At 45.0% G+C, this 72089-nt stretch overlaps 1 protein-coding gene across 2 annotated transcripts; it reads left to right on the forward strand.

Moving 5' to 3' along the window:
* Positions 1-38015: 38015 nt before the first annotated feature.
* Positions 38016-49988, forward strand: sall1a (spalt-like transcription factor 1a). 2 transcript variants are annotated; one of them, XM_035628515.2, is made up of 3 exons: positions 38016-38921; positions 44609-48015; positions 48989-49988. In XM_035628515.2, the coding sequence occupies exons 1-3, from the start codon at positions 38849-38851 to the stop codon at positions 49427-49429; spliced, it is 3921 nt and encodes a 1306-aa protein (XP_035484408.2). In that variant the 5' UTR covers positions 38016-38848; the 3' UTR covers positions 49430-49988. The 2 variants fall into 2 exon arrangements, with proteins under 2 accessions (XP_035484408.2, XP_035484409.2); XM_035628516.2 differs by lacking the exon at positions 38016-38921 and adding an exon at positions 41037-41798.
* Positions 49989-72089: the final 22101 nt, after the last annotated feature.

Here is a 72089-nt window from a genome sequence, read left to right on the forward strand (position 1 = left end):
ATGTAACCCTAGCCAAGGATGTGGAGTGCTTTTTGGAGTCTGTGTAAATGGATCTTGTCAGAGGTGAAGGGAAAACAAGTCTGACCCCGTGCACTGTGCACTGGGGAGGTCAGCCTGTCTGTTGGGTTTTTTTCTGCGCCTGGACCATGTGCTCTATTTGAAAAGGGGACGGCCTATGCTGATGTTGTAAATTACAAAGCAGGTACGGTCGGAGGAGCCTGCCAGTGTGTGTGTGTGTGTGTGTGTGTGTGTGTGTGTTTCAACGTGCGTCTGTGCGAGTATGTGGTGGCGCATCTGGTCCCTCTGTGAACCTGGATCCAAACCTGGACCCACTGACTTCATCTTACCCCAGACTACTGGCTCGCAGGAGCTACCCCGACCCCCGTACTGTCCTTTCCCCCCTCAGGCAAACAGAACAGAGTCCAACTCCAGCGCAGTCTGATTCACAAATATGATTCAACTCGGAGATGACGAGGCCCCTTAAATGCCATTTACCGGCCCCTGGCATGGTGATAATTGAAAATGTCAGTAAAAGTGCTTAGGAGAAATTCCAGCAGGATTATCGCCCCAGTAACATCGACAGACAGAGGGCTTGTCCCTGGAGAGCACAAAAGAACTTGTCTCCATATCATAAAACCTGCACTGTTCCCCTGATTCTTCTTTTTTTTAATGGAACTGCTGCCATGCCAATCCTGGGAGGGGAGTTAGAGTAACATCTTGTTTTTTTGGTGGGAGTTGGTGATAGTCTGTGTGTGTGTGTGTGTGTGTGTGTGTGTGTGTGTGTGTGAGTTGGAGGTGGGGGTATAGTTGGGGCAGTCCCCCTCCCCTCTCTTTTTCAAAAGCCAGTGTTGTCGGTGCATCATATAAAAGAAGATATACAAGCAATTCACATGCAAATGTTGAGGGTGATTTAGAAAAGAGGGGGAGAAAGGGGAAATGTGCTATTGAAAGCCAGCAGAGGGATGGGGGGAAGGAGGAGGGAGGATGAGGAGTGTGTGTGTGTGTCTGTGTGGGGGGGGTCGCATAAAGCTTTGGCGAGGGAGGTGTGAGGTGGCGGCGCTGTGAAACAGAGAGACATTTGTGTAATCTGGCTTTATGTATCACCACTTCTGAATAATAACATGAAAAACAGAGACTTACCTCATCTGCCTGGTTGAGCCAAGGCATAAATAAAAGGGCAGAACAATGGAATTACTATCAGCCCAGCCTGTGCGCCGAAGCTACATCACCAGTATTCTTTGGAGCCACTGGCAAGAAGATTAATGTTTTGTTAAATATCAGTGTGGGAGCATGTGAAGAGGGGAGGAAGGGGGGTCTTCTAAACTTAGTCAGCCCTGGCTCTCTTTGTAATTATGGTGTGTTGCTACGGATGTGTCCCACACTCTCCCTTCCTAAGTGTTGGCCGAGCGTTGTTATGGTATCAGATGCATGTGTTTGTCGAGAGGATTATGGGTAATGTTCCGTGGCCATCTGATTGGACATGTGCAGCTTGCTGTGCTCTGTTTTCGTGATGCATTCCTCGGCTCGCAGCCCTCGTGGCAAAGTGTTTACGGTGTTGCCGATCAGATTCACTGAGGCTGGCTCCTCTCTGTCAGGTCGCTCACTTGTCTCTTTTCATCTGTGGCCTCATGCTTTCTAATACGTCTGGAGAGGTCCCGTTGTGGAAATTGATGAGGGACTGTCCCAAAGTTATTGTGCGAGGCCGGATTTTTATGTTTCAGTCTTTTAAATGGCAAGACCCGCCCCAGATTTATTATTTTGTTTGGACCCCACACTAACTGAGAAAGAAACACCCTGAACAACGACTTGTTCAGCCATTAATATGAAAGCATAGAACATAAAGAAACTAAGATGAACCTTAATATATTTATGTGGTAATTTCAAATTGCCAACACATTATACATAATGAATTGATAAATCCATGCCAACCTAACAAAAAGTTGAACTTTAATTATAGTATAAGGCAACTTTTATATGACACAATTAACCTCTTTTTTTAAATTGTATGATGCAAATGAATGTAAGGGAAGAAATTACTTTGACATCTTTGAAACAGATAAATGATTGTTGCTGCATGTGGAAAAGTGCATTTTCATGACACAGTGCACACCCACCATTATTCGTGATTAACATTCTTAATCATAATCCAATTATGATATTGTTAAAAACTCGGTTATCACGCAGGCGATATTTTTTCGGCACTGCTGTGCTTCACAGTTGAATCTATTCTCACATCTGAAACTACCCAGTTTAACCACAGACCCTCGTCTGTGGACCACTGAGTAGCACTGCGGTGGTTTGGGGTTTGGGTCCTTGTTCAGTACGACCTCGGCAGTATTTGAACGGGCACGTTTCCAGTCATTCGCACTGACGTCCCCCAATTCATTAAATATCACCAGAGCACAGAATTCACATTGACCACAAGAAGCGACAGTCACAGAGAGGGGCTGAATATGTAACTAATCATAGGTAATGTATCCCATTTATCAATGTTCAAGTTTTTCATAATCAGTTTGTGGTCTTCATATTTTTCTTCTCCCAATTTGCCATCTGCACCAGCCACAAAAAGCTCTTCGTCGTTCTGACGCAAATGTGAGTAACGCTTAGTCATGTAATGACTTTCTCCACTTGTAAAACATAAACAATATACATGTTAAAGTACACACACACACACTCACACACACACACACACAAAAGCAACAGTTCTTCCTCTTCAGAGAAAGAGGCCTCTGTGATTTCAATTTTAATGGCATTTGCATGTGTGTGTGTGTGTGTGTGTGTGTGTGTGTGTGTGTGTGTGTGTGTGTGTGTGTGTGTGTGTGTGTGTGTGTGTGTGTGTGTGTGTGTGTGTGTGTGTGTGTGTGTGTGTGTGTGTGTGTGTGTGTTTGTGTGAGCGAACCAGACATCCTACCCCTGTGTTAGTAACAGGACTAACGGGGGGTTGTGCACCCACATTATTACACACCCTCATAAATCTGTGGCCCCTGTAACATTTGTGTCGGTGGCCTGTGATCTAGGGTGATAGGCATGTCCGGACACGACTGCACTCCCTCCTGTGCCTCGGCTCTTTTCTCCGTAGCGTGTATGAAAGAAACAGGAGGTCAGGGGTGAATGTGGTCGCATGACAACGGGCTGACAGGCGCAGTTGCTAAGGGGATAGGTGACAGGGTGGCACGGACGCGGGGTGACAAGGTGATGGCATGAGGTGACAGAAAAGTTACCAGGTGAGTACGGAGGTGAGTGACGGCATCGGACCAACTCACCCGCATCGCGCCCTCTCTTTCTTCTTCTTTGTCTGTCTTTCTTACTGTCATCCTTCCTCTATCTGTCCCACCTCTCACGTCTCAGTCTCACCAGCGATCCCACTCTGTCACACCTTTGAACTCTTTCTGCCTGACTTTGACGGGAAAAAGCGCGTGTGGGCTTTTTTGTCACAGATAGTGTATTTGTCTCTGTGTGAGTACTTGTATGTGTGTGTGTGTGTTTGTGTGTGTGTGTGCTTGAGTGCATGAGCTTGTGTGCAAACATGAAAGCACTTGTGTACTTACACGTGTCATGTGCCCAGTCCTATGTATTTGTGGGTGCCCTTGCTCCACTTAGACCTTGGTTGTTAGACTTTTTTTTTCCTTCTTCCTGTACTTTGTTTGGGCGTCTCTGAGCTGTGTTCTATATGTGTGTGTGTGTGTGTGTGTGTGTGTGTGTAAGTAAGTAAGTGTGTCTCACAGCGGTTAACATCCTTCCTGTTTGCTCTCTTAACTCTGAGTCACAGCAGTGACGTGCTGAAACAGTGGAGGGGGAGACAAACATACTCCTGTTGGCAGTTGAGGAGAACCGGGGGAGGAAATGAAAGGTACTCCCCTCATTTCATACACCAGCAACCTCACACACTGACTCAGCAAGCAGCCATCGTGTGTGCGTGCGTGTGTGTGTGCATACGTGCTTGCGTGTGTGTGTGTGTGTGTGTGTGTGTGTGTGTGTGTGTGTGCTGCCCGTGCTAATGGGGAGTGCTTACATGTGTAATGCATACATTGGTCTACATATTACACCTTCTAAGAATAACTTTGCGTGGTGGCACAAATTGTTTGAGATCAGTGGTCATATTTGCACAGTCCGCAGCGGAGCAGCATGTTCTCAGAGTATCGGGGAGACATCATCCAGCCCGTTACAGGAGAACATTTGACTCGTCTGGCCCCTTCACACACCCAGTGTCTTGTTCGGCGCAGCTCCTCCTCCGCCAGCGAGGTGAGGGGAGACACAAAAGCGGCACTCATTGACCGGGTTAATAAGTATTCTGTCTTGGTCCCAGTCAGATGCTCTTTACCTTCTAATACACTGTCTGTGTGTTTCAGTCTTCAAAGCGGCACAGTGACCTCATGTCTGCCTCACACAGCTTTTGTAAACTAATGAATGACAGGGGCCAGGGATTGTGCTGGCTGGTCGAAACAGTGCAGGGCCGTGTGTGTGTGTGTGCGTGTGTGTTACATTTTTTTCCTCTCCAACACTCCCATCTCATCTACCTTGCTCTGTGTGTTTACAGAGAGGAGTTTGTGTGAGTGGGCAGCTGTAGGAGAACCATGTGTGTGTGTGTTTGTGTGTTATTGTGTGTGTGTGTGTGTGTGTGTGTGTGTGTGTGTGTGTGTGTGTGTGTGTGTGTGTGTGTGTGTGTGTGTGTGTGTGTGTGTGTGTGTGTGTGTGTGTGTGTGTGTGTGTGTGTTATTGTGTGTGCAAAGCAGCTAGGTGTTTGTTGGCAACGTTGGTTTCCTTGTTCCCTGGGTTTTGTGGGGCATGACACATTTTTGGAATTTCACGGGAGCTGTTTTGGCGGACACAGACTTTGGGGTTAATCTCACCAAACAGCTTCTCTAAATTCACTAACATGAGTCAGTATTACAATTTTTAAAAATAGGATCAAGTACAAATGAGTTAACTGAAAGGGGCAGTAAGCGATGTTTTTTCCAGTACACTTTTTGTAGAAAATCTGCGAGTATTTTCGCACGGCCCACTAGCTGACGGTTGTGTGTGTGTGCGCCGTAAAAAGCCCGCCCGGACTCTGTGAATTGAAAACAAAAGTTCGTAAATATCACTCTCTGACACATTAAGAGACGCGCTAGTGAATAACGCTTCGACTGGGGGATTCTGGCGTCGCGGTTGGCGCGTCCGTCTCCCATACCGGAGGCTGCGGGTTCGCGGCCTGGTCAGTGCAGTCAAATCATCAACAACAACAAAGAGCTACAAGCCTTCTCCAAAAATCTGTCCCAACTGCCCCTTTAATGTATATTTTTTTTCAACATTTTGAATATTTAAGAAAACAGAAGATTTCGAAAAATAATGCTCGATTACCAGAATATAGTCTACATGTTCAAATATTATCAGTTGATCATGTGTAATGGCTTTGAACTCTCGACCTCCGGAATGGGAGACAGACGCGCAGGGAGGCTAAAACTCAGCGTCTGTCAGTGAAGTGTAAAGAGTAGAGCTGCAACAGTTAATCGACTAATAATCGTCTACTAAATTAACCGCCAATCATTTTCATAATCGATTAATCAGTTCAAGCCAAATTCTCTGATTTCAGCTTCTTAAATGTGAATATTTTCTTGTTTATTTGCTCCTCTGTGACACTGAACTAAACATCTTTGGTGTGAGGACAAAACAAAACATCATGTTGGTTTTTGGTAAACACAATTGACATTTTTCACCATTTTATTAGATTTTATGGACCAAACAACGAATCTATTAATCGAGAAAATAATCGACAGATTAATCGATAATGAAAATATTTGTTAGTGGCAGCTCTCCTAAAGAGAATACATCAGTCTTTCATATCACATATTCACATCCATAAAATCAATGCTACATGGTTGCATACGGTTGTTGTAGTGTCACGAACCACTGTTGAATCTACTGTTTCCAAAAAAAGAAAAGGTATAGCCTGTAGCGATTTTCTCCACCATTGCGGTTGAAAGGGGTTCCTCCCTGGTAATATCTGACCTGACAACCATCACCACTTCCTTGCTGGGTTTTTTTCTCCAGGGACGTGAGGGAGGGAGAGAGGAGCCGCTGCCGTGTCCCGCTGCTGCGTGCGGTTTGTTTACAGGAACGTGCCACTTGGCTCTGTGTGTGTGTGTGTGTGTGTGTGTGTGTGTGTGTGTGTGTGTGTGTGTGTGTGTGTGTGTGTGTGTGTGTGTGTGTGTGTGTGTGTGTGTGTGTGTGTGTGTGTGTGTGTGTGTGTGTGTGTGTGTGTGTGTGTGTGTGTGTGTGTGTGCGTGCGTGCGAGAGTGCGTGAGAGTGCGTGTGTTGCTAAGGGCCATGGGTCTGGATGGAGAGATAGGGCCTCCTTCATCCCTAATGACTATTGAGTGTGTCTCACAAGATGACAGCCTGCTGAGAGCACCTGGCTGCCACCCTAGTTCTTCACGTTGGAGGAAGCCAAAAAGAACAGTTTAAGTATGCGCAGCTCCCACTGAATATCCAGTGAATCAAGATAGTCACGTGATCTGCTCTGTAATTGTCACGTTTAAGTCTCTTCACGAGGAGAAATGGAAAATTCCAGACCTTGGAGGTCATGCGCCCAGGCCACTAGACCTTTTTTGTTTGCTCTGACAAAAAGGTAACAGTCTCTGTTTATATAATTTTATAGCTTTCTATGTCGGGCACGGAGAAGAAAAATAACATGTGTCTCCAAGCTAGTCAGTGATTTATGTCATGTTTGTACAAGTACAATCCATCTTAATACAGGGTCTTAATTTCCTTCAAAAATATCTCTTATTTTTCCTCAGAGAGGAATGTGTCTAGATCAGAAATTTAGTGTGTTGAGTTAGAACATGGTAATATAATATGCTCCTTTCATCATACCATCTTCAGTAGATTTGTTTCAAATTTATGATGTAAGATTTGTTTTTTTAAAGAAAGGTACAGTAGCAACTGTAAGGAAAGTCAAGAGCATGTGAAATGTCATTTGCTTTTGTTGTTTTTTTACATTTCATACAGCATCCCCCAGTGAGCTTTGTTCCAGGCTTATTCCAGTAATCATACTTGTCAGAGCCCCTCCACGCTGCCAAAGTATGGGTGAGACACCTCGCAATTACTTATCTGCATTTTGTTGAGACGTTTATAATTCCCACAACCTAATACAGGAGCATCGACTCAAATTACAGGCTTTAAGTTACACGGTGAGAACTTATTTATTGTGGCACCTTCTCTTTCTTTGCCAGTGTCAGTCGACTACAAAACCTAATTAGTGCTTTCAGCGCAACACCCATTAGCTGAAACATGATCCTTGGCTTGGCGGAGAAAAATAATTATGACATTCCTCCTATAAATCATTGGTTATGTCCTGTGCCCCTTCAATGGAAATATGATTTCCCACTACAAATTGTCCAACCTGTTTTATGTTCTCCAACACATAATTAAAGCCGTGGCGTGTGAGAGGAAGTCATTTTGTTCAAAGGCTTTTGGCAACAGCGGTGCCGATGTCTTTTCTGCTTGTTTAGAGAACAGCTACTGGCAAACCTGGACATGTGAGCTGTGTAATGGATTAGGAACAACAGCAGCAACATGTGTGAATAACCTGTATTTGTCAGTCAGCCCAGAGACATGGGAAATGAAATACATCACTGAGTGGCAGGGGTGACCTGCGGGTCATCAGGTACAAGAAGGGCCACTGGCAAGCCGCTGTCTGACTTGTGTCCACACATTAGGGCTGCCTCTATTCTCCTGGGGAGGCTGGCTCCAAACCACAAGTGGCCATGCGTGACCTACTGTGTAGAGCCCAGCGCCACTACATGATTTGCATTGAAGGAAAAAATGTCCCAGGTTAAACTTACATAAAGTTTGACATGTATGACAGCCCCAAGTGGGGGTTAATGGTCAGCAGGTTGCGTGCTTCACTGTTGTAATGGTTGATGTGGCCGATTGCCTCTGTGGAAACATTGTACAAACTTAGAGATAGACATTATCCTACGAATATCTTGGCTACTCGCCTACTATCTTTTACATCGCATTCATTTAGCAGACGCTTTTGTCTAAAGCGACTTACAATAAGTGCATTCAACCATGAAGACATTACCCTAACAAGTGCAAGAATCAAGAGAGTACAATCACATTCATCAACCACTCAAAAACAGCTTCATGTGCTCATTTGATACGATTTAGAAACTGCAGTCCGAACAGGTGAGTTTTCAGTCTGCGACTGAAGCATCGAAGGGATTCTGCTGTCCTGGTGTCGATGGGGAGCTCCTTCCACCATTGAGGAACCAGGACAGAAAACAGACGGGATTTAGAAGAGCGGTGGCTGCCCGCCCCTCGCAGTGAGGGAGTAGCAGAGCAGAGTGGACGGGCTGGGGTGTAAAGTTTGACCATGTTCTGGATGTAGGATGTAGGCCTGAGCCATTCGCAGTACGAGTGGCTCAGGCCTACGAGTACGAGTGCCTTGAATCGGATGCGAGGGGTCTGATGGCACGCGTCGGTAGACCAGCTAGGTGGGAGTTGTAGTAGTCCAGGCGTGAGGTACCAATACCTGCGTCGCCTTCTCGGATGTGATGATAAATTAATTAATTTAAACATATCAAAAATAGTATATGTTACTCATATATCTTATTTGACTTTGCTCTCATTTCTTCTTAGTTTCTAGGCTTCAGACTTCCTGAATTTGTCTTACAAGGCAATCTAAACCTCAAGAGTCTGGCACATATCAAACACATTTGAGATATAATTTGTGCTGTTCCGAAATAAAAGGTGGTGGCATTTGTTAAACTAATAACACTAGCCCAATGATCTTCAGCTAAGTCTCACTATTGCATATACCTACAGTTTAATACTGGTGCATTAGGGTTGGCACTTGAGAATACGTGGGTTTAACCCAGCTTATTGTTGTAGTGGATGGACTAATCACCTTCATACTTGTAATCCTCCCGAGGCAGGAACATTAAGTTATAGTGTCCTGTCTATCTCTGTCCTTCCAGGCAGGGAAAGGTTACACCATTATATTGTGTGCGTGTGCGTGTGTGTGGCATTCGCTCTGTGTGGGAGGAAGCGACAGCCTGTACAAACGTCAGTCCGCCAAATACATGGCTGTCTGAGAGCCTTCCAGAGGTCATAGGGCAAATCTTGTGGTAATCTGCTAATCCAATTGGCCTGCCGTATTCACATGATCCGCCAGGCTGCGGGACAGCCATCTTCTGTTCCGACACACATATTCACATATATCTGGGCAAACGCATACGCTCGCCTACTGTCCGAAGCTTCCTCTCGCGACCTGACTCCATGACACCGGCCTGTTTGATTCCACTTAGGCTTGAAGCAGATTAGTGAAGGTGACTCCTCGGGGGGAATTCCGCTGCATAATTGGCAGAATTTATAAACCAATTAAAAGCACATTCTGAACAGCAGTATTCTGCCGCTATTATTAACTCTGTGTGATGGGATAAGCAGGGCCCCGCTGATGCATGCGTGCACACTTGTTATCATACCAACATCTGCACAAGTGTGGCTGTGTGATGTTTTAAAGTTAATGTGATCCAGTTCCTGTGTCAAGAAAAATGACCGGATGAAGACAGAACCACAGCATATTCTCTGTCTGATAACCTGCATGTTGGAACATGATAGGAAGTTACTGGCTTTTCATATTCTCCCATGAAGACGTGATCAGAATTAACCACATCACACACACACATACACACTCACAAACTTTGCTTAGGGAAACGTTATCATTACACTTATCTGAACTTAATCATTAGGGGGCAATGTCTGAAATCCCGATGCCAGCCCTGCCACACGGTCTGCGCTTACTTACATGCCACATATGAAAGGAAAGTACTGACTACATGTGGTTCCCATGCAAACATGAGATAACGACCACATCATGGCTGGCAGGCTGCACTGGGAGCGTGTCGTGCTCTGCAGCACCAAAGCCGAGGCTTAGGAGGGGACTGGATCCCATTTCCCAGGCTGGAGCAGGACCTGAGGGCAGAGTGTGGAAACTGAACTAATTGCAGGATATTGGTCCTGGGATGATTAGAGGAGGACATGGAATGCCTGGTCTGTGATGCAAGCAGACCAAGGTGAGACTAATGACGGATGCATTTTTTTGATGTCTTCAGATAAGTCTTGATCCTACAGTACAGGCTTGCACTTCCTATCCGCTTCCTATCTGTAGAGTAGTTGTGGTGGCTGGATTCGTATTACATGCTCAGTGCTAATAGTATAGTCACTGGATCATACAAGTATACAACACATCAGAGTTCCATCTAAAACTACAAGTATACTGTAGACACACACACACACACACACACACATATATATACATAAGTGTGTGTGTGTTGCCCTTGGAGTTTAGTTATATGTGTCCAGCTGCGATGAGGCTCAGGATTGGCCCACACACTTTTTACTTTTACTTCAACAAAAAAGATACTTGGTTAGCACAACATCCCGCATCTACTTTTCCTCTCTTGACATTCACCATGATACATTTCAGCGATGACATGCAAAAGTCTCATGTATCTCGTTCACCCTGACTGTATAACCTGGCTGGCATACAGCCAAAAGGTCAGTCCACTATTTCATGTCATTTCCCTTTACCGAAGAAAGGGAAAAAAATGCTGTCACGAAATTTGTATTTCTGAGTTGCATTTTTGTATTTTTGAACTTCATCCTAGGCGTAGATGTTTCCCCTCTCCTTTCTTGACCACATTAACCACACCAGGTGCCTACTTGGACGAAGGTTATTGGGACTCAAACAATTTTCAAATATAATGTTAAATTCCTATAATCTGTTCTCCAAGGACGAGCACTAACAGTTCTCAAACTTTTCCTGTTTCAGTAAATAGCAGGACAAACCTCAGCGGAGAGCCAGTTCCGGCTTGCTTAGCACAAAATCTGAAAATGTCTAAAATGCTGATTCCACTGGTTAATGCAGATTCTCTTTGAAATGTTTGAATGGAAAAATTTGACTTATTATAATGTATATTCATGGGGTGATTGTATTTGTATTTAAAGTGGCAACAAGTCTCATTTCAAACAGGTTGCCTCCATGGCTTTATCAATATGTTTGGTATAAAACCACCTGATGAGTATCAAGTGAAATATTACAGCTGCTATAACGAGCATCAAAACTAGAACTTTATTTAACTTGTTAACTTATGACCTTATTAAAACAGGCATTTACATAGTGTTGATTTAGTTGGTTTCTACTGAGGACAAGAGGTGTATTTTTATATAGTGTCACATTTTTCTGTGTCGTGTTGGTGATTGTTTAACTTTTACTATCAGCGTTTTCCGAAGGTTACATTTTGTGAATAGTTGTACTCTACTCGTTTCCTCAAAGTGCTCAGCTGACACCTGTTTGGTTGAATCATAACTGAACAGTGGACCACCACAGAGCAGTGGCAGCTACATGTCATTCAGTTAATACTACAGAAAAACATCTCGCCTTTTATTATAGCTGTGTCAAACTGCATGCAAGGAGTGGTTATTATTTTCCTTTTGTGCGATACAGCTGGCCCACCTCTTCTGCTATGCTTTACCGAATTGTTTGTGTCCAGAAATGTTGGCCGCACTGTGCAGGAGGCATTTTTGGAACCAGTGAAGTGTTGCGGTCCCTCTCTGTGCAGACAGCGACCCTTTGATTCTGTGTCTGCGTTTAGTAGGCCCCTTTGTTTGCGGTGTTTGTTTGATGTTACTTTAGCAGAAAGAGGCAGAAACCATTGAGTTGCGGGAGTGCTGTTCTGCTGCGTGCCATTCACGCCTGCTGTAGAGCGCACAGAGTCAAACACAACAAGGCTAGGCCATTGTTTACCAGTGGAACTAATCGCCCTGATGGCACCTCCATAAATCCCCCTCCCTGTCGACAGTGATTGGAGTGTACCTATGTGTGACCATGGACAATACAAATGCGCCAAAGGCAAATAGAATGGGGGTGCATTGAGGCAATATTTAGCTTGGCCAGATGGCCGGTTGCACGGAGCAGGCTTCTTGGCCCTCCACATCTGCTCCTTGTGATGTGCCAGCAACTGGGCGAGTGTCTCAGCTTTACTTGTTAGCGCTTTCCCTGTGCTCTCAGGTTGGTCCAACTGCAGAATGACGCCCTCCCACTTTAACCTGTCTGCTGGAGGGTCCCTACCCGCACTCGAGCAGTCTCCTGTTTTTTACTAGTCCTGTGACAGGATCCAAGTATTTTGAGGAAGGCAACAGTGCCGGTCCCAGTCAAACCTCTTCCCTTTCTGATTCCTTTATTCCCTTTATCCTGGAAGGTGATCAGACTCAGGCTTGCGGTGTGGTCCTGTTGCATCACCCCTCCGCACACAGAAGCTTGCTTTTGCAGCTGTTAAATATAAATTCTCTTCAAATATCTTTGTCCAGATGGTTTATTTTTACAAACAATACACAGAGCGGCATTCCTACTGAGCCCCCGCCCCTATACTTGTCTGTCTAACTAGGCAGCTTCACTTCAGAGGAGTAGAAAGACGGCCACTATCACGTTGAGTATGCACAGATGGTCCAGTGACACTGCTGTCATACAAACAGGTTTCAATAAAAAAGATATATACACATGTATCGGTATGGACACATAAGCCATTCATTTTCAAAGGAGGAGACGCGCACGTGGACCCTTCGTTCATGAGGAGACAGATGTGCGGAGAAGCCGGGAAGAGAAAAAAACTGCGCATTTATGGATTTTGGATTCCATTGTGTTTATTTTTATGGGATACGTACACATTTGTCATACATCACTAGGATTCTAAATGATTTCCAGATGACAAACCAGTGTTGTGTTCATATCGCTGATGTTCAGTGGTTAGGCGTGTCGTCCCTCACTGCAGGAGGACACACCACATAAGAAAGTACTTTGATTTATGGACACTAAATGCTGTGTAGACGCCACGTAACGGAAGAAATATTGAAATATCAGTCAAGTCAAGTCAACTTTATTGTCAATTCCTGCAGTATTGTTCCAGACATACAGCGGAATTGAAAAACCGTTTGTCTCGGACCCACAGTGCAATAGTACAAAAAAAAATAGTAAGAGTAAAGCAAAAATCACACAGGATAGAAAAGCTAAAGAAATTAAAAATGTGCAATTGAAAGGAAATACTGTATACAAATACATGCAAGTCGAATAAATCTCGTCAAGGTCGAGTCATCTTCTCTGGCTTAAAAGAAAACAATATTTTGAAATTCCATTGCTGGAATTAACAGGTTGTTTCAGGGAGGACATTTTTTTGCAGTGTAGGTTCCAGCCCACCCCCACTCCCTCACCTCTCCCCAGGCCTTACTGCCACATCCACTGCACATCCTCCGCTCCTTTCCGGGCCCCAAGCTCTGGAGCCTCACAAAGGAGCCCTAACAAGAGAGAAGAAAGAGCCAGTGCCACTTGGACGGGATTACATCCTAGTAAGATTCTTCAGTCCTCTTGGCCAGCCGCCCCTTAACCCTCCCTTCCCCTGATTAGAAAGTGAGCAGGGAAAGACTGCCTGCGTGCAGAAAAAGGGTCCAATGAAGTGTTGCACTGTTGTACGGAGTGGACTTGCAGAGAGACGTGTCAGTCTGGTCTCATCGGAAATCCCGCCATTGAAGTCGCTGCAAGGAGCATGACATATTTTTTCAGTGCATGTGCAACGTTAAGCAGAAGTAGATTCAAATCAACACTTCCAAATCTTTTAAGTGAGCTAATAGGTAGGAGTGTAAAGTAAAGCTTTAGTTCATGCTCTGACATGCCCAGAGTGAGGGACGAGGGCACCACAGCATTGGTTTGTTTTTTACTCGATCCTTCCTGGATCTTTAATACCTGACTCCTCCCTTCTGTCCTCGGATCCCCTCGCATGCCCTCGGTCCTGACCTGTCTCCTCTCTTTTCTTCATATCTGTCTCCTCTCCTTTCTTCACATCCGACATTACACACCGTTATTTACATGGTTGACATCATGAAATCATTTCATACTGAGACTTCAACACGTCATGCAACCCACCCAGTATCTAAATATCACGTAGAAACCTTAACATACTGTACAAAGAAGAGGGATATTTTTTTGCAGTGCAGACGTCTGAGATGTACAACCACTGAGGGTGAGTGATGGCCTCCATGTCCCCCCCCCCCCCCCTTTGTTTTCGCCACCTGAGCCCCATGCCCCCTCCAACAGTGGCGGAAGGGGTCAGGTGACAGGTGGACAAAAACCAATAGCTTCAGAGTAAATGATGCATACCCCAGCAACAGTAAATAAGAGGCAAGGTGCCGTTAAAGTATGGCAGCCTGCATAGCTGCCATTCCTGCTGGGCTGGTGGTGATGTCGAGGGGTCACCTGGCTGAGTGTAGTGTGTGTGTGTGTGTGTGTGTGTGTGTCTCAAGCAGTACTTTACATTGCTTCAAAAAAGCAGTGCGCACACCTCTGTGTGTGAATACATATATGAGTGAGTGTTATTTGTGTTGAAGTGGGGGACGGGAGGGGGGGGGGGGGGGGGGGGGCAGGGTGCTGATGTATGTTGTTGAGGTAATGGTCAAGGGCTGCGACACACTCGCCAAAAAAACCCTGCACCCGAGATAAATGGAAATAGCTTTGGGGCTGATGGCGTAGAGCAGATTATAGTTGTTTGTAGAGGATGGCAGTAATAGCCGTTATTCTTTTGTTGTGTTTCTTTTCTCACTTATCTTCCAGCGAGATGTCTGACATAGTCATTTCAGCTGTGAGGAAGGTTAAGTAATTCAACAGAATCAAACTGATGGAGTAACCACCGCATCCACCTTCTGGCTTTTGGCACTGTCATTATTAGCGATTCCATTTTTTTATGTCTTTTTTTATTGTTGTTTTTTTTAACTTCAGCCAGTGCAAGAGATGAGCTGTTGTTGTTTATGGGACGGTGGTATTGTTTGGAGAGCCTACGTCAGAGCAGCTAACCTCGGAGCTGAGAGGAAGAGAGGGAGGGAGGGAGAAAACAGAGTTGGGCGGGGGGGGGGGGGTTTCTTGTTTGCCTCAGGAGCGCCATCATTTCATTGCAGCCAAGGAGGCAGCTGCTTGCTCGCCCATCCAGGGCTCCCCTCAGCCAGGCCCCGCAGCACTTCTCTGCTCTGCTCTGGAGCAGGGCTAGGGACTGACGAGGCCTGGAACTCTTCCCCCTTGCACTTCGCAGCCAGGACAGCAGCCGCCAAGCCAGCCAGCCAGGCAAGCCCCCTCCCCAGCCCCAGCTCCCAGCCAGGCCCCTTTGTGGTGCTCCACTGCCCAGTAATTGATGCCTTGCACTGGGGATATATTTAATCACCATAACAAGGAGTTGGTAGGAATAAAATGATCTTGTAAAGGCACTACAAAGCTCTCTGAACAAGCTGGATCAGGGTTTGTGGGAAGCAGAGGGTGAGATCTGAGTGCATGAGTGTATGAGCATGCATGACTCTTGTTCTCTCGCAACATGACTGTTTGGAATCCCAGACACTCACCTACGTCCTCCCCTGTCTCCCCCGACTACCGCCCAGCGCTGACTCCATCCCAAAAAACACGAATACAGGCCAACAAATTTCATTCCAACGGCCCTAAACTGCACAGTTTTAGAGCCTTCTAATTATTCCTCTCTCAGATGTGGTCGTGTTGAGAAAGGCTGTAAATCAACAGAAAGCGGGAGTGCCAGGCCCGGAGCTGTGAGAAAACTGGAAACAAATGATCTGCCCCTTCCCCTGCTCTATCCCTCTCTCGCCAACACCTTTTTGTCTCACTCCCTACCTCCTTTTGACTTCCAGGGACAATGAAAGATGAAACTGAAAGACCAAGATGGGACACAGCACGGGGTCCAGTACTGAAGAAGGGATCGGTACGCGGGACTCCCCGACTGTCGGCATCCGCCCAGATGTGGCCTTTTTCTTTTTTATATCCACCACTGGCCACCGAGGAGCTCCCCTGAAGCAGCTCAGTGCGGTGTGTCTCGCTGAACGGCACCGCAGCGGTAGCTGTGATGCGGTGCGTGGTGGTGAGATGTCCAGCAGACGGCTGAGCGATACCTGAGACCAGGTCTGTCTGCCTGTTCCGCAGTCTGTGACTGCCTGTAATCAGCTTCTTTAAAAGTTCCAGCACAGTAATTGCTCAGCATAGCCCCAAGATAGTAATCAAAGAGATGCTGAACTCTGTGCTCTCCCTCTCTGTCTCTACAGTATCTCTCCGTCTTTCGGTTTCTCGCCCGCTCTGTGCCGCCGCCTCACATTCGGAGACGCTGTGAAGAAAAGCATCCTAGCATCTGTTTTTTAGCGTCTGAGAAGAGGAAAATCTTTTCAAATTGAACTAATGGCGAAATTGATATTGCTTTGAAGAATGCCCCAGCACCGCTCCACCCCCCCCCCCCCCGCGTCCCCCTGCTCTCCGGTCTCTGTCCTGGTTGCATTTTTCCCTGTTCTCTGTTCTCTTATCTTTCAACAATTACAAGAACAGTCTAATGGCCCCTTTAAGTTGCCTGCCAGCTGTAACAAAAAGAAAAAAAAGAAAAAAAGAAGTCTTCTTCTTCATCTGTGGGCAAATGTAGCTGTGTGTTGAGGTCCATTCTCATGTTGGGATCGCTGATGCCTTTCCTCTGAAGTCATGATGAGGGCATTAAAGCTGTTTGTCTGGGCATGAGATGCGAGTCTATTCCTGAACGGATCCCATGATGTTGTGTCAAATCTGTCAACCATCGTAAAGGTACCCGGCAGCGTTTGATGTGGAATGAATTCCTGATAGAGAAAAGTTGTTGATCCGGCACAGAATGGCAAAACTGTGAGTCGATTTATCAGTGAGACGATGATAAAAATAAACATTGTCTGGCGATAGTGCCATGGGTGTTGCCATTGTACATCATCAAAGTTTTTAGTTTAATTTTTTTCCGTCTATTTTTGTTAATGTATTGACTGACTGACAATCTCACGTGAAAATGAATTGAGTAATTGTGGCAAAATGTACTTCTGAACAAAGTTTGATTTGTCTGACTACTCGTCCAATCCAATTTATGAAACACACATTGGATATATGCCTGTTCTCTACTGTTGCTATAAACAGCGCGGCGTCACTGGGTGAGGTCATCTGTTAACCCTCGTGAGACGAGTGAAGTAACAGACACCTGCAGTTCAGCAGATGTCCCATCAATTATCACTGGCTGCTCTTCACCAGCCTCACCCGGCCCCCACCCCTCCGGTTCCTGGAAGGTGGCCCCAGCCCTAAATACACCTGTTGGTCCTTTCCAACGGGGATCTGATGTCCTTATCATTTCCATCCCATTGTTTGCACAATTTAAGGACTGACTTTCAGCATTTCAGTTATTTGTCTTCGGGCTACACCCCATGAAACACATTAATAGAAGTTGCATTCTGTGCAGGAACGCGGCATGAACCCTGTGGAGAAGCGTGCTGCCACTTAGTACTTAGTTTGATGGGCTCATCGCTCAACTTTAATGCCAGCTTAGCCTATGTCGCACCGAATTCGAGGGGGGGAAAAATGAAGCAGTGCGTCCTTCCCTCTTAGGACTTAGAAGTTAACCTGCTTAAGAATCTGCCTGACGTGGGATATCAGGTGAGGATCATCCAGCATGGGGGATCAAATCTCATCATCACCAAGCACGCAAGGTACAAAGATGTTAATACATAGAGGAAGCACAGCGAGGGACGGGACGGTGACGGACAGAGAGAGAGAGAGAGAGAGAGAGAGAGAGGACAAGCCCACAGAGAGAGTTGAAACAGAAGCAGAGAAAGAGAGAAAGAAAACAGCTCACAGATACTGGAGAGAGGAATGAAGGGGTCAAGGAGAAGAGGGTATCAGTCCCGCAGCTCAGCTGAGAGGCAGAGAGCGAGAGAGAGAGCAGCACGGGCCAAGTGTTTGAAGTGGATCACTGTAGGCCAAACATCTGAAGAGGACAAGACTGCAAACATGTCACACTGCAGCCTGCTTGCATTTAATAACAGATGTTTGGTCTCTCCGTCTCCGGCAGTGGTTCCCCATCCAGGTTGGTCTGACCTAGTGAATGAATAATATATAAATAAAAATTTCGCTTTTGAAACTTTTCTCATGAAAAAGAGGCTCGCTGACGCGCGGGGCCGTTTTTAGCAGCCCTGAATATTCCCAACTCCTTCTCCACGGTCTTCTGTCCACTACCGGGGGTAGAGTCCCTTGCCTGAGGCCATGTGAACAGCTGTTGTTACGGGAAAGGAGGCACGCATTACTCATTCACTTATCTCCACCCAGTTTTTTCCCCCAGCAAGCCTCAGAAGTCAAAGTGGTAATTTTCAGTGCCCAGTCCCGTCCTCCCAAATACAGACAACCGGAATTGTAATAACCAAACTGCAAATCTTTCCCTGTTTTCTTTTTGCTAGTTTTTTCCAGTTTTTCTCCATTGGTTCTGTCCACTCTCTTCATGGCAGAATGCTCAGCCACGCTTCCTCTTTAAGTGTGTAATTACTCCATGGCTACAGCAGCCCATATATTGTCCCCGCGTCGTGGCATCGCTGGTGATCTGCTCTTAATTCATGGATGCGCGGAGGTTTAAAGTTTTAACAATATTTGGGTAATATCGTGGCAGGCCTCGCCTCGCCCATGTGGCGGATGAAGGGCAGACCGGGCCATTGTGATTCTGAGCATGACAAAATATTGGCCCCAAACAGCTTTTATACCTCTGCACTCCTGAACAGGGGCTGGCAGCGGTGTGAGAGCTGAGGCAGAGGGCCTTCATGAATTATAGATATGAGACGGAACGGTTGGGGGCCGAGGCGATGTGAGCGATGGACACGGCGGGATGTGGCGGGCTGATGCGCTGCTGTTCCTGTTGTCCTGCTGGATGCCGATGCTCACATTAGATTAATGACGGGACGCTGAATAGAGCAGATCCTGCATCGGAGCAGTTCATTGGCAGTAAAATCTTTTCGAATCTGTCATGAGACGCTGTTGACTGCTGATGGAAGCTGATGGCAAGTCAGATGTGGGGGTTTTTAAAGCGCTTTTGACAAATAGATCCATTACACGGGGCTTTAAAGACTTTCTCGAACATCGAAAGACAAACCCGCAGTACATGTCTGTGTGAGTTAAGAGTGTGGGGGAACAAAACAGCAGTGGGAGGAAGTTGCTGAAGTCACCTTAGGACAAAAAATGTGCCAATATCATTAAGAAATGTAGTTTTCAGTGATTTGGCTTGAATGCACAAAGACCACTGAAGGTCATATAATATTGAAAAGGAAATGCAATTGAATAAATTACACTTTTTCCCATTGAGGGAATTTGCACATTATAATTGTAATTATGAATCACCATCTGTCTTATTTTTTAATTATTGGTTAAGGTGAGGCACTTTTCTTTATTTATCGATCAACTGATTCCTCTACAAGATATTAAAAAAAGTGAGTGAAAATACCCACGTAAAATCTTCAAATCAGCTGCTTTGTCTAACTGATTTGCTACAAACGGGAAATCTCCATTTGAAAATCTGTAGAACTGATACATGTTTTTTGCTTGAGAAACTTACTGAAACCATTTGTCATTTATTGAAATAGTTGCAGAGGGCACTTTTTTGAACAATGAATTAACTAATAATTTCAGCTGTCTCTAATTTTTCCTTGTGGTGTTTATGATTTCTTCCTGTCGAGTCGGTTCACTCATGACTTCGATGTGAATCCATCTCCCTCTTTGTGCTTTCATTCCTTTCGTCAGTTTTTTGTGCCAGCTCACATTTGTAATACATGGAATTAAACATTGCCATTCTGTTTTAATGAACCACTTGTTGAGGAGCATTGATTGTGCAGACATTAAGCCCATGCTCAGATAAGATAACACAGAACATTCTCTAATCTAGCTCTGTCCTACTTCACACTTGACCAGATGGAGATGGGTTTTTTTTTCTATATCGCTGAAAGACGAGAGATAGAGAGAGAAAAATCTCTTTAAAAATTAATACATTATTTACACCCACCAACGGCTTACCACCCAGAGTAAATCAAGTCCACAGCAGGCTCTGCTGAGTCCCTCTTAATGACTTCTAAAACATATGCTTTTTTAATCTTTCTCTCTTTTTTTCATTGCCTTATTGCTGCCCTGGGCTTTTTTTTTCTTTCTGCCCTTTATTAAACCATGCTCACAAAAACACTGATACACACACACACATACATATTGAATTACAGTGGTCCTCAACTTTCCTGATAAGATCTCGGGAAGGGCACAAGGAGAACCCCAGAGTCCGACCAAACCCGCCCTCGTTCCTCTCCCCTTCTTCCCTCGTTCTCTTACTCCGTCCTGGGAGGAGGAGGAGGGGGACAGGGGAGGGGGGTCAGGTTGTATTAAGATTGACCTCATGTCCAGCGGGGCAGCTGCCTTCTTTGTCAACACTCAGATAAAGTCAGCCCAAGAGGCCATTGTTGTTGGCAGCTAACTGTTTTTACCTGCTCTGGGAGATTATCACCTGAGATTTATTAAAATGGTCGGTGATAAAAAAAGAACAATGAGACTTAACTGGGCTGGGTAAGTGGTCCTAATTCACCACAGGAAGAGGGGCTCCGTGGCTCCAAACTTACAAACAGGAGTCTGAGTATGAATGCCCCTGCCACTTTGCCATCAATTAGCAAACAAGCCCCGTGGTTGGATTGTCTCCGAGACAAAAAAGAGAAGAAAGGAATACGTGCTTGATATGGGACAGTGAGGAGCAAGCAACGCTAAGAGATAAGTTTCCAGACTATTGTCCCGGTGACAGCAGCGAGGAGAGGAGGTCGTTTGCTTTCAGAGGAATCCAGTCAACTGAATGTTCCAAATAAAGTGGTAACATGATTATCCTGTCCCTTGGGTCAACCTGACCGTAACGAGCAGAAGAAATAAAGTTAAACTCGGGACATTTCAAGGAAAATTGTGCATTGCGTCTATTTTAATACTGACAATATACTGTAGCTACTGTAAACTGAATGCAGTTCATGTATGGGGCATTATGCGCGTGCCGAGCTCATCCTTTGCTTGAAAAATATTTTGAGATTAAAAGCAGTGATCCTACAGATGTTCGGGCAGACGTGCACGGCCAGCGTATGTTTTTCGTGTTAAGAGGATACGTTTTAATTCAACTAGAGAATAATTATTGAAAATACTAGGCAGCAATCCTAATCTGGGGACCAATCAAAGCATGAGCCTTAGTCAGATTAAATCTAACCCCACATTTCCATCTGCTTCAAGACATCTCCAAAGAAATACACATTTTCTTTGGAGGAGAAAACAACAGAATTAGATGTTGCCCTGCAGCGGTCTTAGTGTCCGTGTTTACCAAATCAGTATGGATTAAAGAGAGGGCCCTCATCCTGGCACAGGAGCAAGTCTGTACAAAAGGACAGAGCAGCATTCCTAAAGTTCCTTGACCCAGACTTACAGATGTACACACACACACACACGTAAACATGCACGCCACCATTACCAAATCTATGACTTTACGTGCAATCAGCTTGTATATTGCTTGGGTGCATTCTTAAATCCGCAGCAGTAGAGTTGGGCTGCAAATTGACAGAGGGATTAATCAACAGGATGTTGAAATGGGTGACATCATCATATTCAGGTTCAGCTGGAAAGTTTGGTCCGAGACAGTTGATGCAGCTACCATCACCTGTTTCTTTTTTCAACCCCTCTCCTCCCTCTTATTGTTTTTCACCAGGAAGAAATTCTCCCTGCGAGGCGCACTCAGTTCAGACCAGGACCCCGGTCCGCAGGGAGTTGTTGCATTAAATCCTGTTTGTCAGGCCCGTGTCCAGCTAGTTAACACTCAACCTCTGACGGAGGGCACGTCACCTGAGGTAAACACTGGGATTGTGCCGGTATCAGGAGGATGGGCGGGACCAGAGAAGGATTTAAGGGGGGAGAAATTTAAGGGCTGGTCACCACCACCACCAACAATTCTCTGTATAACAGCATAACGTCTGCAGCGGTATCAATTTATTCTGATGGAATTTCCACAATTAGTGGATTTACCCATCAACTAATTAGCTAATTCTTTTTCGGACTGTATGTTTAATTATGGTGAAATTTGTCTCTCAAGAGCCACAGTCCAGTGTGGAAGAGGTTATCACATCTTAACAGCTGTGTTGCTCCTCTGGTGGAGCAGTGTATATATAATCTGACTGACAGAGTGGCATGGTGTGCTGACTCCTATGACATTGGAGGTGATGGCACAAATGCAGCACTCCTAAAGTAGGTGATCTTCCTCTTTATCGATAAAAAAAATAAATAAAGTAAAATCGCTGCAGGAAAGAAAGAAGCTCAGCAAGCAAGAGTGAGTGAGTAGTGTTCTGCGCGGGCAGCTCCTTTACTACAGTCGTTTACGAGCCGGCCCTGTGATTAGACCCTGTGTCGCCAAACATCTGACACCACGCTGTTGCTTTTAGGTATATTTACCCAAAAGGCAGTGTTTTGTGCCATCGCAGCAGAGACGGTCCCGTCTGTCAGTTTTACTTTTTTCGAGAGTGACAGGAGATGACAGCAGGCCACTGTTGCCTCCTTCTCTCAGACATGGTCACGGCTGCAGACATGTCAGCCTGTGGCATTTTGGTAATGCGTATACACGTGTTCACATATGTCAGGGGGAATTAAGACGTGTATGTGACACTCGGCTGTCTTCTCTTCGGCCAATGTCTTACCTTGCTTCATGGAAATTATGGCCCTGTCTGTCCACAGCTTGCCGCATTTCACACTTTGGATTATTTCTTTGCTCACTTTACGGTCCACACTTATACAACCCCAATATATCAACCAGTGGCTCCTCCGCTGCCTGCCCCCCCCCCCCCCTCAAACTCAGTATCAGTGTAGCTTGTTTTAGTCCCTCTTTTTTAATGACCATGACCAATTGGATATGTTCTGTTGGCAACTGTCTTGCTCCTCTCGTACACTGGTCCATTGTGAATGAGGAGCCAAAAAACTAGGAGGGCCCTCTGGATTTTTAACTTGTGTGCGAAAGTCTGCAAATATGCCTCATGTGCCTTCCCATACAACCTGTGTACTGGTACAAACTTCATGTTGTGTGTAATTAGCCAGTGTCTGTCTGTCAGTCTTTTCTACATCTATACGTGCAGTTGCATTAGTTGACAGCATCAATCCAACTCAAATTCTGAAATGAGGGAAAAAAAAATATATAATATCACATGGTTTTCAAAAGCCAACCGTTCCAAGTGACCGCCTTCGCACCCCTGTGCCTCTAGTATATGTGTGTCCGTTTGTGCAACCCACCGCGCTGCAGTTAGCTCACTGCGTTCTCCAATCACATACCTTCTTCAAAAAAATATTCATTCCCACTTTGAAAGAGATCTCTACTCTGAGTATGTGCACTGACAGCCAACGTGTGGAAGTCAAGACAGGAAAAGAAATGTCCAAAGAACTCTGGCCCTTGTGAAGGTGCCGCTAGACTTTATCGGGACTGCTTATCGGATGGTCGAATAGCTTCTTCCAGGAAAGTGCTCTTTTCATGTATTTGACTGGCCAAATACTCTGGTGTTCCAGATGGTGCAGTTGGGAAAAGTGGAGCCACAATTCCATTTGAGGAGCCCCTTTGTGTTAGCACTTCTTCTGTGTGGACGGACTGACATTATTGCAATGACATATACAAAAGGGTGACGTGGACCTTTTGGCCTAAGGAGGATTATAAAACTGTATATGAAATTGCTTTCGTATAAATAGTATTTTAAGATACTGTGACTGACTGCAGCTGTTGGAAGAGCCCAAACCTACCGCAAATGACACGTTTACAAAATCTCACTAAAATGAGATAAAATATGAAATGTGTTCGGAAAATCTAATTTAACCGTACATTTTACAGACTGCCTTGATTTATCAGTGGTCACAAATAAACCTGCATTAGATCCGTCTGGCCAATATCTTGTAAATCCATTTAATAAATTCAAGGACAATACTGATCTTATACTGGCTTAACCTGATCTTATACTGGCTTAACCTGATTTGCAGGAGCGCACACACACAAGTGTGTTGACATGAGGCTAGAGTTACAGATCATAAAAGAGGGAGGAAGTATCATAATCTCTCATTACATCATTCATGGAAGTTATTGCAAAGACATAAACCACTGCTGCAGGAAATGACTTAACAACTGTCATAAAAGTCGGTTAAATACCAAAGTCAGTTAATGCCCCCCCCCCCACCCCCCCCCCATTTCCGATCGATATATGTTGAAATGAGAAATAACCTTTTTCCCTTCTTGCATCATTGTACTGTATTTGGCTTATTAGTGTGAAGTATCATTTTAGTGTGATTCCTTCAAGTACAATCAAGGTTCTTCCCGACTCACATTTCAATGGCTGATTTTGAGAAATGCCTCATCCACGGCACATTTTGCAGCACTTTAGTGTGAGCACACTCGACCCAGCTCCAGATGGATCCTCTTTGAAGATAAAATACCTGTAAATCTGTGGACAATGGCACAATGGATCAAGAGCAATGTGTGCGGTCAAGAATACCAGGAGCTGTAATGGGTAAGCCTTTCATCCACGTCTCAAGGAACTCCTCCAATAAGTGTCCACCAACTACTAGTTTTCAAACTGCAAAATGCCTGTGTTCTTTCCCCCTCCTGTGCTGACCCTCTCGCTGCCCTCAACGGGTCAAGTTTTCGGTGATGCGCCTTACTCGGAGAGTTACCTAAAGCCATTTTATCAATTCAAACAGACTTGGTGGACCCCCTCCTCAGTTGTGTCCCAATTATCCCTGTGAATCTTGCGGCAGGTATCCAAATGTCAAGCGTCGTCCATGTAATTTCTCCAAGTCAGATTCAGTAATTAGTACCTGTGGGATGTGTCAGTGTGATCAGAGGGCGAGGGCTAAGCACGGCTCCGTACTTAGCGGTCCTTCATAACGGCTCTGCGGTTGCATTGTTCAGACGGGGATTTTTGTTCGATAGAGCCCCCTAAATCAGACGTCACAGCCGTGTCAGCGGTGTGCAGGTACGGCGGCAGGGGCGGCTGGCGTATCGAGGTGGGTCTTAGTGTTCTCACAGCCTTGAGGGTTGCATTCCCACAACTGCTAAGACAGATAAAGTATGAGCTTTTAAAAGTTTGAGAGGAGTTCTGCAGAAGAGACGGACAAAAGTCAGACACTGTGTAATCGAACTATACTAAAAAGCATTCCAGGAGAACCAGTACTGTTGACGGTCTCATTTCATAAGTCAAATATGTGGCCTTTATTTTCCACATGTATTGCCTATTTGGGTTTTCATGTCTACCCTGAAGGCCGCAGTCAAACTTGTCGCCCTGTGTTCTACAAATATCTCTTCTTAAGCCACTTGTCAACTTAAATGAGTCAAATGTCTCACATTTCCGACGGTATACTTGCCTTTCCGGAACACCCGCTGCTCCCACTTTTGAAAAATAAGCGGGGTTTGAACTTCTCTCTCAAGTCTCCCATTTTTGTTTACTCACATTGTGGGTGAATAAGCAAGAGCAACACTATCAATGCCCAGCAAGTAAGACTGTCTCACAGTGTGTCCAGTGTACCAATGTTTCCCCTCATCCACATATAAATGAAAATGACATCTTGCCCTCTGCGACTACCAGATGTTTACCTTGTCTTCTTCCATTCACAACGGCCATCATCAACACTTTTACCTTGCAATGTGGTCGGATGACCTACCTCATGGGTTAATAGGGGCCCTGGGCCTCTCTGCCCGAGGGGCTTCTAACAGGTCAGTACGGCCCTGTTAGCAACTGCATTTCGCTGTTGACCTACACCAGAACTTTTACCAAGTAATCTAAACTCACTGTCGCATTAAATGTCCTCACTATGTTGTTTTTTTTTACAGCTGTACAGTTCCCGAAATAGAAAGGGACCAATAATCTTTTGTAGTTCACATTAGCTGCAAACCAATGAGGAACAAGAGAGGCCAGCGGCCCGTTCCCCAGTTACAAAGACTTGGAGTGGATCCAGATCAGATTATGATAACACATCGCAAGAGGAGCTTGGATTCATCTTCGGGCCATGTCACACTGTGGACAAAACAAATCATCTATGCATTACATTATTTTGTGCCTCTATATTTTATTCAAATATTTCTGTTTTTATTGAGATATGTTTTAAGTTCCCTTAAATGAGAGAATAGGCATTGAAGCAGCACAGGGAAGCTGTGGGGAAATCGACTGATGGGGCCGCTCAGCTCAGAGTCTCCGTTTGATATAAGAGCTATTCTATGCAAAAGCACTCCCCGCTCGTTTTTTTCCCCTCTCCTCCCCCTTTGTCACTTAAAGAATGCTTGGCGCCTGTGGATTAATTAAAGTCTAAACATTAAATATTGATTGATGCATTATCAGTGGCTCACAGTCGCCTCCTCTCAGATTGATTTCCGCCGTGATTTATTGTCATATTTGCGGAGTCATTTCACTTGATAACAAAGAGAAATTGCTTGCAACCTTGGTACCCCCACCATTAGCCCCCCACATTGACATGCTCCCCGGTACTTAGCTCTCCTCTCATCCTCCCCCTCTCTTCTCTCCTGTTTTCTGCCGTCTCTTTTTATTCGTTTCCCCCTTTTTACTGACTTCTCCTCCTTCATCTTCGCTGTCATCCTCGTGCCGTTTAACAATCCGTCTGCGCTGCCACGTCTCTCACAGTTTGTAATTTGATGCGGATGCACGGATGTGTCGCTGCTCTGTCACAAGCCCAACAGAAAATAATAATAATAAATACAATGTTTAGAGGACATTATTATGTCTTCTATTCCAGTTTTTTTAGCTTTCTTCCCATATTAATACAACCATAATACAACCACAAGCCATTTATTTATCTAAACGGTAAGTATGTCCTGTTAAGGACAACAAAAATCAAAAACAGGCTGGGATATTTTCTGTTACGGGTCTTCCCTCTAGTTGATGTGCCGTTTGAATGTGCCAGATATAATTGACTTTCTTTTCCCTCAGCCCTCGACTGTCAACAACTCTATTAATTTGTGGGGGGAAGTCTGATTTATCGGCTTATGAGCCCACGTTTCACATCATCATTTGTTAGCCAGATATTTGCTGCCAACTCCCTGGATGATGGCATCCTCCTATTTCTGCATAGAAAATACACTCACAAAAACACACACGGACAGACATCAACAGCCATGATGTATTGAGTGCACATATACTCTTCACATAAAATGAGTGGGAATAAAAGCTTCAAACATCCCTCTCTGCCCAGACTCCTGCTTGGAGTTGTGTGTCTGCTTCTCTTCCTGTGTGCAGCATCATGTCATTTTCACACAGTGCAACTCTTCACCTTTCTGTTACCATTGAATTAAGCAAACTCTGTGGTATAATTTAGAGCCTATTTTTGTACCAGCGTTAGGGACAGACATTACAGCGCTTCCTCAATTACGCTGTGTTAAAACAGAAAAATGCTTTGTTTACCAACACTTAATATTTTTAGAGCTTCGACTCTAATCAACGCATTCATTCAAGGGCTCGGGACAAATTGAGTTTCCCTGATTGCAATTGGATTTGGTGACATTGAATTATGAGATATGTCCTAATTTGTTTTTGGTTGCATCTGTGCGCGCGTGTGTTCGTGTGTGTGTTGTGTGTGTGCGCATGTGTGTTGTGTGAGCACACGCGCTGCGTGACAATGAAGATCTTGTGGGTCTTAATTTTCCGAGCCAGTGTTGAAGTGAGGGATTCATGTCGTCCAGGTCTCACACGGTACCGTGTTTTGTGCTAAACTGCATTATCACTCGTGAGGAGGCCGTATGGGAAACAACATGTTCCCAAATCAGTTGCTGAATGAAGAACTGAACACACGTGACGTGAGCATGGTTCAGACCAGGCAGACTTCACAGTCCGTAATTGTTTGGACCTGTGCTGCATTACTTTGACATGTTTGATTCCAAAACTGGGGATTTGTTGCAGAATTAAATCACTTTTTTTAAGTAAATGTGCAATTTGTGCTGAAGAGAGTTTTATTTTTAGATTTTTTGATTAAACATACGTTTACTCCCTATGATTTAGGATCAATAATAATTTTCAGTTTTTTATTCACGTGTTTTGACCTTTTTTAACAGACACATTTTGATTTTCACTCGATCAGTATGGGAATTTCAGCTTGGCTTCACATTTATTCATTAGCCATACATCTTCTGTCCAGAGCGTTCTCCTTAATCAAATAGCCCCTCTGTGTTTGACATCAATGATCAGTACGCAGTGAGAGGAAATTACGCAATTAACCCTGATTAACATTTTAATATTCTACAAACTACATGAAGATTAGCCGTGTGCTTTGACTGTTTCAAAGCATGTTCACACACGCTGTACAAGCTCATCTATTGTCTGGGAGCGCTTAATTAAGGCTAAATTTGCTAATTGTTCATTTGTATTTTTTTCTATTGGCCCGTCATGATAAATCACTGTGCAGTAATTCATCTGGCCGGATGCACTTCATCTCTGTCGCATAGGAGCTCGCAGCGTGGCTGAGGATGAAATGTTCATTGTTAGCATCATCTGTCACACTGTGGGAGGAGAGTGATGAAACAGCTGGGATTTGCCCGAGCCGTGCAGAGCCAGGCCTCTCACCCGCACAGCCTGCTCCAGCGGAACTAGCTCTGGATTAATAATCACTATTAATTTCTCATCTTGTAACTACACACACACACACACACACACACATACGAATGGTGTAAGGAAACAAGACTGAACTTGATCACTTGAAAATATACTGCTCCTTTAGTGGTTTAGATTAGAAACAAAAAATGTATGTCAAATTTGCATTTGTGTCCCGTACACCCTCAGGTCAATCAGGTGAGCCTCTCCATCTGCCAAGTCATGCTCAAAACCAGTTCCAATTTAAGGGTCATACACTGGATGTTGAACATTATATTATTATAATATTGTGTTGATTGAATTGCATTGTATAGTTTGCTTTGCTCACAACTTATTTTCTCATTTGTGCGTCTAATGGCTAGATGTTTCACTCATTCATTTGTTATTTTCGGCTAATTATTTAGATTGTTTTTTATCAGATTAATAATCGTTTGTTTGCTAAGTGATTAAACTGTTTAAGCAGTTGATTTATTACTTTTTAATAACTATTTCAACTCTTTCTATTTAGCTGGCTAACCATTGGAAATGTTTTTCAAGACATAGCTGATTACTTCAACTGTTAATCCATTGCCTATGGCCAATAATTCCAATGTATTTATAGATAAAGATTGCATTGTTTATCCATTACACCTTTTTTTTTATTCTTAACCCATCACTCTTAACTAACTATTTTAACTATATATTTCAGTTTTTAATGTATCCATTTCTCGACGTTAACTCGTGTGGTGTGTTTTCTGATCGCTGGCTGACTAGTTTCATGTACAATGTGTGGGGTTTATGTTTTACCGCTGGCTGATGTTGTAACGGGCATCGTCTTTTAATCCAATCTTATCTTCCATTTTAGTTCAGTTCTGGTCTAGTGTTGTGTTTGAGCTGTGTGTCCCTGGTTCAGAGTCGCTTGTGTCTGGATCATGTGATCATGTCAATGACGTTGCTAATACTCACATTGTCAGACATCACTGTATGTTTTCCCCAGTATGATGGAAGATATCCCAGCACCACCCTCTCTGTTCTATGTTGAAACAGTTCAATACACTCTTATTTCTCTCTCTCTCTCTCTCTCTCTCTCTCTCTCCTCTGCAGTCTCTCCCTGCTGCACGTATTGGCTTCAGCCTCCACCAATCGTCTTATTGACCCCAAATGAAACACTGAACTCATCAATACGGTCTTAATGCGAGTTTGTTGTTCAATCACTTGCCATTTAAATCACCCGGCTCAAGTCCCGCAAGCCATCCGTTTTCTGTCATGTGCTGCACATCTCCACAATTTGCTTTGTCATTTTGGGAGGAGCATGCAATTATCATAAATATCTCCCTGCACTCACTCTGTCAACCCCACAGTGTGGCGCGATCCGGCCTGCAAGAATTCAGGAGGCTGTCTCCGTTCTATCTCCTTTGTTACCTTTTATCCCATGTTGAAAATAGGTGCTTTTCTCTTACCACCAATACTTACAATGGCCTATTCTTACATCTTAAATGAGGTTTCATGAATGTCACAAATGAAGTCAAAGTGCAACCCCATTGATTAGGCTGGTAATTAAGATGTAAATGTGGTTGCGGGCTGGTGGGCGATCCCACCTGTGATAATAGCAGAGTGCTGTTTGCATCACCAGGGGTCTGGCTGCCATGCAGCGCGCTGCCTTATCAATGTTTGGAGTGTATCTCCCGTGTAAGTATAGGCTCCACTCCTAATTCATGCTGTGTGCCAGCGCTGTGCCGCCGCTGACAGATCCCGGGCTACAACGTAATGACAATTTTCTCCCGTGGGTGCAAGTTGTTCCAGATATCTCCTCGGTGAGAGGTGGTCTCTTGTGTTAGCCACCTGGTTAAACAAAGGGGCCACTGTAAGATGTTACAGCCCCGAATGAGAATCACCTTAACTGCCAAGTGCAATGAGTGTAGAGGATTCACAGCTCGCGTTGACAGAACACGCTGACACACAAGGCCACCAGGACGTCCAGCACAGTGTGAGGTGACAATAGAAGATGTACTGCATCGTATACTGTATATAGTCAAATTAGAGGGTGCCCTTATCCTTTCAAAGTGAAGTAAAAAGAAAATGATAATGGCAAATAACCACTCCAAATCATTTGATGGAGTTCATCTGCAGCTCTGTTCAGAAATGCAGCGATACGTCTGTGTGCTGCACCCGTCTTTGTTTGGAGATCATAAGTGTGTGTTGTGTGGACTTCGCTGGACCAGGGCGAGTCGCTGGCAGTCTTTTAGGGTCTGGGCGCTCACACGTTGGTGTTAACAGTTTAGCTCCAGTGCCAGGTAGAGGATGAATGACACGGGGCAGGGTGGCACATCCTTGGAGATGTTTGTCAGGAGATGTCCCTCCCTTCTGCGTGTTTACACTCGCGGGGGCCACACTTGGCTGTGAGCGGGGGAGAAAACCGGGAAAACAGCCGTCTTGTGAGAGCCAAGACTCTTACACTGAATATTAAAGAGAGACAGAGAAGGAGAGAGAGAGAGAGGGGTGGTGGGGGGGGTTGGGGGGGGAAACCAGCTATCTGGACAAAACAAAGCTGGGTTTGGAGAGCACGGAGCACATAATAAGCACAGCTCTTTCACTGCACACCCAGGGCACTCTGGAAAAGTGGGGAGGCTGCTGAATGGGAAAGGAAGTAATAAAAAAAGCAAACTTCTTTGAAAAGAGTCCTGTGTGTGTGTGTGTGTGAGTGGGAGAGAGAGACCATATGCATACGTGTGAGTGTTTGTGTGCAGCTGTTTGCCTGTGTATGTGTAGCCTACCTGCAGTAGAGGTTTTGTCGGACCCGAGATACAATCCATAGCTATTCTGACACTTGGATCAGTGAGAGGCGGAAATATTAAATATTGTAACATCATCAGAAGTGGTCTGGGTGCCTCGTGAAAAGGTGAGGCGATCTGTGCCCTGTCCCCTTGGGCCAGACGTTTTGATGGGAGTTTACAAAGCAGCAAATTGCCAGACAGGACGAGCCAAGAGGTGGGAGGCGATGTGAAAGGGCAGCGGAGTTCGATGAGAGCGTCTGATTGCCATTCTGTCTGACATGCAGACTAAATGAGCTGAGAGAGAGAGAGAGAGAGAGAGAGAGAGCGCAAAGACAGGGAGAGGGGCTGGTTGGATGGTTTGACCACACACACAACTACAAAAAGGGGCACTGAAGTGTCTGGTGTTGTGCAAAAGATACACGCACCTTTCTTTTTATTGCGACGAATTTCACATTTTCTGCATAAATGAAAAGGTGAGACAGAGCAAAAAGAGGCAGAGGAGAGTGAGCCGGGTAGACAAGAGCGGGCAGGAGACGGGGAAGGAGAGAGAAGCCGAAGCGGTGGCAGCGCTGTAACTTCACTGACTTTACCCCACACTCCCCTCAGGGTCGCCTTTTCGCTAGTCATCAGGGACCTGACTCCTCTGACGTCTCGTATCTGACTAGACTTCCACAAGTGGGGTAAATAAAGACTGACAAGCCCCCCCCACCCCCTTTAACCTCCTGGCAGGTTTCAGCCCCCTTCCCTCTCCGGTGCAGACGTGGTACTAAGCATTGCAGCTTTGACTAAGTAACGTCTCATTCCCCCCCCCCCCCCCCCCCCCCCCCCCCCCCCCCCCCCCCGTTTGGCTCGGCGAGAGATGTGCCAGAGTTATGCGGCACTGCAGACATTTTTTTTTATCCTCCGCGTTTTATCATGTGGTCGCCGCGTAGCTAAATAACACACTTTATGAAAACAGACACACGCACACGGAGACTTCCCCGTGACACGCACGCATACGCATACATACATTCAGAGCTCCCTCTCGCGTGGTCACAGGGAGCTGAGGAACGCACGTGCACACGAGAGGACCTCACATTGAGCCTGCAACTCGTTTAGGTTTTTTTTTTTTCCGACAGATTGCGGATTGTTAACCGCCGAAACCTCAGCGCAGGCTATTGTGTGTTTGTGCTTGTTTTAAAGAGCAATTAAGTATAGGAAGGCGTCATATTTTGTCTTTATGGGGAATATGGAGCAGCATAAAGGAAGCAGAGGGCAAACCGAAGTAGGAACTATAGTGTGCTACTGGCATCACAGTCCATGCAAGTGAAATCACCCTATTCCAGCCAGTCGGTCGATACGTGCACACACAAAAAAAGGCAATCAACTTCGGAAGAAGAGGAAAGAAAAAAGGAGGAATTCTGCAGTATGACTTGACTTCAAAAAAAGAAATTGTGGCTTCGAATGATTCATATACACGTCCCGATCCGATCGCGTCGGCGCCATTTAATTAATGGATGCAGACTATCAACGTGAATGCAAAGCAACAACCTGAAGGAGGCCATCACGTTCTGAATGCACTCCCCACGAGCACCGGTATCCCTTCCAGGTGGCAGGCGGCGCGTCTGGGAGCGTCACGGAGGCTCCGTCCGGCTTCCTCCCCGTGCTCCTTCCCCCCGTAGCTCCAGGCCGGGCCAGGGACAGGCCGGAGATCAATAGCTTGCGTTCGCCCATAGCAGCCCCATTTCTCAGCCGGGACACTGATGCTAACTATCAATAGCAATAAGGGGCTGTCTGAGACACAGTTAACTGCCGGCCAACCAACACAACTGTCTGGCGGCAGTTGATAAACATCTTGTGCCCAGAGTCGCTGCGAATAGACCACTTTATGTTTCAACTTTGTGGCTGTATTTACTGTAAGTGTGTGTTGTGTGTTGTGTGTGTGTGTGTGTGTGTGTGTGTGTGTGTGTGTGTGTGTGTGTGTGTGTGTGTGTGTGTGTGTGTGTGTGCGTGCGTGCGTGCATGTGCGTGCGTGCGTGCGTGCGTGCGTGCGTGCGTGCGTGTCACTCGGTGGTTACCTGCTGGCTGCTTTGCCGCGTGGTTACACTTCTCTCGGGGCTGTGACACAGACATCACATGTGCACGATCTTTACATTCTGTGTTTACGAGCGCGTGAAGTAATGCAGGGATAATGCAATGTGTAGTTTTTTCGTTTTGTTTTGCTTCCAGGTTCTTTAAAAATACATAAACACTCAGCTTTCGGAGGGTGATGTAATTTCTTCAAGATGTTTGCAGTGTTTTGGTTCCTCTGTAACCTCCAGTCTTAGTGATGTGTGTCAGTGTAATCCGGCTCCGTTCTGTGAAACATCTAACGATCGCAGGATCCCTCCTCGTCCAAATATCATTTGTCAATGTCATATGAAAGCAGAATGCCTTTTTCAAGAATGCAGAGGAGCCAAAATAGTCTTGGTGGTCGTCCATGTGCCATGGTGTTTCTCGTTAATGCAACTCAAGCGAGCATGTTTAATCAGATACAATCAAAGGAATTTGTATCATAACAGTTGGTGGAGTTAATGTGAATGTGAGTATCTATTCTGACAAAAATGTTGGGTGCCGAGTAATGACAAACAGGCATAAAGTCGTTGTTAATGTACTGAGAGAATTTAAATTGTAGATATACTTACTTTAGACTTCTCTGTATGAGCACATATTGAGTTTGCTTATTTTGAATACTTAAAATCACTGACATATATTTAAAAAAAAATAAAAGAATGACGGTCTGGATTTCAGTTTTAACCCATGTGGGTTATTTAAATGATTTATTATTCAACCGCTCTTTAAATGAGTATAGCAATTTACACTATCCATATTACAGTCTTCCACATCATTATTAATAATGTATTGAAATTACAGGTTGTTTTTTCTTTTGGAAAAAAGTATGACAGGGTTTGCAAACTGTGAGTGATGTATATCTGAGTGCAGTCACCGTCTGTGGTGTCTTTTATCCTGTGACACCAGTGAGGACGGGACACTGGTGGACACTCACCTCTCTCTCTGATAACTGGGAGGACGACACACACACACACGCACACGCACACACACACACACACACACAATCACCCGGAGCGAGCAGTGCGTGTGTGTGACCTCGAGCACCTCTGTGACACCCTTGAATGTTTGCTTGTTTTCCCTCAAACAGGACAGGATTGAAAGGGGATGTCTGTAACTGCAGCTGAGATAATGTAAAAACAAACACAGCCCATTGATATCGGGTGATGCTGCAGGAAGTTGTCAGGGGCCACAATGGGGGGAGACAATCTGCGGGACAAGTGGTGGCAGGGCTGCTGGGGGGACAATAGAAAGGGTTTGATCTCTTAATTAATGGAGGCTATTCTCTGCTGCTGCAGGTACTGAATTTTAATGCCGGCGATTTTTCAGTGGGATTTCTTCGGTGGCAGAACAGAGCTCTCTGAATCTCAGAATGCTGCAGTCTGATCGTCTGGCAGACACAGTCATTTCAACAACAACAAAAAAAAAAACAGTGAAATAAATTACATAGTGATACATTTTTTTTATTTTAATTTAAACAGTGGTTAGATTTGCCGTGGCAGTTTCTTGCTGTTGGACACCTTGAGCAAAGCTGCACGGCACTATTAGGAGTTACACGGTGACTGTGTGTGTGTGTGTGTGTGTGTGTGTGTGTGTGTGTGTGTGTGTGTGTGTGTGTGTGTGTGTGTGTGTGTGTGTGTGTGTGTGTGTGTGTGTGTGTGTGTGTGTGTGTGTGTGTGTGTGTGTGTGTGTGACACGATGCAAGGCAAATGTGGGCCTATCGCTTTATTTCTTTGAGCATGAGGCCAGCTTACAACAATCCCTTTAATCAAGCTCCTAATCCTGCAAGACGTCAGCATGCCATGAATAAGGCCATGCACTTCTTGATATGTGTTGGGGGCATGGAGGTCAAAGGCTTCGCCATTTACTGTTTTTAAAAAATAAAGGCTCGAGCTCAAGTACAGCAGCCAGTGATGTACTTTTAGTCTTCCTTAACAAACATTATTTTATATTAATTAAGTATGTGTTATGTAATCGTGGCACTGTTGTCCATGTGAGTTGACATATTTTAACATGGTTTATTTTAATTAAAATGTAAGGGCCTCTTTTACTTCTGAAGCCATACTGTTACATGTTTACCAAAAGGGCCTTAAATATATATATTTTTTTAACTGATGGCATGTAAATAAATAAAAAACCTATCAAATAATTATGGAGTGTAATAATAACACAGCAGCAGTCTGGTCAAGTGGTCTTCGACTTCTGTTAACTCCACATTAGTCTGAAGACTTTGCATCCTTGTAAACCCTGAACCAACAAGTTTTGCTCTTTTTGTCCTCTTGCCACTCGGGCTCCCCTTATCTCACACACACACAAACACACACATGCACACACGCACACACACATGCACACGCGTACGCGTGCAGCTGACCCAGATGAAGGCCTGCTGCAGCTAGTTGTAATTCTTGGAGCATCGCGTCGATCAGGGAGCAGAAACCCACCACGTGTTGAATCCGCTCGGTGTCACACAGTGGAGGAACAGAGTGGGGGTCACTAACCGCTCGGCTCTTTTGGAGAGTTCCCGCTGGGTAACTATCACATCGTGCGCAGTTTTCCCTGCGCTATATGATCCAGTCGTGTGATGTCATGTCAGCGACGATCATGAATGAATGAAGGCACGCGGGCCGGACCGTGTGCGATGTGCTGCGCGACAGCAGCGATTGCGCGTAACAGGCAAATGCGCGCTCCGTGTGCGCCAGTGGCTTCTTTCACCATCATCTGATGAGCTTTGAAAAATGTTACTGCCATAAAACAACTGTTAATATATTGGATCTTATTTGGATTTAATTAACTCATATTATTCTGATTCATTTAAAAGACAAAAACACATTTTTTTGTATTACTATAAAAATAAACATTAATATCAGATGATGATATTTAAATCAGAAATATCTTGCTGAAACTGTTCCTTTTATCCATCTCGTCCCTCTTTCAAACCACAAACCTGTCCAAAGTCACTGTTTATTCTGCGCTGGATATTATGAATAATATGTCATCATTAATTAATGTGATACAGCTAAAATTAATTTAAAACGCCTAAAACATTCCTCTCAGCCTGAAAACTTAATTTTGTTTTTCTCCCCAGACGCTGGTTCTGAGTTATGTCTGTTGGGTCTCCAAAACTATGCGTGTGTCCGTCTGCGTCATTCAGCCCTTGATTGTTAACACTGTATCCTGCACCGTCCCGAGTGAATCCCATTTAAAATGTCTCCCGCTCGGCTGGGCTGCAAATCACCCTGTTTACAATCTCACACCAACACTCACATCAATTAACTGCCCATTGATTTTCCCGCCCGGGACATTACAATATTGCAGACCCCCTTTTTCTCTCTCCCAGCAGCTTCAAGTTTGGTGCATATAATTGCAGGGGCTTTTTAACAGCACACACACACACACACACACACACATACACGCGTAGCCTACACGTTTTCCCCTATTAATGATCACTTGCTGTTAGATTTTGTTTGTCCAAGCCCACGTTTCGATTTATCACATTTGAAAACACATCAATTGTGTGTATATTTATATATATATACACATACATATACATATGTGTATGTATATATATACACACATACATATACATATGTGTATGTATATATATATATATATATGTGTGTATATATATATATGTGTGTGTGTGTTCTTAAATTATTTTTGGCAGAACGCATTGATAAAGCAGATCACTCAGAGCCATCAGAAGTATTTGATTCCCCCCCCCCTTTGCCTTTTTTTCATGAATAAGTAAATAGTATAGGGCCAGTCGAAACTAAAAGATAGCTGACACGAGAGAGAGGACCAGATCCATCTAGCCCGCAGCTGCTCTTTAAATATTCAGTGAAAAATAATGGCATCCGAGGCATCACCTATAGTAACATTATTATCTTCATTTCTCAAAATCAGCCCGACTGAGAGCTTCGTTTATCTTTTTTCACCTAATAAATCTACTCGACTCGCACGGAGCTCCTGCGGGACACCTTGCCCTCTTCAAACATCCCCACTGACGGCGCATCATTTGAGGAGATGACAACAATAATAATAATAATTATAACAATAATAATTAATAATAATAATAATAATAAATAATGTGTGCTTAAGACATGGAGGGGGGGGGGGGGGTTGCTTTGCAGATATATACAGCATTGTATTGCGAAGTTATCACTGCCTTTAAAAAACTGGCATGTGTGGAAATTGAAATGTTTGACCCGGGCCCGCAGAACGACCAACTTTTCATACGGAAATAATAACCCTGATGCATAGATGATGCAGTAATTCCAGCTGATTTTACTCCACAAACAACCCACTGGATGGCGACGACGACAGTTAAATGGGTGGTGTGAGGAGATCACTCGTTTTAAGTGTGAGGCTTGCAATTCGCAACAAAAAAAATGTTTAAGGAAGAAAAAAGCTTTATTTATCCCTACTCAGATGAACAGACTTCTCTCCCCTGCCTTTACCACTGATCATCCTGGTGTGCACAAAGCGTTTGGATCCGCTGTGCGTAATCAGAAAGAGAGAGAGAGAGAGGGAGGGAGGGGGGAGGTGGAGGTGAATGGCAGCACGACTGAATAGCCCGGTGACCAATCAGACCCTCGATGGGCCGGGCTCCGCGTTCGTCCCAGGGCTGCACGGGCCCGCAAAGTTTGTTTATTCGCGGAATGCAGTGCGCGATGAAAACGTGTTAGTGAGTGACCCCCCCACCCCTCCCTCTCTACTAATAATAATCAAATGAAACTGATTGGGACGTCGGATCGCGCTGTGGACTTTTTGGGGAGCGCGTACCGCGGTGCCATTTACGCACGGAACATGCTCGCGCGGCGCCGCGTTTCGGCGCACCGAGACCTCCGCTCGAAACTTCAGAGAGTAGGTGTCCGCGCGCAGCACGACGAGAGCTGAATCGCAGCGAGCTTGATGCGAGGGCGGAGGACGGAGCGCCGAGTTGCGGGGAGAAGAAAGTTGGCTGCGGACCGCGGAGGCTCGAGTTGCGAGCGTCCGGCCGGTGGACATCTTCGGCAGGCGGAAGGAAGGGGTGGAGGAGAAAAAAGAAAGACAAGAAACACTGTGATCGCCGCTTGATTAATGTGAGAGATTGAGAGATACTGTCGCAGGCATGGACTCGAGATGCTGACATTCCCCTGTAGTAGTCGAGATAAGCGTTGCCTTGGCTAACAGAAGGGGTTAAACCGTATCCAAAGGGAGTTTGGAAGACCCAGCCTTTCTTCCCCATCCGGATCAACTCATTGGGTGGGAGCTGAGAGAGAGACAAGAGTCCCCAGCAAATCAGGAGCTAATTGATTAAAGAGACTTCATTTGAATAGGAGGGGGGCTGGCGAGGTGCCAATCCCCTTTCAAAGAAGCCCCCCGTATGATTAATCGCAGAGCATTATTGATAATCATAACGGGGCACATGCGCGGTGGATGGGCTCGATTTACGTAATTTTTTGAGAAGGTTTTGTAGTCATTTTTTTTTCTATTCTTTGCTTGCTGATGTGCCAGCCAGCATGTCGCGGAGGAAACAAGCGAAGCCGCAACACTTCCAATCCGACCCCCGTCTGCCTTTATCGGAACACAATGGTGAGTCCAAGTAGCCCATCGCTCCCTTCTCTACCAGCACCGCGAATTTCGCGCACACACTTTTTCTTTCTCCTTTTCTTCTTTCGGAGTTTGATCGTGTTTGAAGGACTAACGTGTCCGTTAAAGTTCCTACTTTAACTTGGCTCTTTGGGCTCATTTGTTTTTCTCTCGTTCTCTCGTCTGCGTGAGCAAAAGTTCCAACTTTACGCGAGTGATGTCCCTCGATAGTTTTACCGTCTCCCAGTTCCAATGTGGATTGGAGGCAATTTATTTGCGCCCATCTTCGATATTACACAAACGTGACGATAAAATAGGGATTCGTAAAAGATTAATAACCAACATATACGGGGCGCGTTTTTGTCTTTTCTTCTGGATTACGGGTGTGTGCGTTCTGAAAAGTTTTTCTCAAAACTTTTCATTCTCCACTTTAGTTGCAAATTGTGTTTATTTTCAAAGTGACATCAAAAAAATTAAAAAACGGTCCAATAATCTGTGGCCGGCTCCTGTCCGAGGCTTCCCCCCGGCGGGGCGGACCACCGTGCCTCTCCCTGCCGGGACTCACCAACTCCTCCCGGGTCCCACACGCAGAAATGACGCATCCGCGTTTTTTTGGTTTTGTTTTGTTTTGTTGTTGTTGTTGTTGTTTTTTTGTGTTTTTTTCCATGGCGTGTAGAAAGTCGCTTTCCCTCTTTTATAAGTAATGGTTCCCAGAAAAGTCGTTTGCCTGTTTCCACACACACACACACACACGCGCGCGCGCCGGTGAGCCGTCGTGCTGTAAGTTGGATGAGAGGAGCCAGAAAATGAACACACTGCCTTTCTTTTATTTCCACAACCTGAAAATATCCCGTCGGTGTGCTCGTCTTCTGCTCAGCTCTGTCCGAATTGCAGCTTGGAGAAGTCAAGTCTCAGTCAGTCACACACACACACACACACACACACACACACGGTTTCTGTTTCACTCCAAAATGTCGCGAGTGGCTCGTTTTGTCTTCGACAGAGATACAAATCAGCAGAGATTAAAATAAACTTTGTTCCTTTTTCACCTTAAAGAAACGTCGACACCCAAACGTGAGCCATCGCCTGCTGCGAAATCCAATACTGTGCGGGCTGCTGCTGCTGCTGCTGTTGTTGTTGTTGTGTTGTTGTTGTTGTGTTGTTGGTGAAGTGAACAATCCTCTCTTTTTACCGGTGCTGTTGTGCCTCACATGTGAACTGAGTTGATACAAAGTGCCATTCAGAGCAGGGACCAGGGCTCTCTCTCTCTCTCAGAGACTGTCACGCAAAACGCCAGTCAAGTTCCAGTTGACAGTCGATGACCACATCTTTGTTGAAAGTGAGAAAAATGACAACTCCAAAACAGAAAAAAAAAGAAAGAAAAAACCCTCAACGCAACGCGGGCACGACCGGACCGGAAGGATCCGATTCATACGGTTTACGTTTCGCCAAAGGTTTTTGCGTTCGAGTCGACTGACTTGTCTACCCATGCAAATACATGTCAGGGTTCTGTATGGAAATGAAATGTTCTTTGACTAATCGCCATGCAGTGACATCGAATTATATTCCCAAATTATTATTATTTTTTAAAAATGTGTCAGGAACACATTTCCACACACAGACAAATTAATAATGAGACCTGCCATACATTTTTTTTTTTAAATCCAGATGAAGTTGGAAATAGTTTTGGTCTTACAGACCTTTTGGAGAAGGCCTATTAATGTAATATGTGTGATGTGAATATCCGTAAAGCCACATTGTGTTCAGCAGTGCCTGAAAAGCATGTGCAGGTCATTTAAAATAAACACTTGTTTCTTTCAGGAGAGAGTCATGCATAGACAAGGTATTTCTTTTAGCCCATTTCACGTGTTTTTTTGGGAACTTGATGATTAATGCAAAACCTAGTTTATTCCCGACAGTTGCTGTTTCCCCCCCCCCCCCCTGCATTTTCCTTTAAATCTTAAATCTAAATCTAATACAGTTAATGAAGAGTTACTAACCCTGGCAGACTGCAGAATTATAAATTGTGTCCACATTTTGAAAAATGTTGCAAGTGTCGTGTGTGTGTGTGTGTGTGTGTGTGTGTGTGTGTGTGTGTGTGTGTGTGTGTGTGTGTAATTACAAAGGTAGGGACATGTTGTCCTTTGGTTTCGGGGTATTTAGCTGAGACAGTGCTCTGTGTGCCTTCTGGAGAGTTGTGCTGGCCGGAAATGAAAAACAGAAAGTCATTGTATTAGTGGGTGAACGTCGGTGATGCTGAGGGCCGTAGTTGGGAAGCCGGAGCGTGAGCCACAGAGGGTGGGATGTTGAGCTGTTTTAACCTTTGCCAGTGTCCCTGTGCGGAGGTGATGAGAGTTCAGGGCCCAGTGTGCTGCTCGCAACCACGACATTGACCCTGCTGATCGGAGCTGCAGGCGGCACAGCAAGGCCTCGGCATTTTATTCAAGTGTGTGCGTGTGTGTGTGTGTGTGTGCGTGTGTGTGTGCGAGTGTGGGGCCTTATCAATGTTGTGGCCATCCCCTTTCACCCTATCAGAATGGCCCCCCTAGAGGGGAGATTGGCAGGGCAGGCCCCCTTTGGCAGTGTTGTTCCCTGCAAACAGAGTGCGGTTGCTCGTCATTACGCCAGTGTTTATGTGCGGTGGGTTCAGGTGTAGCCTGGAGGACTTGCCGTGCCTTTTTTTCCCTCCCCTTAAGCTTCAGGCGTGTCACCGGGCAGAGCTTCTGAGATTGGAGTCTTGTCCTGGACCGCGGCAGCTTAGTGGAAGCCCATCTAGAGTTCAGTGGGATGAGTCCTGAGGGCTGGAGACGATGTGAGCAGAAATCCTCCTGAAGTTACAAGTGTCAAGAGGCTCACAGAGGCCCCCCGCGAAAAAATAATGTAGGAACTCTCAAAGCTCTCCGTCAACTTTTTAAAATATCTAATCCTCGCTTTCTTGCCTCTCATATTCAAACTTTGGTCAATCTTTTTTCGAGGCTCCGTCCTCTGCTCTTTGTCTCTCCTGAAGCCCTTCAGCCCTGTGCACTGCTTACATTGTGTTTTTGATAGAGATCCTATGGAAGTTTTACAGACTCCATCTTCATACCAGCCTTGACTTTAACTTAATTTTAATTCAAAGTTAATCCGTGCTATTTTGGGAATTAAGCCTAATGCCAGCATCTGTGCTCTTTGCTAAACGAGTCTTATGTGGACAGTGGATTTCCAGACATGCATTTATTTAATTTTGATCCGTATTTGTGGTGAAGTAAAGTAAAAAATTGCATTGCACAGTTTCAAGAGCAAATCAGTTGCCACGAAAACATTAAAGTCATGAGTGAGATGTCCTTCTCAGGCATTTTCATGTTTTGCAGCTATTAGAGAATTATTATGACTTTCTTCTTTCTCTTTTCAAATTAAACATTGGGCTGGTGACAAAGGAGACTGTCCACCTGCATTACGCAATTTTGATGAAAATGATTTCTCCATTTCCATAATTACTGAAATAGAAACACGCAAAATATTTTGTTAGTGTGTGATAATATTTTTTCTCATAAATTTTTTCTGCAATTATACATTATAATTTAGTTTTAATTTCGTATGTTTCTGCACTTGCATTTTAAATATGGTATTATTGAAAATCATTTAATTTGTAGGATTTATGAAAATGTGCGTCACATAAAATATTGTCATTTCTGTTTAGAAGCGTTTTAAACTAAAGCAACACACTTAGGCCCTGTAGTGTATGAATGAAATTGTGATTTTATTTAATATCAGTGTTTACTATTGTTTCTTAAAGTGTATATGCATCATGTTTTTAATATTTTTCTCAAGCCTTACAAAGACTTTAGACACACACACACACACACACACACGTGTATTTTATTCATTTATTAATTCTGCAAGTTTGTTAGACAAAAGTTTTTCTTTTCTTTTTTTGTATGGCTCCTTTTTTCACCAACTCACTGTCCTTTGGATTTTCTCCACACTAGTTTTTGTACAGTCAGCCTTGACAAAAGAGGAAAAATGTAAATTTAATCCTCAGATTTCTCACACTTGGAATCAACCAGGTTTTTTTCAAATTTAGGGCTTGGGGTGTAGGTCGGTGGGTGGTTGGTAGGGGGGATTTAACATAAAAAGTTATCATTAAAGTTGAGTCTTCCCTGTTTGCATGGTTTGGTGGTGTGAGGGCCAGGGTTTACTGTCATGGCAACTTTGCGTTATCTGATGTCTCTGAGTAGAGAAACATTGAGGGAGATAATCCCTGAATTAAACAGGATCTGCTTTGAGTCGACTGAGATGAGCAGGGCCAGGCTGTGCCGACGATCCCCGCCGCTCCCATGCTGCGCAAACAATGGGAAGGCATCCTGTCTCTCTGTGGGGCAGGGCTGCACTTCTCTGGGTTTCATTTGCAAATGAATTCTTGGCTCTGATGAAAGTGTTGAGGGGCCAGTGCCACAATGAAAGGGATTCATAGAGAAATGCAATTTGTAAATCAACTTGTATGTTAAACAGCGAGATTTTAGTTTGACAAAGAGGGAAAAGAATAAGGAAACTCTGGAGCACAGCAGTGGCTCTGGGGGCAGGGTGTCATCTCGCCTTTCACTCCCTAACTCGTCCTGTGTATGAAAATGGAAAATTCTAAAAACTGTTTCTATGTGCATTTGAAAGACGTTCCTTACTTTCGAATTTTCATCTCGGTGACCACAGAAGTCGCTGTGTCTGTACTGCGTGTTCTGTGAGCTGGTATGTCCAGTTTATCAGTTTTGGCAAGTTTGTGTTGCATGCATTCTGATGATCTGCCCTACTCTTTGCAGTTGATCAAGTCAATTTTCAAATAGATTATTGTTTTTTTTCCATCGCTGTTTAACTAGAAGAATTTACTGATGAGTGCTTTTTGTAGTTGATAATGGTTTTGGGGTCAAAGTTTATTCACAATTTTTTCACAAAATAATGTTGTTGTATTTTATTAGATGGCAGATATTTTAACGATGACGAAAAAATTCTATATCACAAATACTAAACGAGTTGCTATTTATTTTGTAACATTTGTTTTCTTCTTTTGTTTTTTACTTGTGTTGTGTTTAGTGTGTGCACGTTAGCAGTCTGGATGCCACAGGCTCTGTTGTTCATGCCTCACTGTGATTGCAGCCTGAGTGGATACAAATTAGTTTAGTGACATAGATAACCTGTCCAAGATGTCCATAGTTGGCTGAAAATGAGCAAAGTTGACAGCAAATTGAAAGTCTAATAAGTTCTTCAAATGCTTGATTTACGCCGAGTGGACAAGTAGACTTTGAAGGGCATGGAATATAGGAAATCAATGCCTTTCTATGAAATTTCATTAAAGCCAATGTCCTCACTTCACTCTATTCTATATTTTGATGGATTATCTGGAGAAAATGATTACCTTTGGTTGGGCTGATGAGACCCAGATGTACACCTTCAAAGATCACTTTCAAGCAATATTTGAGTAGTTCCCATTGATTTTGTATCCCTTCTTATCGTATTTAAGATGCCACTGCATTGAAGGCCTTTTCACATTTCTTTTGGCTTATTGTTGCCTTTCGATCGTTGTTTTTGTGAACGCATCAAGGGGATAAGTGTAAAACTGATTAACTTAAGATTAACAACAATGGAATTTGAGGAGATAAAGCTGCTTCTTCAGCTGCATAACATTTCTAATCACTAATCCTCTGTTTCCTCTTTTTCAGGGGACACCGAACTTTGCTCAGAGGACCCCCCCTGCAAGGAGTCAGACGCCCATGTCTGTGGCAGATGTTGTGCTGAGTTCTTTGAACTATCGGATCTTGAAGAACACCAGAAGAATTGCACTAAGAATCAGTTAGTTCTGATAGTGAATGAAAACCCTGCCTCCCCCACCGGAACCTTCTCGCCTGGGTCGCCTCCCCATAATCCCGATGACCAGATGAATGACACGGCTAATAACACTGATCAAACAGAGGGCAGCGACCTTTTGGAGCGGAACCCTCTTGAAAAAGACGAATCCATGGACGTGGACATTTCCGGAATGAGCAGTGGTCATGAAGAGGAAGGCAGTCATACAGAGAGTGGAAGTCCCATCAACACAGTCGGCAGCAATGCTGGCAGGGCCACCTCTGGCCCTGCAGTAGGTACTTCAGCTATCTCTGCCCCTCTACCTCAGCTCAGAAACCTGACTGAACTGGGTAACTTCTCCATGATCAACAGCAATGTCATAATTGAAAATCTTCAGAGCACCAAAGTGGCTGTGGCCCAATTCTCCCAAGAGGGCCGTTCCACTGGAGGCCCCAGGGTGGCAGTGCCAGCTCTGATGGAGCAACTCCTTGGCCTACAACAGCAACAGATTCACCAGCTGCAGCTTATCGAGCAGATTCGCCATCAGATACTGCTACTGGCCTCTCAGTCCCCAGAAATGCAGGTGCCCCCAACTTCTGCTCCAGGCACAATGGGGCCTGCTGCCAGCCCACTGACCACACTCAGCTCACATCTCTCGCAACAGCTGGCTGCTGCCGCAGGCCTAGCGCAGAACCTGGCTAGTCAGTCAGCAAGTATTAGCAGCCTAAAGCAGCTGGCTGCAGCGGCACAGCTACCTCAGTCCAACCCAAGCACCAGTGAGACATCTCAAAGCATTAGCACACTGGGGCCATCAACAGTCAATGCCCCGTCCTCTGACAAGAGGCCAAGTCATATGAGTAGCCTCCACTCTCAGCTCAGCAACTCCTCACTAGCTAAGTCATCCACACCAGCATTTGGAATAGGTAGCTTGTTAAGCTCTGCAGTCAATCCCCTTCTACCTCAGCCCCCACCTGGAAACCCCATGTTCTCCAGTTCTCTGCCGAGTGTAGGCACCACTGTAGAGGACCTCAACTCTTTAGCAGCTTTGGCCCAGCAGAGGAAAGGCAAGCCACCAAATGTCACTTCATTTGAACACAAGAGCAGTTCTGACGAGGCTTTTTTCAAGCATAAGTGCAGGTTTTGTGGCAAGGTGTTTGGGAGTGACAGTGCCTTGCAAATCCACCTGCGCTCCCACACTGGCGAGAGACCATACAAGTGTAATATATGTGGCAACCGCTTCTCCACCCGTGGTAATCTGAAGGTACATTTCCAGCGTCATAAAGAAAAATACCCACACATCCAGATGAACCCCTACCCTGTTCCTGAGCATTTAGACAACATACCAACCAGTACTGGCATTCCATACGGCATGTCTATGCCCCCTGAGAAACCTGTCACCAGCTGGCTGGACAGTAAACCCGTTTTGCCCACTCTGACGTCCTCAGTCGGCATGCTGCTGCCACCAACCATGCCGAGCCTTCCACATTTCATCAAAAAGGAAGATCATTCGATAGCCATAACAAGCCCTTCTGTTACTGCAAAGAGTGACTCAGGTGCTGCTGAGCCTTCAGCTAAAGGTAATGATGGAGTGCCTGAAGAGGGTGAAGGTGCAACTCTGCCTACCTCAAATGAGAAAACTGAAGAAGGCAGCCACTCCTCAGGCTTCATGACAAATGTGAGCTCTGCTTCAGAGAGTACAGCTGAGTACACAACATCTAACAGCCCACCCATGATGACCAACCCTCTCATGCCACTTATGTCTGATCAGTTCAAGGCTAAGTTCCCCTTTGGAGGAATTCTGGAGCCTCTCCAGGGGTCAGAGACCTCCAAGCTACAGCAGCTTGTGGAGAACATTGACAGAAAGGTGACAGATCCAAACGAATGCGTCATCTGTCACCGGGTGCTGAGCTGCCAAAGTGCTCTGAAAATGCACTATCGCACTCATACTGGGGAAAGACCCTTTAAGTGTAAATTCTGTGGCAGGGCATTTACCACCAAGGGGAATCTTAAGACCCACTACAGTGTCCACAGGGCCATGCCTCCTCTTAGAGTCCAACACTCCTGCCCTATCTGTCAGAAGAAGTTCACAAATGCTGTGGTTCTACAGCAGCATATTCGCATGCACATGGGGGGACATATCCCCAACACCCCTCTGCCAGAGAGTTACCCAGAGTCCATGGCCTCTGACACTGGTTCATTTGAGGAGAGAAACTTTGATGATCTGGACAACTTCTCTGATGACAACATTGAAGGAATAGAGGAGGGCCCAGATAGCAGCGTGCCAGACACACCCAGGTCAGCTGATGCCTCCCATGACAGTATGTGTAACTCCCCAGCTCCCCCTGAAATGGTTGGCCAGGAGGGGGGAGAAAAAAATGGCCAACATAATGCTCACAATACCGAAACAGAGGAGCTACAAGTCAGCCACATGAAGGCTATGGTAAATGGCTTAGTTGAGGGAGACTGCCTCACCAATGATTCCTCGTCACTGGGAGGGGATATTGAAAGCCAAAGCGCCGGGAGTCCAGCTGTGTCAGAATCTACCTCCTCCATGCAGGCGCCATCCCCCACTAACATGCAGCCACAACCACGTAAATCCCCCAGCCTTGAAGAAAGGCAGCAGAGGGCCTTATCCTTCGAGCACACCAGTGCAAGCTTCTTGCACTCTCACCCCTCCAACATCGGAGCCCTGGACCTGACATCTGTCAATCCCTCAAAAGACCCCATGGGCATGATATTCCCCTTTCGTGACCGTAACACCATTAGGAACACATCTTGTGACATCTGTGGGAAGACCTTTGCTTGTCAGAGTGCCTTGGACATTCACTATCGAAGCCATACCAAAGAACGACCATTTATTTGCACGGCCTGTAACAGGGGTTTTTCCACCAAGGGCAACCTCAAGCAGCACATGCTAACCCATCAAATGAGAGACCTGCCCTCCCAGCTCTTTGAGCCGTCAAACACCAGCCTGTCCTCTAGCCCAACCCCTTCCCTCCTCTCTGTAGGCTCTCTTAACAAACCTGAGGTCAACGGCTTCCTCCATATTCTACACCCTGACAAGGAAATGCCCCCAGGTTTGGTCACATCATCTGCCTCCTCTTCCCCAGTTCTTTCCAATGCTCCGCCACGCAGGACACCCAAGCAACACTTTTGCAACACCTGTGGGAAGTGTTTCTCCTCCTCCAGTGCTCTACAGATCCACGAGAGAACTCACACAGGGGAGAAACCCTTCGCTTGCAGTATCTGTGGTCGGGCTTTTACCACCAAAGGAAACCTCAAGGTAAATGTCGAAACATTTGGAAAATTGTTGGTCTCCTAGAAGTTTGTGCGTGAGAATGTTTGTGAAAAATTTGTCTCAGAGCAGCTATTTAGTTTTATACGGTGTGTAATGTTATTAAATGAATTACAGGAACAGCCCTGTGAGAAAAATTACCTGAGTGGAAAGGCTGAATCACACAGCTAATATGATTGTGGCGTAGAAACTCCAGAATGCAGTTGGCTGAGAATGATTAACTGCTCAGAATGGATTATCAGAGGCAATCACTTTGAGCATCTGTATTTTATCCATATCAGATTCTGTGTAAAAGGTCACAGGCTTAAATCTTTTAGAAAAGGATCTGCTCAATGATCTACAGAAACGTGAAAAAATGATTTGGACTAAATAAAAAATGTACGATCCTTAACCCAAGTCAGGAATTTGGGATACATGTAATTTTTCAATTTTTCAATGTGTTAGTAAATCCAGCTCTGGCAGTTGGTCTTACATAGAGATATTTGTGGTTTGAGTTAAAGTTGCTCCACTACTATAAACTTAGAAACCCTCTCTACACTTTTTTGTTGTAGTGTTACATTAAAATATACTTATTTGAATGTGTCGTTCAAGGAATAAGAAGGAGAAAAAACAGTCATGGAACAGATATTGGCAGTGGCGAAATGTCAATGTGCAATTTTACCTCAAGCTCTGTGATTCCTTTGTGAGATGAGCAAATTAAGGCTCAGATTAAACTGCATGTATCAGTCTTGCCAAAATAAGATCTTTATACCATTCCGGTACCTCTCTGGTCTGCTGCACACAGGGTGTGAAGCTGTTTTAACTCGGAGCCGAGCATTATTATTATTTTTTCCATTGCATCATCTCATGTGCAGCTCTTGTGGCCAAGTTTGTAAACATCACTAATTTCATCCCTCTCATTGCTCTGTCTCTCTCCTCCCTCCCTTTTATTCCCCCTCGCTCTCCGTCTCTCTCTGGTTAGGTTCACATGGGCACACACATGTGGAACAGCGCTCCTGCCAGACGAGGCCGCAGGCTCTCTGTGGATGGGCCAATGGCCTTCCTGGGTACCAACCCTGTCAAGTTTCCTGAGATCTTCCAGAAGGACATGGCATCAAGGGCAAGCAACGGGGACCCGGCCAGTTTCTGGAACCAGTACGCTGCGGCCTTCTCCAACGGCCTTGCGATGAAGACAAATGAAATCTCTGTCATCCAGAATGGAGGCATCCCACCGATGTCAGGTGGTGTGGGAAATGGGGGTAGCTCTCCCATCGGTGGCCTGACAGGCAGCCTAGGCAAACTACACAGCATGGAGCCCAACGCGGCTCTCGCTGGTCTGGAGAAAATGGCCAACACAGAGAACGGGGCCCACTTCCGTTTCACACGGTTCATGGAGGACAATAAAGAAATTGTCACCAGTTAGAGTGTTTGTGCTGAGCTGCACACAGAGACATGAAGATGCCTAAAGGCATACTGTACACATATGTAGACACACAGAGAAGAAAAGAAGAAAGAGAACAAGACAGGGACGAAATCAATTGAACTGCTTTGCTCACCATTGAATCTTTACGAACACAAGTGTGAAGACGAGTTGCTTTTTTGTACAATGTACATGTTATAGTTTTAAGGAGCTTATTTATTAGTGATTATAACCTTGCTTGAAACCAAGTGGAAGCATTAACAGTTAGGTTTTTGTTTGTTTTAAAGCCAGAATGGGTATGTGTGGTTGCTTAAAAAAAATGTGCTTTTGAAACTTAGAATATCTGGGTAGATAACCTTACCTTGGCATTAAGTTATTTTCTGTCTGTAGTAGCTATAACCGAACTGTCGATGTTCATGTGATGCATTAGCCCTGTAATAAGCAAACAATTTTGCTGTAAATAATGTACACTGATCTTCTATAGATGGTCTAACATCTGTGTGGTTATGCTCCCCCCTCCCCTCATCAAAACAAAACAATGAAATTCAGGCAAGGGACTCAATGATGCTGTAGGTCCTTTCTTTCCAAATCTAATTTACCTGTATTTTATTTAAGGAAGACAAAACATTGAAGTTTGCATATTTCCAGGGTTTCTTTAGTGTTAACTTGTTTTGCTGTTACCTGTTTCTGTGTATTGTACTTTCTACTTTTTTGTTTACTTCCCATTTTCCCCTCAATCTATCACCCTCTCTCTCTTTTCTTTGTGGCTGGTATTTTGGTGTTGTTGAAAGCATAAGACAGTTGCTAAAAGGGGAACATGCGGTCTGGCCTATTTCCTGGTTTTTGGAACTGAGACAGCCAATCAAATGAGCAGGATTCTCCTTTAGTTTTCTCAGCTGGATTTCCACATTGCTGCTATGTCCCAGCATCCTCAATGACATCAAGTGCAAAGTAATGCGTTGAAGCTTCTGTTAATCCATTCAGATGTGGAAATGCAAACTCCCTCGTAAGAAAATGTACATATAAGTCACACAAGAGAAAGTCCATCACGGCCTGGGGACGAAATGATAGTGTTTTTATAAATATAAATATATATTGGGTTTGAAAACCTTCGGACTGTTACATGCACTTTCTTGGAAAGTTGGAAGATCTTTATGGGTCCAGTTTCTCTACACTTTAATACCTACTAACAACTAAGATACTGTAATTCTTTACTCTAATAATCAAATACATCAGTTTTCCAAAAGAAACATGGTTGTGTCTGTGTGCTTTTATTCCCTCCTTATTTGTCGTATGATTTACACTTATTGAAATATGAAAAAAAAACAACACACACTTCCTCTCATCAAGCATCGATCATTTTTAAAGAAGAGGAAGTGGGAGTGAAACAACGTTGTGGCCTGTGAATGATTTGTGCGTCGGGCCTCTGCGCAGACGCGCCGCAGACACGACCGGTGCGTTGAGGAGGCGCCTTCATTCACAATCATCTGCAAACTCATACATTCCCCCCCGATCGCAGCTTAATCGCCGATCCTGTGAATCGGGAGGGAACCTCGTGGCTCAATGCTCCGGTCCCTCTTTGTCATCATTCATATATACCAGATTATGACAAAAATTTAAAAAAAAGTCTCTGCAGGGAACATAATTCATCTATTTATTTATTTTCATATTTTTTTCCCAGACAGGATAGAGGTTAAGCAGACACAATTCAGTGTTGCCAGCATTAAGCAGTAGCAGTGGTGTAATCTGCATTTTGCATATTTGGATTTGTCCCATCGACGAACGTTTCGATCTCATTCATTTCGCCACAAAGCCCCAAAAGAAGTTGTCAAAAAGATCATCACGCTTGACGCGGATCACACCTTTGAAAGCATCTCTCTCTCTCTCTCTCTCTCTCTCTCTCTCTTTTTTTTTTTTCTTCTTTTGATTCAAACCTAAAAAATGTCCCCTGTTGTATTTCAACAGCTGCATTTAATTTAACACATCGTTGCACATCCTGCCGTACAGGATCTGTTCATTTCTGTCCTGCGTCCCGGGCGCCCCCCCCCTCCCCCTCCTCCCCCCCTCTCTCCTCCGCGCGCAGCCGAAATGCCCCAATATTTACGTTTTATATTTCAGGACATCGGAGCTAAATGATCCTTGCCCACAGTGCCTGTTTTCTTTTTAACAGTCACATCTGTTCTCCTGGGCTGCGTTCGTGCGGCTCGTCGGCTTCCTGAGAGATTCCTTCAGAGAGACACGGAGAGAAACTGCTGCACAGCTATAGTGATGGAAAACACCCCATATTCATATTTACAACCTCAAAAGTCCACGTGTTTTTATTGTTTTCATGATGATGATGATTATTATTATTGTTGTTATTATTATGCTTATGATTATGATTATTCATGTTTCCTTTATTTAAAATCTAAAATATATTTCATAGAATGATCATTAAAATATGTAAATGTGCTCTTTCATTTTATTATGTATACTAAGGCTAGTATATAATATTAGAATTAATATTTTTTAAGAAAATAAATAAATACATTTGACATGAAATATAACTAATTACATTATTTGTGTGTTGTAAAAATAATTAAAGCCTTGTCTGAAGTGGTATAATATATATATATATATACATATACTGTATATATATATATATATATATATATGGTTATATATTAACAGCTGTAAATCATAGATATACAGGAACAAATACAAGCTTTATCTTTGTGTGAGTGGTCCCACCACCGAGCACTGGGCCGGCTCCTCGCTTGAGTATCGATTGAGCTGTGCAGTATTACAGAAACACTCGAATCTCAGGTGGCAGGAATGTGTACAATTGATCTCTTCCACTGTGGCTCCCAGCAGTGGCTCTTTTTTTTCTTGCCCCACAACACAGAGCACCACAGGAAGAGCCGGGGCGAAAGCGCCCTGAAACACAATCGCTGCAGACTGAGGGGGGCTGTCCCAGTCTGCCCCTGCTCACTGTCACGACCCACGGTGGTGCCGTGAGTCTCATCCACGGCTCTGCAGCTCTGAGCATGCTTCTTTCCTTTTTTTTCAGGGCATACAGAGATTCTGCACACTATATTGTAATACAAACACACTCATTGGCAAGATGCAAATACGGCTCCACACACACACACACACACACACACACACTTAATTCTTGACTTTTTTTTAATCCAATGTGTTTTTATTTGAGTGTTCAAGTTATTGTGTTCCTCTTGTCTGAACTGAATGGCTTCATTGCCTCCTGCTGCAGCGTCTAGGGGAGGATGGGAATCATCAGCAAAGAGACATTACTCTCTCTAGCTGTGAGCCACTCCTGTCCACTTACTGTACACTTGAAGGTTCATTACAGTCCTGGCCTTAAGTATAAGGGCTGTATGCACAGCTGCCACACGGCAAAAATAAGACCATTTGTTTTCACTAACGTGAGTTTGGCATTATTTTGTACAACATCTTTCCATTCATGTTAGTACATGAGGGGGACAAGCTTCCTCCAGCTTTGTTTTGTCATGAAATTTGTAGTATTGTTTTGTTGTACAATGGTTTTAAAGTGTCTGAATATGAATGAAGCTAAATGCCTTTATGGAAATAACATTTTGTTTACTCTAGAATAAATTAACTGACAAGCAATTTATGATCTCTACAACAGGTAGCAAGTTTAGGTGTGTGTGTGTGTGTGTGTGTGCGTGTGTGTGTGTGTTGTCAGGAGCTAAAAGCAGTAAGAAAGAAACAAACTGGTAATCTCCTCCCTGACTCTTCAGCAGCCGCAACAGGGGGAGTTTTAAAATCAGGAGTGAAAGCTGTTTATTGTCTGTTCTTTTCTACCTTCCGCAGGTCTTCAAGCGGGCAGGTCAAGTTGAGATGAAGCTGCACGCGGAGGCGATCTTGGGAAGCTGGAGCCCCCTCCCACATCCTCTGCCTGGTGCTGTCAGCCCTCCTGAGTCGATACAAACTGTAGCCCGGGGCCTGGCCCGGACTCCCCACTGAGGCCCCGGCCCACCGCTGGGAGATCAAAGACCCGCCGAGAACAATGGTGAGCCTCATTTAGGCGGCCGCCGTTCACTTTCCCTGAAAGCGCCGCCACACCTGCCCACACTGACAGTCATGCTCAGGTGATGGACCCGCTCAGAGGCCCCTCTCTCTGTGGGAACATTCGTCTCCGGTGCAGTCACATATTTTTTCTAATATAAATTGAAAACACGTCCAGGAGTTATCTCCTCCTCTTTAGTCGTGATGCCCAATGAAATGCAGATTTTTTTTTTTGGAACCCTTCAGTCATTTGCTTCTCATTGTTTAATGTGTTTTATATCCGTGAATGTTAACTGGCATGTGCTGCCTTTAATTGTCCTTCATTAGGGCCTGAAATTGTACTTTATTGAATAGAAAAGTGATTATTGGTTTTATTTTATGTTTCCATGAGCCTCACTCTAATTTGCGTTGTCATTTTCCTCCAGCCATTTCATGCTGGTTTTATCTTCCTGTGGTTCTCGTTGTGCTTCCTGTGGAAAACGGAGCCTGTCTGCAGCATGTACACAGCTGGATGGAAGACAAGACCTCCAGATTGTAAGAACAAACATGGAGTAGGATTTTCTGGCCTGTACACTCTCACAGTTATCACAGGCGAGTAATCAAAGTCTTCTCGGAAATAGTCATCCTGCCCAAAACCCAACACTTTTTTTTTTTCTCACCATAACTTGGCTCCTGTTTGTTCTCCTTTTAAGTTATGCTTTGGTCTTATGAGGGTTTTGGAGATAGTCTTTGCATGGTTTATTTTTATGGCGCAGCAATCTGGAGACCATCCAAATGTCAGGGTCATTTATCTTGCAGTTCATCCGCTCCTTCCCTTTTGTGTGGTGAGAAAGAGAGGCACAGGCCCATATTGCATTTCATGACCTATTGTGTCCAAGGAGTACCCAGACAAACAGGTGGGAGCCCTAATGTGAGCTCCTTGTGGACCAGACTCACCAAACTTCAGGCTCCCCGGCCCGTTCTTTAATAAGGCACTCATGCTTGCAGAACGGCCACAGTGCCCTGTTTCCTCCATCGTCAGATGGGAAACCTTCAGGGATGCTAATGAACGTACAGTACGGGTTTGTCTCACGCACAGTGCTCCCGCTATCAGCGTCCCCCCAGTTTATCATCACCACTGAAATTGCAGGGCCCTTTTACTGGGCCTTTACAACAGGGGAGACATTTAGCCCATTGTGATGCTAATTCTTTCAAATTTGATGTCTGGGGTTTGCTCTTTCAGGTCAGAATAGGTTTATGAGACCGGGTCTTTTGAGTACAAGCACCTTTTCTGTTATCACGGAAAGACCTGTAGTCACGGGTTGTCCTCATTACCCCCAAAAGGCAAATTTAATTTAATGTGCATTTCCATTTTCAGATGAATCACATGTTTCCTTGTTTTGTACAGTAGAATGGAGACGGATCGTCTTTCTTTTGGTTTTAAAGAACAGCTCTGAGATTAAGTAGGCTGATTGTAGCCCTTTCACCGTCAGAATTACGGTTGGTAACCCTAGCCAGGCCTGTCTGCTCAGGGGCTTAAACACACACACAGTTGGGGACACTCTCTGTTAATGTCATCTCACAGATACAGTTTCCTCGTCGCGGTCTTACCTCCAGTCCCACAACCCCTGACACTTATTCTTATTCCGTCTCACAGTGTCGAAGCGCGCTAGTGAGACGGAAAGATATTCCGCTACGGTGGCTGCGGACAGAGATATTGATATTGGGCATCAAGATGGGATGTCAGAGTGACTAGGAAGCAGCCCTTCAGCCCCTTGTCAGGTGTGGGTGATTCCATAGGTGCTCCAGAGAGATGTGTCTTGAGTTTATTGAATTTGTCATTTTCGGCCTGGGAGTGAAAAGGGCACCTGTGTGCTGCCGTAAGCCCCCGCGCCAGGCCCGCCACTCTCATCACGCAATGACAGATGACGTGCAGGGACAACCCTGAAGCTCTTTAGTTTTTTTATTTAGTTTTTTCTTCCTCTATGCAGTCCATCAGCCTCTGCGTACATTATTCATCAGGCATCGGGGAAACGGCTGAAAGGAAATTTACTTTGTCAATTTTCTCATAAAAGCACAAAGAAGTCACCCGGGGTTACGGCAGGAAGAACGCAGCTATTTGAGAGGCAGGTTCTGTGCTCTGTCAAATTGAAGACGGTTGTGGCTGTGGATACTGGCCACCCACATCAGTGTTAGATCAAAGCAATGGCCTGCTACAGAGGCTGAATATTCAGTGACGTTACTGGAGTGTGATAGGTTTCTCCTCCTCAGTCACGGACTGTGGGAAAATAAAGACGGACTGATAGAGCGTTTGCTCTGGTCTACTGTCTTTATGGGATTTTTGCGCCGTTGCACGGCCTATCTAGCGGGTACTCGCGATTACAGATCTGCCACCCACTCCTTTAAAGACTCCTCGCTCCTTTGGTCGAGGTTGGTTTTCCCCATTGCACGTGTCGTTGTAGGCAGGAGGAAAATGGTTTCCTCACTGAAATGTGTAATCAAATGTGAGATAAGAACTGCATTAGGTCATGGCAATTCCCACAATGTGCTATTTGATACGGAGATGTGTGTGACCGTGCGCATGTGTGTGTGTGTGTGTGTGTGTGTGTGTGTGTGTGTGTGTGTGTGTGTGTACTCAATGCACCACCAGGCATACGTTTGACTCCCACTGGGTCCACAACCGCTCAAAACTGCACCACGCATCGCATTAGAGCGTGTACTAAATGGCATATGTTATGATTACACAATGTCATGCACATGTAAAAGGGTGTGTGTGTGTGTGTGTGTGTGTGTTCCCTCATGCTCAGTTAAGTCTGTGCCACCTGTGATTAATAAGAAATATCCCATATCCAGCAGGTTAATGTTTAATCAATCAACTCGCAGAGAGTCAGAGAGTCTAAGTGGCCTAGTTTATTTTTAACCATTGCATCACATTAAATGCACCACGGTTTTTAACGCTGCCAAAACTCATTATTTTTGGCTTTCAGCTAATGTTTATCAGTCGGTGCGTGAGAATATTTCACACCACTCCCACAGTATACGTGCTTGTTTTGCAGCCTGGAAAAAAAAGTGGGAGAGGTTTCATCTATCAGGAACATAATGTTTTTTTGAAATGGAAGGACAGAAAGAAGTTTGAGGGCTCCTGTATTTCAGGACAAGGTCAGTCGTGTACAGTAGGTGACAGGTGATTTTTCGGCTCGTATCAGAAATGTTTTCACAGTGTGAGCGGTTGTGTTGTGCGTCATTCCCTCCATCCCCGGGTACATCTTCTGTACTTAAAAGGGTAATATCTGTAACACTACTGTTTGCTGCTCCCTGCGAGCTGCTACTGTGGGACTTGGCTGAAGCACATGCTCTATGAAATCAACACCCCACTCAGCAATAATGCTCTCTGAGGCCTGGCCCGTTTACGAAATAATCGATCTAAATAAAAGCAGCAGATAAAATTGACTGACCCTCATATACTTAATTATTGCAGCTATTTGACCAAATAGCATTTTTCAGGATGCTGTGTGTCACAGGCCATCAATATTCCCTTAATCGCCGTTAGTTATTGCCCCACTTTGTTACCGCTGTGGATGGCCCGTCTCCAGTGGTCAGTTTGGCCCAGGGCAGCGGGGGAATGAGATGCTAAATGGTTGCGCAAACAATTTGATTATGCTGTTTAATTCCCGTCATATAGATCTGCTGCGCCTGCTGATGCGCTCGTTTCGCTGAGGCTGTACAGCAGCGTGCTGACCTGCCTACCTCACACCACCAGCCATGAAACAGCTGGTTTTCTCTTTCTGTGACAGCTCTGTGGGGTGTGGAGCAGGGTCTTCCAGCTCCTGTACGGAGGAGATGATGGAGCACAGTTCAACTTCCAGTCGAAGTTCAAATGTCGAAAGCCCTGGCATGTGTGGCCAAGTCCACGTAGGCCCCCGGTCCTTACCCAGCTGAGCTGAGGTGATGTAACAGGAGGAGAGTTGAGGGTTAACTCTCCCCATCATCACCCCGACAGACCACCTCAGCCAAGTGAAAAATGAGAAATGAGGGCAAGCTCTCAGGCCCACTTGCCCAGTTCCCAAAATTAACATTTCAATTCAAAACCAATAATAACGCATTGTGTCTGGCATGAATGAGTGCTGCTGCAAAGGGAAGGCGATACCTCCTGATCCTGAGTCACTGAAAACGCTCCTTCATCTTCTGCTGAAGGGCCCACACAGTCTGAGGTCAGCCAGTCGGCCTTGGTTACACTGCACAGGCATGCCTGGGTGAACGGCTCGAAACTTCCCGGTGCGTTTACAAAGGCCAGGAACTACAAACACACACACACACACACACACACACACACACACACACACACACGCATAGACATAGAAAACGCTCATATCATTATGAAGTTGATGGCTCTTAGGTTTTGCCAAGGACTACTGAGCACATTGAAACAAAAGTACACTTTGTGTGCTTTGTGCCGAGTTGCATGAGCAAACTGCAATATCACATGACCGTTTCAGCCTGAGCAGCATATTATGATTTGAAACACAATAGTTCTATGGGGGTAAATAATCTCTACGTGGGCATTCCTCCTGCTTTCCCCTGTACTCGTCTGTTAGAGCTGCATTCGCAGAGTTGTGACACCTTATCTGCAAGATATTCAGTCCAAAAACATGTAATAGCTTCAGCGTACTCACTGGATGCATCTGTTCATGTCCAACCCTCCCCGATATGCTCGCTGACACGAGATCCCGGGCTCTCAGCAGTGGCCGCGGACCAAACCCTGTGTCGAGGGGTTTTGGCCATCTTGGCTTCTGACAATGGGACTGGGAGCCAGGCTCCGCGGCTCTGCCAAGAAGGTGTCAGAGCCGACCTCTGCTACATGCTCCCCTCCATCAGAGAGCAGATTACCCATCTGGGAGGTGAGAGAGAGAGAGGACACGGGGGCAATTTCAAGCGAGCACGGTGGCTATTTCTACCGAAACCGAGGGCGGTGTAAGAGCCTATCTGCTGGATGTCTGCGCCAAGCGATACAAGCTGAGTTAGTCTGAGTGATTCCTTACATGCGCTGCACTGGGATCGGGCAAGAGGCTTGTCTGGTCCGGTGAATCTTCCGCAGCCGACGTTTCTCTTTAAATGCTTTAGCATTTGGGGTGTTCCACCACTTTTACACTTCTCAGCTATGTTTCAAAAAAGCTGCCGTCAATGTAAAGCGCATTAAACCTCCGAGAGCTGTATGAGCCTCACACGCTCACCTGGGACAGGTGAGTTAGGAACAGGCAAGCCAGCAAAGTGAGCGCCGTGCGGACGATAAGGCAATATTCTCAGTCCAATGTGGGAATTTTACAAAATCTAGTTAAAGTCTAAGAGGAATGTCAGCGTTTCCCAGGACTTTTCAGCTAATTAATTCTCCAACTGAAGCAGCTATAACTGCTGTCAAAACAGCCGCGGCACAAACAAACAACCTCGCCTGTAAATCCAAGTCATATTATTTCTATTTTCCCACTGGAACAATTCCTGAAAACTCTTCAAGAGCTCTCCAAAGAGATCCGAGAAGGGGGAACGTGCACACTGGAACTTGAATTGGTAAACAACACTGCACACACAGACCTTCCACACCAGACAGAGCCCAGCCTTGTAATGAGCTCATGATGTGGGGTTCAGGCTGCCGATGTAATTGCAGTGTGTATGTTTGTACGTTTTAGATATACCTTAAATTATACTATACTGAGACTGGGATGATGTAAAATAAAATGGGAAGTCAAAGACCACAAAGTCATGATTCTTATGCAGGGGCTGGCCCAACATTTACACCAGAACAGTAAGGATCAGTCTCCATCCTGCTCGTTTCTTACAGTTTCCAGGTGTGAATGTGCGCGAACATGGAGACAAACCTTCTCTTGCATAGTGAACTTCAAAACACACAGTTAAGTGGCAAAAGGCCACATGACGTGTCCATGTTGCAAAACCAACCATCGTCGCGAGTTTCCAGGGAATCATCTTTTGGCGCGCAGGGTTCTGACATCAGTGCTCCAGAGGCCAGCTCCACTAATAAGGCGCTGTTGGGATTGCTGCCCGCTTAGGTTGTCAATGAGTCTGTCTTGATCTGAGGATTAAGCCAGTCGTTCCAATTACAGCCCGGTGCCTTGAGGTTTGTCAGGCATTGACACAGACGCCTGTCGATGGCCCCGGTGCATATTCTTGGACCCCGCTGAGTGACAGGCGCCAGCGCAGCAGGAGACAATGACGATCTGTGTGTGTGTGTGTGTGTGTGTGTGTGAGTGACGCTGAGGCTACATCCATACTAATACATTTTCGTTTAAACCCTATTTAAATGAGTATCAAACCCCGTCTATGCTAACACACCTGAAAACGTATATCACGTCATCATTCACGTACACTGAGCATGTGCTTTTCCCGGTGTAAACGGGAAGCAGATTGTCTAATCTGCACTTGGTTTCTTAATAACGGTTAATAATATAAACTAGAAACAACAAGGCTGAAACATTTGAGCTGGAACCGATGACGAGCTGGAACTTGGAACTGAAAGCCTTCATCGCTGGTAGTGAAGTCGTGACCGATAAGAGCCAATCAGGAGGACGTTTCCAAACGTCTCAGTTTTTGCCCGTCCATACTACAACGCAGCCCTGGGGCGAGCAGCGTTTCCGAACTTCTCTGTTTGTAGGCGCTTCGAAACCTACAGAGTAGTGTGGACGGCAGGCGTGAACGTAGCCGCAGTTATGTTTTTAAAACAAAAAAACAAAGTAATGTGGATGTAGCCTAACACTTGATGACAGTCTATCCTAGGCAGATAAAACTAGACTGGTGATGTATCAGTTAGCTATCAACTGTATATTTGAGTCTTCCGTGTGTCACAAAGAGTCGTGGCAATTGAATGTGATACAGGGAAGAAAGAGGGCTCACGCTTGGATCAGTAAGGAAATGAAAGGTGGCGTCTTTCTCACCATCGGATACTATTTAAATTGTTCAGTCTATGATGCATCCCGGGAATTATTTTGTGATCAAATACTATTGTTAGCTTTTTTTTGTTTCCTTGAACCTACCTCATCTATATTCACTTGGGTCTGTAATCTCCTGTATATAATACATGTTATACAGCCTGTTTTTTTAAGGGAAATAAACCAATTTGATCAAAATATGAGACGAAAAATTCTGTCTCTTCTGTGTAAAGAAAGGTGGGAGAGGGGCTGGACAATGTCCCTGGGAAATAAGGAGGGCATCTGTATCTGTTTTTTTCTCTATGGTGGGCTCAACCTGAGTGATTGCAAATCATCAGTGCCAAATGGCAGATTGCACCGATCATATCCACACCCAAACCCGATATTTACTCTTGATGCTTTCACTCCATCGCTCCAGTCCACGGTTACATGAAAACATGCGACCAAACAACAACAACGGGTTTTTGACCGTTAAGCTTTTTTAGCTCCAGACGCCATAATTCATATGGAGGGCCTGCTCATATGTAACAGGTCGGCGGAGCCCGCTGAGCACAGACCTGGCCGCTGATTTGTGTCCACAGCTCAGCCATGAGCTTGCACTCTGTCGGAGCAGCACTCAGTAACTTGACATGGCTTGGCTCGACTCAGCCACCTCTCATCTGGCCATCTCCGCTAACTCAACCCCCCTGCCTACGCACGCACGCACACGCACACGCGCACACACACACACACACACACACACACACACACACACACACACACACACACACACACACACACACACACACACACACACACACACACACACACACACACACACACACACACACACACACACACACACACACACACACACGTCGCCGTGGAGGCCAGCAGGGACTTTACACCCACAGAGGTGGGTCATGTGACTGCTGTGTTCCACGTTTGATACTTAATATTCACCACCTGGTATTATTTACATGCCATTAAAGGAGGGGTGGATGCTGCCCTCACTGACTCTCTTGTTTATCTGATGTGGATAAAATCATCAGGGATCCTCTGTTCGTTCTAACTTCAAAAAATCAAAATATAAAAGATCACAATTTGTATCAGGTCAACCTACATGTTGCATTTTTGTCTTGTTTTTCGTAGCACTTCTTCCCTCCATTTTCTTTACATTTTTTTTGCCAGGTGTAATGTTATCCGCGGGCAACGTTAGCAGGCCGTAATTAAATATGAATGGAGCGCTGTTGGTTAGCGCGGCCTGTTTGTCTGGCCGAGCGCTGGCCCAGGGAGGAGAGCTCATCAAATCAGTTGTGTCGGTGTCATTCTACACCCCTGTAACACTCCGTGACAGGGAATCTCGGTGGTCCTGTGTGAGAAAGGGGCTCGCAATCGCCTATATTTAGACGTCATGGTCTTCGAAAATAAGTCACAAGCTCGCACTTTAATGAACGCTGGCTTGATGAAAAGGGGGCTCCGCTGCTCCCCTCTATCCCTGAATTACATGAAAAACATTTTCAAATTGCACGCTGGCACAAATAATTCATTTATTCTGTGTAATTAGATGCTGACCAGGGTTAATATGTAGGGTGTCATTAAATGGAAATGTAGAGTTGTGAAGGGGGACTGTATGATACAGGCAGTCTTTTCTATAGGGCTGCCCAGATTGTGAGCTCCTTCTTCGAGCTGGGAGGGGACGTCCTTTCTTTGAGGCAACTCGAGCATGAATTCTGCGAGGGAAAGATTGGGGACAGTTATATTCACTTCTGTTTGTTGCCCAGTTGAATGAAATGACCTTTAAGATAAAGCAAATCTCCTGAGCAAGTCAGGTGAAGAAAAGGCTGCACAAATAGGGCAGATGTGGTGAAAGGAACTTTTTAAATTCGACTTTGAGGGAGGGCTGCTAGACCATGGGTAGTTAAAAGACTGCTGCTTGCTGGTAACCCTGCTCTGCCACCATGACAATGCCACATGGGAGGAGGCACTCACTATGGACGCTCCTTATTTGGATTCGGACAAGATTGAACACCAGGGAATTACTTCTTTTTTTTTTCTTTCCCCCAATTGTATTTTCAGTGCAACTGTTAAAAAATGATTTTGGTTGGAGGGATGCAAGCAGTGGAATAATGTTAAAGTTAACCAAGAGACTGGTCAATCAAGTTGCTCATTCAGCCTCCATTCATTGGGAAAGGCCTGCACGTAGCCCCTCCGAAAACGCAAAGGTGTGTTCTGGGTTCCTTTGGATTCCTCCTGACTCCCGATGGAGAACGCAGAGCGGCTTCAGGCCAAAGAAAGTCCAAAAGAAGAAGCATTAAAAGTCGAAGAATGTGGAAGTACAGTCAGTGATAAAAACAACAAAACGAGCCCTTCCAGTCACGGCCCACTTTTCTTGTTTTTCTCTGGCGGTCTGGTGCGAGCCGGGCTGTGCCACGACTCACCAGCTTTGCCACCTACAGCGAGGGCCGACTCCGGGCTGCCTGGGTACTTTTGGTGAGGAAGTTAATCATATACCTCAGAGCAGCGCACAAGAAAAGCGGTGTTTGTAAACCTGCCCCCACGGCTCTGCCCATAATTGGCTCTGCAAGTGACTGCCTCGGCTTCCTGTCAGCATTATATCTGTGTTCACACCAGCCCAGCTGGTAAGACATTTGTTCCCTGGAAACATGGCTGCTGGTTTGATCTTTGGACTGTGAAAGCAAAGCAGCTCTCACAATGGCGGTAATGTGTGGAGGATTTTCCAGGCTGTGGAGGAAGCCAGGCAAAAATGTCCCGCTGCCTCGGCCTCAGAGCGATGAACAGCACTTTGGCGATGTTGCTGTTGCTGGCCTGGTTCTTTTGTTCCCGGTCTGATTTAGCAGGTTTAAGCCGGGCGTGTTGTTCATCGAAGGCTCAGTGTAAAACACCACACACCTGTACATCAGATGTGCTTATTTTTATATATTGTCCTCCGTTCTAAAAACTCATCATTGGCGAAATAAGTACTTACAACTTTTACTTTTACTAAAATAAAAAGTAAAAAATACCCAAATTTAAATGAATGTAGGTCAAAAGTTTTTTTTTGCTGATTTTGTAGCATAGAAGAAGAAAACAATTACATCAATTGAAAGAACCTCACGACTGTACTTGCTTGACAATATAGACCCTCCGCCACTGCCAAATGGAACTTACTATTATTACTTTATCGATCATATTTCATTCCTCTCTCATACTAAACGCGTGATCAATCCTGTTTCCAGTTTCTCCGTCAGAAAAATCTTGAGCTCAATTTAAACAAAAAAAAAAGGGTGCAGAACAAAGACAGTGAGTGGGGCCAGGCATCTTTTTGGCATCGCGTGACAGCAAACAGATTGTTATTAGCAGGCAGCGAGGAAACTTTATTCTGAAGTTGACACATGGCAGGAATCTGAGATTAACATTAGAAATGTTTAAAAAACTGCTGGTGACACCTCGACGTGTGGAGGGAAGTAACTTCCTGTGCAGCTGTCAAGAGACACTTCCCAGCACCTCCCAGACGGCGGCTGCTGCTGCTGCTGCTGCTGCTGCTGCTGCTGCCGAAACCTCCGATCTGCTAATAGAGCGTGCAGTGAATGAAAACTGGGGGAAATGGAAAACACTTGGATTATAATGAATCATAATTAGTCAGAGTGACCCTAAAATCAGAGGCTAATGATACATTTGTAATAGTAACCACTTGTACGGTACAATTTACATTTTTTCTGAATAAACACACATCTCTTTGATTTCGGGGCAGACTTTCCTTTTTTTATGTATATATATATATATATATATATATAAAAACGAGACATTAAAAATGATTCATGTGACAGATGATGAATATATTTTCTGTGATTGTTGATTGTACCGGGTGCACGGACCTTTGAATGTTGCATCATGTGTTTGTTGTTCTTCGGGAGGGTTGTCGACAGATATCTTAGCCAGACACCGGGGAGAATAGCTCAAGTTGCAGCCTCTCCGCCACACGTGTTTGCACTGGTTGCCCTTGTGTAATGAGGAATCGGTCCCCCTCACTTCCCAACGGATGCATGTATGGCTGAATATGACTTTCTCCCGCTACTTCTCCCATTTATAGACAGGCTGGATTTGGTCGGGATTTTTTTTATTTTTTGGGGGGAAAACCGCACTCTGATGAACATCCTGCCCGAGACGTTTAATTGTGGCTGCTCCATTTTGTGCACAAGCAATCCTCTGCCTTTTTAAGACTTGTTTATTCAAAAGCGTCCACATGTTGATTGTAACCTTATTTTATTTAATTTTTTTCCCCGTTCCTTTGGACCAGTCATGTTTTCAATGAATTTATGAACTGAAGTAGATTCTGATGGGAGGAGATGAGAATTCTGGTGGACATTATCCATCTATTATTGACTCAATAATGTATTTCACAAACAGTAATGAATTGACATTGTGTATAACTTTTGCCAGTAGTTTTTTTTTTTTTTAAAGCATTTGCTGCTGAATTGGATCTAGTTTGTCAAACAATATTCCTCCTGCATCTATCTACCATTTGACTTATCTTTTCTAACCTTGGGAAATAATACTTTGCAATGCATGAGGAGACACCTCAGTCATAAATAGCAGTGGGGCGAAGCAAAATATTGACTGTGTGACTCCATAGTGATGTCTCCTGTGGCTGTTGGTCTTTGTCTTCCTCTCTGCCAGCGTGTGGCCGTAATTGAATTGTAAACAACACCCACCATGTTATTATTTACTGCGCTATGCTGCTCGACACCGTTGGACCAGCCGCCCGCCTCTGCCACCGGAGCAGCGCTCTGAGTCACTTTGACGTGTTACCTAAAAGGCAGTGAAAACAATATATGGCCAGCTCATCCATAAGTCATGGCGTTTTTTGGCGCAGCACTGGTGCGTCCCACAGAAAAAAAAGGGGCTTTATGAATGGCACAAAGTCTGTGAATGATAACGGTCATTAATATGTCCATTGAGGTTCACCACATTCATGCCACATATCAAATCCCCTTTGAATGAGATCAGTTCCCTCCTGTCAGAGCCCATTAGGTCCGTCCCACAGCCCCAGTGGCCAGCTGACAGGGGAGAAACCCTAGCCCCGGCCTAGCGCCATTAGCATTAGAAAATGAGCAATCAGCTGGAATGAAGCGCAAGGGGGGGGGGGGGGGGGGGGGGGGGGACTCGTCCGAACTTTGGTGGCGGTACCCCGTGGATACGCCGCAAAATGTCACACCATGTCAGAGAGGCATCTTGCTCGCCACCTTCCGAACTACTAAAAACGATATGAATAATACCCTACACCACCGTGTTTCTTTTAAATCCAAACGTTTTGAACTGAATACATTCCTAAGTTAAACACCGGTCTTGCGGTGGTTGTGTGTATTTTAAAAGGCTGCAGAGCCCAACTACTTCCTCTCCACCGAAGCTGTTCCGGCCGCTCGTGGAAAATTGTGTTGAACCTCTTTGACTTTGCGAAATAATTGAGTTAAAACACTCGATAAAACATTAATTAGCTTAGCAGTCTGGAGCAGATAACATAGATAAAACCCTATGTAATTCATATTGATTAGAATATGCACATTGAGCGTAACCTCTTCAGACAAGTTTTCCTTATTAAATGGACACAAAGCCCAGGTCATTATTCGTACAAAGAAAGATCGCTTGAGATTTTATCTTTTCACATAAAAAGGTTTGATTGGATTTCTTTCTGAGGAAGCAGCACAATCTATTTTATTCTGGTTTGATTGTATTACCTCTTAATTAGTTTGTATATTGAGTAGAACAGGCCTTATTGATTTGAGGTGCATTCATTTGCATTGCAAAAATCCCCTTTAATCCAATATAATCTCATCCTTACTCAAACACAGCAGGCTGCATCTTTGAGTCACCCTCTTCCTGTTTGTTTTCCAGCTCCTGCCTTTGACTCGTCTCTGGGCTAATAATATAACCCCTCGGTAGAAATTAAAGATCGCATCCGGTATGGAAAAAATCATTTTCCCCTAAATCTGGCTGTTTATTCAAAGGTAGTTACACTCATTTTCGGTGTACTTCATGTGGAGAATTGCACGTTGCGAGCGGTAATTTATGCTTCGAGGGGAATAACAAGCTGCGCTGGTTTCGCGTGGCCGTGTTGCGGGGTTTAATTTCGAGCTGTTGCAGTGAAAGATTGGCGTTTGTAGGTGGTGTGTGTAAATCTGACGCTGAACACCCGTGGCGCCAGCGGAGCCGTGTCACACAGAAATCCGCATTGGAGGCGTCAAATCCCTCCCACCCGTCCGGCGCACAGCAGCAGGCTTAACAATTCTCTGTAATTAACCTCACCTGAACTTTAATGGCCCACCTCCGGGACCAAGGGCCCCGGCTGTGTAAAATTACTGTCACACATGGAGCCGAGGGGGAGCCCCGCCGCTGCGGGTGTGTTCCACTCAGACAACTGAGGGAAAAATGGACCCCTGTGTAACACCTAATACCACCAACATGGTGTCAGAGCGCTCGCAGACATTTTGCGGGGTGGAGAGGAGGGGGGGAGGGGGAGGGGGCCGGGGGGGGGGGGGGGGGGGGGGGGGGGGGGGGGGGGGTTGGGGTAGGTGCTGAAGCGCAGAAAAGCCATTTGAATGGCTGACCATATGACTGGTGCAAAAATGATTCATACAATGTTTTTTGTTTTTGTTTTGTTTAGGCACCGAAACGACTTAATTAATGTGAATTGGCGTCAGGTACACTTTCTTCACCGACAACATTTTCCGTAGAGTTTTGTGGAGACGACATCACTCACACAACTACAAGAAGTTTCCCTTCGGAATAACCATGATAGTATACAAGGTGAACAAACGATGCTGTTATTTTTCTGGTATTCACTTGAGCGGGGCCTACGGGACCTACGGTACACACCTCTGGCCACACACACAGGTTAGAGTGTGAACAAAGAACCCCTGAGTTTATTTTCCCAGGAATTAATTAAAAACTCAAATATTTGCTCATTTTAGCAGTAGGCTTGTTCATCAAATTGCAGGCTCGTGTGGCCTTTGTCCTCTTCTTGGTCACATTACACAGTGGAATATTTTGCACATTTTCCCTTGACGTAAAAAACATTATTTTTACTTTATATTAGAATGACCAGGAGCTTGTAAACGAACAGTCCCCGCTGATTGGCTGTTTGTGGCTGCGGGGAGAAAAGGGACTGTGATTCATGCGAGCGTTTGCTGTACGGCCTTGAAGGAGTGGAAGAGCCTGCAGAAGGATCTGGTTGAGCGCAGTAGTAGTGACTACAGTATCTTGCTCAACAACCCTTCCCCAGACCAGATCAGAATCCTGTGGTTGGGGGCCTGCTGCTCACTTTATCATCTTTCCCCGCCTGCCACTTCAGTAGTCCTCATGCAACAGCTGCATCCAGCTACCGAGACATGTGGCGGTGTGAACATGTGCATGGCGAACACTGATCCAAGTCCTGTGTGTGTGGCACGCCTGAGCCCAGGGCTTTGGTGGGGCAGACGGCTGAGGGCACGGCTGTATTTCTGACGGACACAGTGAAGTTATCCAGTCGCCCAGTTAAGGAAGGTTTCCGGTAGAGATGTTCTCAGTATGTGTGTGTGTGTGTGTGTGTGTGTGTGTGTGTGGTGGCTGAAACACACACACAGGGGTGAGTCACAGCTACCATCCCAGGATCAAACACTTCAAGCGGGCTCTGGCTTTACCATCAGGCCTGACGTTCTATCAGCAGCTTGGTCCTCTGCCACGGCTCAGAGACAAAACAGTGATATGGACGGTCACTGACATCACTGACATCACTGACATCACTGACACATTTAAACTTTTACCCCTTTAGTGTCTCACATGTTAGAGTTGACATTTTGTGGATCCCCCCCCCCCCCCCCCCCCCCCCCCCCCCCCTTTTGGTTTGTTTATTCTTATATTCAAAGACTGTATTAACTTTTATAAATGAATCTGAAGTATTTAGACCATAATCCTGCAATCCGTGTATTATATGATAGTTTGATCTATTTGGAGTTTCAAGACATTTTCAAAAATGTTTAAAATAGTGATTCTGAACAATTCACAACTTATTGTTATATTTTATTTAACTGTAGAGAATAGTTATATCGTTATGGGTTCTTGTATTTCTATCATTTGAAGTTTCTGTTAATTTTGAAAGAAACTATGTAGTATATTGAAATACATAACTCTATTAGCCTGTGTTTCTTATGTTATCTGTGTCACTGTGTGGTATTTTGATCTACCACGGGTTTGCAGATTAACATAAATTGATTATCTGGTGGGTAGAGGAGACAGCTCCATCATACGTATCAGCAGTATATGCAAAGTGACAGGCTGACAAGTCTGAACACGCACGCACGCACGCAACACACACACACACACACACACACACACACACACACACACACAGACTCTCTCTCACACACGCACACACGCAACACACACACACACACACACACACACACACACACACACACACACACACACAGACTCTCTCTCACACACGCACACACGCAACACACACACACACACACACACACACACACACACACACACACACACACACACACACACACACACACACACACACAGAGACTCTCTCTCTCACACACACACACACACACACACACACACACACACACACACACACACACACACAGAGAGACTCTCTCTCACACACACACACACACACACACACACACACACACACAGAGACTCTCTCACACACACACACACACACACACACACACACACACACACACACACACACACACACACACACACACACACACACACACACACACACACACACACACACATTGTGTGAGTCCCTCTCACCCACTGGCTGTTGCAATATCCCCCAAGCCACTGTCTGCCACTTGTATGAAGGATAAAGAGACAGGATGTGGAGTGGGGGGGCTTGGGCCTATGACTGAATGCACCACCAATGGGCTTATTTTCATTACAGCCAAACAAATGTGTCACCCCAATCATCACACGGCTGATTTTATCCTTCTGTTACTGTAGCTCCACAAGCATTTCCTTTTGTGAGCGCTCGCTCCTGATAATCCCACTCTGACAAAGGGGCCATGTGCCGCCACAGAGTTGCATGACCAAAAATGTAAAACTAGACGTTTCCACTTACATACTTTCTCAGTGATATCATACATAATGAAAGTGTTTGTAAGCACTTTTGCTTGTTTAGTAATTCCTGTAATCCCATATGTTGCAATAACAGGCATTTAGGGGCAAACACTTACTGGAATTCAACTTGTTTTTGCACATTGTTCGAGTTAGGACGTTATTATTTGAAAAAGTGCTCTTTTTTTATTCTTTAACTTCCTAACGTGTGATCATCCACCTTAAATCAATTCCTTTATGGTGAGAGACGAGGTATACGTTTTCACAGCTGATGAAACAGTTGCGGGTTGTATAGTTATCACGTAGTTCATAGATTAATGGAGCAGAGTGAGTGTAACTTACAGGGGCACAGCTCTCGGTGGGATGGGGCCTCGGTGCTCTGTCGGGCCTTCTTAACCTGAGACGCTCCTTTATTCCACCCTTCACTTGCAGACTGACTCCAGCTTTACTGGGCCGGCCCGTCGTAAATGGGACTGGATGTCTTTTCTCTCAGACGCTGCCTCGGCCCTGGCAGACTGGTTGTGGGCTGCAGAGGTGACCTTAGGTAGGAAACAGCATTACTGCCGGGGTGAAAGACACACAGCGGCCGGCCCGCTGCGCGGTGGTGTCTGGTGTCCATTTCTCGGGTCTGGAGGGCAAAATGTGATATTCATTACAAGAATCAAACACCACTATTCACTTCAGTGAGTGGTCATTGGTCTTCAATATCTTCCTTGATATTATTAAATTGGAACAGATAAATGAATAAAATAAATTAAGATTTAATTACAATTGCATTTCTATTATTGCTGTCAATGCTGCTGTACAGTGACAGTGTGATGTTTTTTTTTAATAATTCTTATTCATAGAATAAATCACATCATCATCGTCATCACCAGAGACTTATCATTATTGTGTATCATTTATATTTTAAATATTATTTATCTCAGCTGTTTTTATAACTTCAGTTGTAGAACAGCAAAACACACCCAGTCACACACAACAGACACAGAAGCACACATGCAGAAAGAATGATGAACATCTTCAAAAACATTAATTTGTGCCATTTATAGGGTATGACGTACTGGAAGATCTTCCCAAAGTATTTACCGGTGGGGATTTTGGGAGAGATGTGATATTTTAAAGCCGGAGATTTATTATTTTTTTTCCTTGCTCATTGCATCCTGGTTGCGTACTTGACCGACTTTCAGTGGAGTTGGGTCAAGCATCATCGATCCGAGGTGGGGTTATCGGAGGTGAGCCAGGATAACGCTCGGAGAAACAGATTGACCCGCAACACCCTCTGTAGCCTAGGATTTCAGTGTCACGACCCCGGGGGCTTCTGTCACAGCAGGTGCTTCTCCTCGGAGGCGTGTTTGAGCCACTGCACGAGGCAAAGCGATATGATACTGTTGTGCGTCAATAATTGGACACGTGTGCGTTTGTGTTAACTGACAGTTTCATAGGGCACACACTTGACACTCATGGCAAAGAGATAAATAGAAGATTCGATTCAATTCGAGGCTATATCGCTCGGCATATGAAACCCAGTTGAACCGCTGGAGATCATCCATCACCTCCATGTATGACACGTGGCACAGGTCTGCCGTGCTCGCCTTTTGAAGAGGGTATCAAGTGAACACTTACTTGCAACTATGAGGAATGTGGCGCTGTGGTGTTCACCAGACTGCAGAGTCTCGAGGAATGTGCCAGAGTAAAATCTTCCCTTCTCCGTCGGCGGGGACATTTTCCCCACTGAGGGAACCTGTTAGGCCTTTTTTTTTCGCCAGCTTGTAAACACAGCTCGGGCCTGGCCGTAGATCTGTCCCTAGCTTTTGTCTGAGCTCCACGCGCGCTTTTTTACGGTACAACAATGGAACCGAAATGTGTTTGGGACGAGCGAAAAAACACGTCCATTAGAGTGTGAGTAACGCCGCAGTGATGCTGCAATAAAAGCTGCAGCACCAGCAACCACAGGAAGGTGCCTCTGTTAACAAGGAGAAATAAATACCACCTTTTGTTCATTCACCATTCAAAGAATCTGTTGTGGCAACCAAACAGAAACTGCATTAAATGTTGTATTATCAGAGATGGAAATGCTTCTCGATATCTGTTCATGTGCAGCCATTTGAGGACATAATGTAGCCAGCTGCTATTGTACACTAGTGAGGAGCTGCCTGATATTCAATATGAAGTTGCTTTGGAAGAGGAACTTTGAGAGCTGAGGTTGGAGCTTATTTTTTTAAAATAAGGTGGCAGGTTGTTGATGTGATATTGCTCGAGCTATTCATCTGTAGTTGTCGCATTTATTTTCAGCCGTATAAAGTTATTGCATTCACCCAAGTGTTGTACTTGCTGTACAATTCTGAGGTTCTTGAGTAATTTACTACTGTTTTATAATTCTACTGATTTACATTGTTGATTTCCCTCCACTACACTTATCTGACAGCTGCATTACTTGGCTTTTTTTTTTTAAAAATTGGAAACCAAAAAATACATCAGGATGTATTATTACAAATTTTGCTGCACGTTTACCAGCTGCAACATCCAAATGATGCTAAATGCATCCATAGTTAAAATCCAGTGATATGATACACACGGTCGCCTTTTCACAACAGACATTTTGGTGATGTTACAGTAGAAAA

The sequence above is a fragment of the Scophthalmus maximus genome, chromosome 4 (genome assembly GCF_022379125.1).
Source record: "Scophthalmus maximus strain ysfricsl-2021 chromosome 4, ASM2237912v1, whole genome shotgun sequence".
Taxonomy (NCBI): domain Eukaryota; kingdom Metazoa; phylum Chordata; class Actinopteri; order Pleuronectiformes; family Scophthalmidae; genus Scophthalmus; species Scophthalmus maximus.

Coding starts and splice junctions, on each gene's coding strand:
- sall1a (XM_035628515.2), top strand. CDS start 38,849: ATGTCGCGGAGGAAACAAGCGAAGCCGCAACACTTCCAATCCGACCCC. Junction 38,922..44,608: donor GCCTTTATCGGAACACAATG/GTGAGTCCAAGT, acceptor CCTCTTTTTCAG/GGGACACCGAACTTTGCTCA. Junction 48,016..48,988: donor CCACCAAAGGAAACCTCAAG/GTAAATGTCGAA, acceptor CTCTCTGGTTAG/GTTCACATGGGCACACACAT.